Genomic DNA, 59,155 nt, shown 5'->3' on the forward strand with positions numbered 1-59,155 from the left:
AATTTACCGAGTTAGGAATGTGCGATTTAACGAAAACAGGTGCAAGCTGACAAAACATTTGCACATTGATATGCAGTACAAGCAAAGTGTCAGCAGTAAATTTCAGTAGTTGCACACTAAACTTGTCAACTACGTAAAAAAAACACACCTGTGGTCATATACTACAATAATGCACAGGCAGGCCAAATGCACCAATATTGCTCTTGATTCAACTATTATTTTCAGGGGGTATAGAACAAGCCAGGATGACTGACCTTTCTTCCCTTCACGTTGCTGCAATGTCTATCCTCCAATTCTTCCATTGAGGATCAGGAGGTCAGGAATTTAGATCACAAAACAGTATCTTTCCCTGTGGCATGTTGAAAACCTATAAACCGACCTACACCACACAATTAATGTCTTCTCATTGATTTTTGTAATATGAAACTAAAACCATTTTGGATATTACTTTTGTTATAAATTCAGATGAATAGGTACATTTTCTAAGGCACAATTTAAGTTTTTGCCTTATTTAAAAAATCGATGAAGATTAAGTCACAAACAAAATTATTTATCACCCCATTTAAGTGACCTGCATGATTCAACTCTAATAAAAACACAAAAATATAATGCAATTGCCTGACACTTTAATTAATGGCACCTTCAGCCATAAATATATTTCAAACCACCACAGTCTGCAAACATAACAATGTACAGGCATATGCAATTTGTTCAATTGACTCCAAACAAATAGTACAATCTCACAGTTAGGAACTAAATTCACACAGTATTTCCTTTGGAATTGTACATTATACAAAATATACAATTAACAAGTTTTTGTAAACACAATCTCAATTTCCAATAACAGTTTAATTGCTGTGAACAATAATGTACCAAATATTGTTACACATTCTACACGTCAAACAATGCATTCTAGTGTAAGATAAACGGAATAGAAAATTTAAATTACTTCTCACTGACAGCATAATTATTTTCTATGCTAAAGTTATTAAAATATTTTCCAATGCCATTATCTTTTAATCTGAAAAAATATATATCAATGTGCGAGTGAAGTCTAGCAAAATGAAGATGCAAGCTGATAATGAACATAAACAAACAATATCTCTGTAGAGGATGAATATTTCTGGCAATTCACAAAGTTTTCTTCTAAGACAGGCACAGCAAGTTTTAGACAAATGCGGCATACAATCCCTTCTTTTGCAATGTGCTGGGACAAATGTTATTCTAGAACGTAGTAAGGCAAACTGGTGTGATTACAGTTACATTTTCTGATAACACAACCAAAGCAACAGTGGGTGGGAAAGTTCATTTGTCTTACATTTATAACACAACAGTGAATAAAGTGAATTTGCACTTAGTTTATTAGAAAGACAACAATGCTTCAGATCAAATCTGCAGTCGTTCAAAAACTTGAAGCAAAATTCTGAGTCGGCTTGCCCTCTTAAAAGCCACAACACTCAATTTTTTTTCTTTTTAAATGTTTCAAATACTTATAACAGTATTTCCCCACCACTTATGTACAGAAATAACAATGCAATTTTGAGTTATGATATTCCAATGAAAATTGTAATTCCAATCAATTATCTAGAATATATAAAAACTAATTTTTGATTGTAAAATAGCCCAAATGTTCAAAGTAGAATAGACCATGAACAGTCTGATAATCTAGTGAATATCTCTACTTTTGAAGCTGACCAGAATTTCCATAATCAGTCACTTGAAAGTTATCTGGTCACCCTCACTTGAAGATATTTATGTCTCAGGCTACACAAAACATATCCTTCATTTAACTTAAAAATTGAATTTCATTCAAAAATTGCAGTTTATTGTCTCAGACACAAGTATAGTTTTCAAATCACTCAGATTAGAAAATCCACCTGGGAATAATATTATTTAAAAATGTAGTAGCAGGGTTGCCAGCAATGATTATTTATTTCATTATGGATGCCAAAAAATAGTCTTTACTTAAAATCACATGTTCTAACTATTAAGGAGGTAATTCAAATACGTATTAAGTTTATTAATCTTGTACATTAACACGTGGCTTTATCATTTTCTGCACAAGATCTGTTCAATATTATTTCAGGAGCCATCTCTGACTCGTATATCTTAAACATTTCACAAATAGAGAGGTGGATTAGAATGCTTTCTTAAAAGACTTCACAATATTGTGGGTGGCACAGTGATTAGCACTGCTACCTCACAGGGCCAGTGACCCAGGTTCAATTCTGGCCTTTGGTGACTGTCTCGTGTGGAGTTTGCACATTCGCCCCTTTTCTGTGTGGGTTTTCCCCAGGTGCTTTGGTTTCCTCCCACAGTCCAAAGATGTGCAGGTTAGGTGGATTGGCCACGGTAAATTGCCTCTTAGTGTCCAGAGATGTATAGGTTAGGTTAAGGGGTTATTGGGATGGAGCGGGAAGTGGAATTGTGTGTAGTGCTCTTTCAGAGGGTTTGTACAGACTTGATGGACTGAATGGCCTCCTTCTGCACTGTAGAGATTCTATGATTGTTACTGGAACCTTGGTGACGTTATTCGAATGGCACAGCAGTGGACTCCATTCAATCAGGGGTCTCAAGTTTAATAAGCTGCTGAAATTCACCTTGATCAAAGAAAAGATTGGGAAAATGGGAGATGACTCAATTGAAGTTGCTTCCAAAGCAATTTCAGATTTTTAACGATGACCATTAGTGAAGTAGCAATATTTTGTAAAAATTACATTTCTTTTTACCCGCTAATTAATAAAGCAAAGTTCAAAACATTTTGCTCATTTTTCCTTAGCTGGCATGGAAATTATAGCCGTTGTGTTAAAAGAAACTTAAAAATTGTCTTCAAAGATTGATTGCTGAATCTTTTATGACCAGGGAGCACTACACCAAAACTATAAAAGCAGCATCTATTTTACTATCACTAGAATTTCATTCTGTTGAAGCTCTGTACAATGCAATTTTAAACCATGATAACTAAAAGAAAATATTTTTTGCTCTGACAAGATTAAAAGAAAATCCAATGTCACAATCTACATTTAACATAAAAACAGCTGGAAGCTCTTTCAATAGTCACTTGCATTGGACTGTCTGCTCACAGTGGTATATGGAAACCTGATCCAGTGTCATAACCAATTCCTTTCCACGTACTTAAACCCACTGAAAATGCAGATCAACCTTCAGACAATCCGTACCAACAAGACACATGTCCTCAGGACAACACACTTTATATAAAACTTTCCCACCCTGAAATAAACCTCTTTTTTGTTTAATCCTCCACTGTTGGAAACAATTAATGAAAGATTTAGCCCAATGGGAAAGTAATCCGGTTACTAAACATTTGATAAAATATTAAATACAAATAAACATTGAAAGCAATTTTTAAAAACGTGCAATTTTGAATTGCTTGGGATAGCACGGTTCAATGCCCGTACCAGCCTGCCCGAACAGGCGCCGGAATGTGGCGACCAGGGGCTTTTCACAGTAACTTCATTTGAAGCCTACTTGTGACAATAAGCAATTTTTTTCAAGACCAGCCAAATTCATCCGGAAGTGTGTTATTTACCCTTTAGGGAATCATTTAGAGGTTATTATATAATCATGGATTGTCAAACAGTAACGAATGCTTATTGAAGTGCAATAATATATCAATTTCTCACTACAATTTTAGAAAGACACTGTTATCACCGTATCATTAATACATAATAGAAACAACTAAAAGCTTTGGTTGATTAAAGATCATAAACAAAGCTTTTACATGTTTCTGATCAATGGTGGAAGTATTTTGACATTCTAAAGCACAACAATAATCCAGCTCACTTCCGATCTGTGATCACAAGCTACCATATCATTGCTGGCTGAACAACTGGACAATCCAACCAACTGACCAATAAATGCTACCAATATTATCATTCTAGGTTATTTGGCCAAGTAAAATGATCCAGTAAAAGGTCGCCATCTCCTGGACAGAAAAAAAGCTAATGAAATTACCTTTGCTGTTACAGACAACATATATATTAGCTGATACAGCAAAGTTAATGCTCAACATTTGTAGTTTGGTCTTATGTCCATCAATCAGATTAGAGATAAAAGAAGTCTTAAATCCATTAATGTATTTTTAATTCTTGGAAGTAGAAAGGCGTCATGTGGAAAGGCAGCATTAAAGTATAGATATTATAACTAACTGTTAAGTACAATGCTGTAAAACTTATAGTGGTATAGGTATTTTATTTAACAGCAAGAACATGGGGCATTCTGCCATTTAACAATATACGTACCTCAGCTAGATTTTTCAAAATTAGAGAGAGCATTGTACAATTCTCAATAAATCACTTGCCCCAACAGTGTAACGTCAGCTTTAAAAGACGTATAGTAATGTGGACATGATGATTCAAGTTTAATCTGTGACATACCCAACAACGGAGCAACTCTACAAGATCTTGGCCTGCCAAACACAAAAATTTAAATTTTACAGAGCATTATGATATTGGACATAATTTGATGAACAGCTCACCCATGACTCAATTTAAAGATTGAAACAAAATTTCTTTGGATGAAGAGGATTCTTCTTTTGATAAACCAATAAATACATGGCTGCTATTTCTGTGCCACAGGAATATCAGTTGGCTTTCTATACAGTACATTTTGCTCAAAGGTCATACTCTATTAAATAGATGCAAGTTTTCTTTTTAAAAGACAGAATTGCACTAAGTCAATAAGATTAAAACAAACAATGCCCAATTTATAGCAGAAAGAATTAAATCTTCTGTATTTTTGGCCACTACAGTTGAATCAGATCCTGGGTGAATCATGGCTGGTCACTGAATTCTGGTATTGTATTCACACCCTTTTTGAATTTCCTTCACAAAACAAAATGTTTTGCTGACTTGTGGTTCTCGGATATGTGATGGCCTTGATTGTGGACGTATGCAAGCTTCCTGGTTGGCAGTTACCACATATCATCAGGAGATGGAGGTTCCTTGATTAAAAAAAAAACAGAAGCATAACCCTTTAAAGTCTGGAATGCCAAAATGTGCAGAAATATCTAGACAACCCAGACTATAAAGAGTTAAGAACCATAATAACTGACTGGAATTATAGTTTGCATTAAAATAACATGCAAAACTTACATTTCGGTGGTAGATATTTAATATAAATCCCTGGTAGTTGCCAACACTCTCTCCCGTAACTTTGGATTTTAACACCCTCAGCCAAAGTCAACCTGTCCATTCACATGATTCATTTCATATCACTGTGATCAAATATTGACTAAAAAAGAGCAGCTATTCCAGATTCCAAATTTCACAAGTGTTCCTTTCTGGTGTAACTGGGTTATGACTTTTTAATTAAATGTTTAAACATAACTGTAGTTAGAAAGTAATTTATAGGGCAGCACGGTGGTGCAGCGGTAGCACTGCAGTCTCATGGTGCTGAGGTCCCAGGTTCGATCCCGGCTCTGGGTCACTGTCCGTGTGGACTTTGCACATTCTCCCAGTGTTTGCGTGGGTTTCGCCCCCACAACCCAAAGATGTGCCAAGATTGAACATGTTAAATTGCCCCTTAATTGGAAAAAATGAATTGGGTATTCAAAAGTAAGTTATTGCAATAGCACTTAAAATTCAAAGGCAGTGCATCAGATCTAATCACACAGGATTGATCAGTTCTGATGTGGCATCACACACTTGGTAAAAAACTTTCTTGGGGGAGTAGACAGGAGATGCAAATCAGTAGGATGGAAGTGAGAAAAGAAAATTAAAAATATACAGCTGGTGAAACTAATATTGTACTTTGGGAAATCAGCTGATCACATAACAGCAAAGACCATTGCTGAGTCAATCCTTCCAGTTATAGCAGAGATGCATTCGCTGGGAGACGGTTGTAACCTTACAGCGACAAAAGTATATTGGAGGAAGAGGTCTGGGAAGGGGCCAGAGGCGTAGGTACGTATTACATCTGACTACATCAATTCAATCTGAAATTAGAGCTTGTAACTATGGCTCTATCACATTCAACACAAGTGATGTGACCTAAAACTTTCAACAAAGATGATTACAAACAAATAATTGATGTATCTAATTTTGATCTCTTTCTATTGGATTAAGGTTATAAAATCTCAAAAGATACTAGTTTCAAGAATGATCTGATGTTTGTACTTCCTTTACACTACATCCACCTGTTCTGACAGCAGCTCTGGAGGAAGTTACAACTAGACTACATACTCAGAGATCAATGGGCATTAGAGCTGGTAGAGATCAATGCATGCATGAGCAAACGTGCAGACAGCGTCCTGTTTTCCAGTCTCCCGCCAACAGGGTAGTTTTTGCGATTGAAAGCATTGTTTTAAAAAATGAGCTAAATGCAACGAGAGGAGGTGCTTCTGCTTTCAGGTGCAGATTTTTCCCCCACTGTTTTAAAAACACTCAGTGCAAAATGCACAGTATAAACAGTATGCTGGGGCACACAAGTACTGGAAGGTTTTATTCACTAATTTGTTTGAGGCATGTTATTTTTCCCAAAAGTTAAAATCATAAGCAAACTGACCACCTGTAAACAGCAACACTATGTTTTCCCCCAACTATCTTTGCTGCTTTCCAAGATGGCAATTGTTTACTGAGCGTTTAGCTCCTTCTTCATCTTCTTTCGAACACTCCATGAATACGAACACTATAATTACATGCTAAAGCGAGGAATGATAAAACATACCCCCCAATCGTGTCTTCAGGATCCTTAAGGGGGAGGGTGAGCAGCCAGAAGTTGTGGTGCACATTGGTACCAACGACATAGGTAGGAAAAGGGGTGTGGAAGTAATAAACGAGTTTAGGGAGTTAGGCTGGAAGTTAAAAGCCAGGACAGACAGTTGTCATCTCTGGTTTGTTGCCGGTGCCACATGATAGCGAGGCTAGGAATATGGAGAGAGTGCAGTTGAACACGTGGCTGCAGGAATGGTGTATGAGGGAGGGCTTCAGGTATTTGGATAATTGGAGTGCATTCTGGGGAAGGTGGGATCTGTACAAGCACGACAGGTTGTATCTGAACTAGAGGGGCACCAATATCCTGGGAGGGAGGTGTTCTCGTACTCTTCGGGAGGGTTTAAACTAATGTGGCAGGGGAATGGGAACCGGATTTGTAGTCCAGCAACTAAGATAGCCGATGTTCAGGACGTCAAAGTGTGTAGTGAGGCAGTGGGGAAGGTAACACTGACAAACAAGAGTACTTGCAGGCACGGAGATGGGTTGAAGTGTGTGTACTTCAATGCAAGAAGCATCAGGAATGAGGTGGGTGAACTTAAGGCATGGATCGGTACTTGGGACTACGATGTGGTGGCCATCACGGAAACTTGGATAGAAGAGGGGCAGAAATAGTTGTTGGAGGTTCCTGGTTATAGATGTTTCAATAAGATTAGGGAGGGTGGTAAAAGAGGTGGGGAGGGTGACATTGTTAATTAGAGATAGTATAACAGCTGCAGAAAGGCAGTTCGAGGAGGATCTGCCTACTGAGGTAGTATGGGTTGAAGTCAGAAATAGGAAAGGAGCAGTCACCTTGTGGGAGTTTTCTATAGGCCCCCCAATAGCAGCAGAGATGTGGAGGAACAGATTGTGAAACAGATCAAATAGTTTGGATGGGGTGGTGTTTGTGCAGTGTGTCCAGGAAGCTTTTCTAACACAGTATGTAGATTGTCCAACCAGAAGGGAGGCCATATTGGATATGGTACTTGGTAATGAACCAGGGCAAGTGATAGATTTGTTAGTGGGGGAGCATTTTGGAGATAGTGACCACAATTCTGTGACTTTCACTTTAGTAATGGAGAGGGATAGGTGCGTGCAACAGGGCAAGGTTTACAATTGGGGGATGGGTAAATACGATGCTATCAGACAAGAACTGAAGTGCATAAGTTGGAACATAGGCGGTCAGGGAAGGACACAAGTGAAATGTGGAACATGTTCAAGGAACAGTTACTACGTGTCCTTGATATGCATGCTCCTGTCAGGCAGGGAAGAGATGGCCTAGTGAGGGAACCATGGTTGACGAGAGATTGAATGTCTTGTTAAGAGGAAGAAAGAGACTTATGTAAGGCTGAGGAAACAAGGTTCAGACAGGGTGCTGGAGGGATACAAGATAGCCAGGAGGGAACTGAAGAAAGGGATTAGGAGAGCAAAGAGAGGGCATGAAATATCTTTGGTGGGGAGGATCAAGGAAAACCCCAAGGCCTTTTCCACATGAGAAATATGAGAATGACTAGAGCGAGGGTAGGTCCGATCAAGGACAGTAACGGGAGATTGTGTATCGAGTCTGAAGAGATAGGAGAGGTCTTGAATGAGTACTTTTCTTCAGTATTTACGAATGAGAAGGGGCCATATTGTTGGAGAGGACAGTGTGAAACAGACTGGTAAGCTTGAGGAGATACTTGTTAGGAAGGAAGATGTGTCGGGCATTTTGAAAAACTTGAAGATAGACAAGTCCCCGGGCCTGACGGGATATATCCAAGGATTCTATGGGAAGCAAGACATGAAATTGCAGAGCCATTGGCAATGATTTGTTCGTCCTCACTGTCAACAGGAGTGGTACCAGGGTATTGGAGAGTGGCGAATGTCGTGTCCCTGTTCAAAAAAGGGAATAGGGATAACCCTGGGAATTACAGGCCAGTTAGTCTTACTTCGGTGGTAGGCGAAGTAATGGAAAAAGTACTGAGGGATAGGATTTCTCAGCATCTGGAAAGACACTGCTTGATTAGGGATAGTCAGCACGGATTTGAGGGGTAGGTCCTGCCTCACAAGTCTTATGGAGTTCTTTGAGGAGGTGACCAAGCACATGGGTGAAGGTAAAGCAGTGGATGTAGTGTACATGGATTTTAGTAAGGCATTTGATAAGGTTCCCCACGGTAGGCTTATGCAAAAAGGAGGCATGGGATAGTGGGAAATTTGGCCAGTTGGATAACGAACTGGCTAACCGATAGAAGTCAGAGAGAGGTGGTGGATGGCAAATATTCAGCCTGGAGCCCAGTTATCAGTGGCGCACCGCAGGGATCAGTTCTGGGTCCTCTGCTGTTTGTGATTTTCATTAATGACTTGGATGAGGGAGTTGAAGGGTGGGTCAGTAAATTTGCAGACGATACAAAGATTGATGGAGTTGTAGATAGTGAGGATGGCTGTTGTCGGCTGCAAAGAGACATAGATACGATGCAGAGCTGGGCTGAGAAGTGGTAGATGGAGTTTAACCCTGAAAAGTGTGAGGTTGTCCATTTTGGTAGGACAAATATGAATGCGGAATACAGGATTAACGGTAGGGTTCTTGGCATTGTGGAGAGATCTTGGGGTCTATGTTCATAGTTCTTTGAAAGTTGCCACTCAAGTGGATAGAGCTGTGAAGAAGGCCTATGGTGTGCTAGCATTGATGAGCAGAGGGATTGAATTTAAGAGCCGTGAGGTGATGATGCAGCTGTACAAAACCTTGGTCAGGCCACATTTGGAGTACTGTGTGCAGTTGTGGTCGCCTCATTTTAGGAAATATGTGGAAGCTTTGGAAAAGGTGCAAAGGAGATTTACCAGGATGTTGCCTGGAATGGAGAATAAGTCTTACGAGGAAAGGTTGAGGGTGATAGGCCTTTTCTCATTAGAATGGAGAAGGATGAGGGGAGACTTGATAGAGGTTTGTAAGATGAACAGGGGAATTGATAGAGGAGACAGCCAGAGACCTTTTTCCCGGTTGGAACAAACCATTAGAAGGGGACATAAATTTAAGGTGAATGGTGGAAGATATAGGGGGATGTCAGGTAGGTTCTTTACCCAGAGAGTATTGGGGGCATGGAATGCACTGCCTGTGGAAGTAGTTGAGTCGGAAACATTAGGAACCTTCAAGCGGCTATTGGATAAAATGATGGGGTGTCGATTAATTTGTTCTTAATCTAGGACAGAGGTGCGGCACAACATCGTGGGCTGAAGGGCCTGTTCTGTGCTGTATTTTCTATGTTCTGTACCAAGGCTTGATGCAAGACTCTTTTATCTGACTTATTCACAAGTGTATGCAAATGGAATGGAAAAAGGGACCACAGAATAACAGAAAAAATAAATTGTATGGTTGTACTTTGAGGACCAAAGTAGAATCAATATTAATCCTTGATAAACGAAAATGTGAGGCACTCACACTTATTATTTGGGATTGCAAACTTTGATGTTGCTTCAAATCTTCTATAATCTTACATGGCTTCAGTCTCAGCTCAGGTTCAGACCTGCAATTTTTATTCCCTGTTCAAAGTCTTAATCCCATTCTGACAAAAAAATCAGGCACCCCAAATTTTATGCTCAAATCCTAGGCAAAAACTCCAAATTAAGATTGTTAATCCTTTAATTTTATATTTTTTAAAGAGCGGGAATAATGACTTAAATTCAAATTGTAGCTGCCCAAGGGAAAGGGAGCGGCAAGAGTTAAGAGAACACAGCACAAGGAAAAACGAATGCGAGAGAGAGCACAATAGACAGAAAGAAAGTGTACACAAGAATGAGAGTTGCAGCTGTGGCCAGGCAAACAGGCAGGAAGGGCCACCTCCAGCCACTAGCCTAGGTTCAAGTGCCATAGTGGGGCCGCATGCTGATTGGAAAATTCCAGTTGGCCGTTGACAATCGGTATTAATAGACCTTTAACAAATTCAACTGGCCATCCCTGGTTTATTGTCGAGTATCCCTGGTAATTCCTGGTGTGGGCAGCACGGTAGCATGGTGGTTAGCATAAATGCTTCACAGCTCCAGGGTCCCAGGTTCGATTCCCGGCTGGGTCACTGTCTGTGCGGAGTCTGCACGTCCTCCCCGTGTGTGCGTGGGTTTCCTCCGGGTGCTACGGTTTCCTCCCACAGTCCAAAGATGTGCGGGTTAGGTGGATTGGCCATGCTAAAGGACTGGTTGCGCTACTGTTTATGGAGGAAGCAGATAATTTGAAGTCTTCAATTGTGATGGATAACAGGGTCAAGCGTCCATTCATCATGGGCATACAGACTATGTAGTGCGTGCCAAATATTAAGCAATTCTGTCTGCATTGGATATACTGAAGGCTTTTTAAAAAATATTTTTATTCAAGGCATTTTCACATATATACAAAATATAAGAGCAAAACAACCCAATAAATAACCAATGCCCCTGACACCACATTCCACTTTCCCCCTTGCTGATCCCTCAATCCCCCTTAAAGAAATCAATAAATGGCTTTGACTGCTGGACCCCTCTGCTGGCCCTTGTAGAGCGAACTTGACCTTTTCCAGCCTCAGGAATTCGGTCTCGTCGCTCACCCACACCCCCGCTTTCGGTGGCTCCGAGTCCCACCACCCCAGCAAAATCCATCTCCGGGCTATCAGGGAGGCAAAGGCCAAAACATCAACTTCTCTCACCCCCTGGAATCCCGGGACTTCCAACACACCAAATATTGGCACCTCTGGACTCAGAAACACCCACACACCCAATACCTCAGACATCAACCCGAGAACTCCTGCCAGAACCCCGAGTCTTGGACATGGCTAGAACACCTGTGATTTGCAGGGCTCCCGCACACCTACCCTCTACCCCCTCGAAGAACCTACTCATCCTCGCCACCATCATGTGGGCCCGATGCATCACCTTAAACTGGATGAGGCTTAACCTCACACACGACGAGGACATGTTCACCCTCCGCAAAGCCTCCGCCCACATCTCAGCACCCATAGCCCCTCCCAGATCCTCTATCCATTTATGCTTAATATCCCCCATCAGGGCTCCCTCCCATTCCATCAACTCCTTATAAATAATCCAACACCTTCCCCTCCTCTATTTCATCCTTCAAAAGCAACTTGTCCTGCAACCCAAAGGCACCTCCTTCCTCATGAAACCCCGAACTGCAGGTACCTAAAGACATTCCCCACGTCCTCCAGCCCTGCACATTCGCCCCCTATAAACAAGTCTCCAAAGCACTCAATCCCTGCCTGTTGTCACTCCCGAACCCTCGCACCCAGATCTGCCAGCGCAAACATATGGTTGTCACAGATCAGTATCCACACTGAGGCACCCTCCAGCCCCAAACACTGCCTCCACTCTCTCCACACCCTTAAGGCCGACACCACCACTGGGCTCAGAGTACCTGGCCGGCGAGAACGGTAAAGGTGCCACATCTCAGCCCCGATTTGTTCCCCTACACAACGCCACCTCCACCCTCCCCCACATCAATCCCTCCCCCACCATCCAGTTCCTCACCATTTCAATATTCGCTGCCCAATAATAAGTTATCATATTCGGCAATGCCAGCTGCTCCCCTTTCCAAAAACGTTTGCGCTGGGCTTCACTGGAACATTGCAACAGGCCAAGGACAGACATGTGGACATGAGAGCAGGACGGTGAGTTGAAATGACAAGCGACAGTAAAGGTCTGGGTCCTGCTTGTGGACGGACCGGAGATGTTCCGCAAAGTGGTCACCCAGTCTGCGTTTAGTCTCTCCAAAGAGTAGACCGCACCGGGAGCAGCGAATGCAATAGACCAGATTGAAAGAGGTGCACGTGCCTCATCTGAAATGAGTGTTTAGGGCCTGAGATGGTGAGCAGGGAGGTGGTCAAAGGGCAGGTGTTACACCTTCTGCAATTGCATGGGAAGGTGCCGTGGGAAGAGGTGAGGTGTAGAGGTGATGGAGGAGTGGACCAGGGTATTCGGAGGTAATGGTTCCTGCAAAATGCTGACAGTGGGAGTGAGGGGAAGATCTGTTTGGTGTTATGGGTGGCATGGTGGCACAGTGGTTAGCACTGCTACCTCACAGCTCCAGGGATCTGGGTTCAATTCTGGCCTCGGTTGTGTCTGTGTAGAGTTTGCACTTCCTCCCCATGTCTGCGTGGGTTTCCCCTGGGTGCTCCAGTTTTTTCCCACAGTCCAAAGATGTGCAGATTAGTTGGATTGGCCATGCTAAATTGCCCTTAGTGTCCAAAAGGTTAGGTGGGGTTACTGGGTTACAGGTATATGGTGGAGGTGTCGGCTTAAGTAGGATGCTCTTTCCATGGGGCAGTGCAGACTCGATGGGCTGAATGGCCTCTTTCTACACTGTAAATTCTAAATTTTATGAATCATGCTGGAGTTGGCAGAACTAGCGGAGGATGATTCTTTAAATGCGGAGGCTGATGGGGTGAAAAGTGAGGACAAGGAGGGACCCTATCCTGGTTCTGGGAGGGAGGAAAGTGGGTGAGGGCAGAGGTGCGGGATTGGGTCGGACATGGTTGAGAGGCCTGTGAACCACAGTGGGTGAGAAACCATGATGAAGGAAGAATGAAGACATAAAGGAATTACGGGATATGGCGAGAATGCGGGTAAGTGGTTCTGAGACCACGAATAGATCAGCCATGATTTTATAGAATGGCGGAGCAGGCTCGAAGGGCTGGATGGTCTACTTCTGCTCCTAGTTCTTATGTCAACAGCACCGTTCTGGAAAGTGGCATCAGAATAGATGTGACGACGGTGAAGGAATTGGGAGAATGGGATGGAGTCCTTACAGGATATGGGGTGTGAAGAGCGCAGTCGAGGTAGCTGTAGGAGTCAGTGGATTTGTAATGGATTTAGTGGACAGTTTATCCCCAGAAATTCAAATAGAACAGTCAAGAATGGGAAGGGAAGTATCGGAGATGGACCATGTGAAGGTGATAGAGGGTAGAAATTGGAAGCGAAATTAACATTTTTCCAGGTCCAGACAGGAACATGAAGTGGCACCTAAACAGCCGTCGATGTACTGATAAAAGAATTGTGGGATGGGGCCAGACTGGAACAAGGAATGTGCCACATTCCCCACAAAGAGACCGGCAAAACTGGGCTCCATGCGGGTACCCATAGCCACACCTTTGGTTTGGAGGACATGAGACATGTTAAAGGAGAAATTGTTGACTGAGAGGACAAGTTCAGCCAGACGGAGGAGAGTGTTAGTGGATCGGGATTGTTCAAGCCTCTGTTCAAGGAAGAAGCGAAGATTTAAAGTGATTTGCAAAAGAAGCAAATGTGGAAAAAAAACGTATTCACACAAGTGGTTCAGGCCTGGAATGCACTGCCTGGAAGTGTGGTGGAGACAGGTTTAATTGGTGGCATTCAAGAGGGCATCAGATGATTACTTAATAATAATAATAATAATAATAACCTTTTATTGTCACAAGTATGAAGTTACTGTGAAAAGCCCCTAGTCGCCACATTCCGACACCTGTTTGGCAAGCTGGTGGCCTTGTTCTGCATCACAAACCAGCTGTCTAGCCCACTGAGCTAAACCAGCTTGAATAGAAACAATGTGCAAGGCTATGGGGAAAAGACAGAGTAAAGGCAGTGCTCTTCTGGAGAGCCGGTGTAGACACGAAAGGCCAAATGGCCTTCTTCTGCGCGGTAACAATTCTATTTTTCTGTGAGACCATTATCAAAGACAAAATGAATTCCCATTTTGGGAAGCAGGGTCAATAGATAGCCATAATAAATTTGTTGAAGACTGATGATGTTTGTCAATTTCATTGAATTATTTGATAAAGTAACAAGAGGTGTTCGATGAAGATAGTGTAGATGTTTATATATGGACTTTAAAAAGATGTTTGATAAAGTGCCACTTAACAAATCTATTTGAAAAATACAGTATTAAAGAGATGATTATAACTTGGGTATGTAATTGACTACTGATTCGGAGAATGAGCAGTGGTGAAATTATGTTTTTCTGAGAAATATGCAGTTAGGTCCCAGCAATCAGACCATTACTTTTCTTGCTTTATTTATAAATGACCTGGATTTGTGTACAGAAAGTACAATTTTGAAGTTTGTTGATGACACAAAATGTGGCAACATAGTAAATAGCGAACAGGATAGTAGCAGAGTTCAGAGGGACATAGACTGGTGAATTGGGTAGACATAAAGTAGATGCAATTTCATGCATTGTAGCCTAATTGGTACTATTTTTGAGGGGATGCCAGGGCAGAGAGACATTGGGTGCATATTCGTAATTTTTTGAAGGCCACGGCAAGTTGATGATGCAGTTTAAAAAAGCACACAGGCCACTTGGCTAGGAAACTGAAGGCAAAAACAAGGAAACCATGTCAAACTTCTACAAGTTACTGGTTAAAGCCTCAACAGTTGTATTGTTTACAATTCTGGGCATTGCACTTTAGGAAGGATGTCATCATTTTTGGGAGGATACAGAGGAGCTTTGTCAAGGTGATAACAGGAATGAGGGACTGTAGTTATGCAGATATATTGGAAAATCTGGGATTGGTCTCCTTGCAGCTGAGAAGGTTATTGGAAGACTGAATAGTGGCACTCAAAATCAGGAGGGCTTTTGATAGTCCCTCCATACTTGTCCTGGCAAGTGGGCCAGTAAATCAGTAGTTATAGATTTAAAATAATAGTGGAAAGGGTGAGAGGAAGAATGAGAATTCTTTTCACACAGAAAGTCATTGAGATCTGGAATAAACTACCTGAAAACTGAGACGAATCAAATTCCACACTTCCAGGCAATTGAACATGTACTTGAAGACGACTAATTTGGGGTGCGGTGCCAAGCTGGACAACTTCTTTAAAGAGCCAGCAAAAGTACAACACGTCAAAAAGCCTCTTTTTATACTGAAATATTGTTTTCAGTTTCTTTTTATCCATACGGTTGGTAATGTGAAAAGTGATGTTTACTTTTAAATAGACAATTTTATGGAGGTATTTTTGGCATATAAAACAATGACATTGTATAGTACTGTACAGAAAGAAAAGCAAATAACACATAGTGCAAACCACAACTCCATTCCCGTAAGGACCTGATGAAAAGTGATGTTTAACAATATACAATTACCATTGCTAATAATGGTTGGTTTTCAGTTTGAAAACAACTTTGTCTTAAGCACAAAGGGTCAGAATTCCTATCATAAGTTACTGGCATCTATTGGTCCAGCCAGATAAAGGGGTTCACAATTACAATTATACGAGTTTCCTGGATAGAAATAATAAACATTAAGGCATTTGCTTTAGAAATGTGGTTACTCACTGCATCAGCCCTACAGGGATTCAGTCTGTTGTAAACTGCTTCAATAACACTCCGCCTAAAGAAAATAAAAAATTGAATTTAAAACTAATTTTTCAGCTGCATATTCAAGAGTATGTTGACATGAAAAGGACACTTAAATAAAATAAAAATGCTTCTGAAGTTGCAGCATGATTTGTAAATAATTTTTAAAAAATTATGCTTCAACAAATCATTCAGAACTTTTAAATTTGACTTCTCACAACCTGATGTTACTAAAACAAATGATGACAGTGCTGCATGTATGACACTATATCAATTCAAAATACGTATTCTCACCATCCAAATTGTTTTCAACCATTCAGTGGCATTTTCGTTTCTTGATTTCAGAGTCAAAATAGCAAATTGTGTATCAGCTTTACTAAAACTTAGTGAAGTGTACAACACTTAGATGGTTCTATACTAGTGAGAGCAGCTTAAAGATTTATAAAATTTACATTGCAAAGTCATTCATAACTGCTATAGAGCACCCGATGATTGAACTATAAAATGTTTGTAAAATAAAGTTAAATTATGATAGCAAATGAAAACACCACTTACTTTTGATTGCCATAGGAGGACCTGTACGTACAGCTCCATTTTTGATGCCTTTGTGTGGCAAATCATATTGACTTCACAATTTTATTCAGTTTTATTAACCTTTATGAATTGCAACAGTAAGTTAGTACTCCATGGGGAATGGCTTACATTTAAGTGCTCCACACAAATTGATACACAAAGTCAAAATGGTTTTCAGCAAAGTTCGCACAGGCTAACCATCATTGCTGGTGTTTATAGTTATTTTGGCCAGAATTATTGTTACTTTATAGTATTCTTCTCCAGTTTAAAAATATATCTGAATTTAATCTAAAGCTTGTTTTACTGAATATTTCTGAAAACCGGGTTTGTTCAACTGTGTGGGACTGCCCTTGTCTGGTTCCACTCTTACAACCAGCAGTAGCAAGGAAATTACCTGCAATGGCTCCACTTTGCACTTATTCAGAATTCAGCCTAATATTCAGAAATTTGCTCCAATTAAATATTGGGAAGACCTCTATGACCAGTCTTCAGTTTTCACCATAAACTCAATTTTCTAGCAACTGACTCCACCCCTCTGCCTGGAAAACATCTCAGGTTGAACCAGACAATTTACAACTTTGCTGCCGTATCTGCCACGGCTTCCAACCATATATTCTGTCCATCATAAGACCACCTACTTCCACCCCTTAATATTGTCAGTTCTGCCTTGCCTCAGCTCATCTTCTACAAAAACGACATCCAAGACTTTGCATTCTAGACTTGGCTACGCCAACACTCTCCTAGTTGGCCTTTTATCTTCCACCGAGCAAAAACTCTGCGACTATATCCTAATTCACAAGTTCCATTAAGCCATTATCCTTGTGCTTATTGACCTACGTTGGCCCAAAGATAAGTAATGCCTCAAATTTTTAAATTTTCACCCTTGTTCTTTTAATCTCTCCATGACCTCATTCCTCTCTATCTCTGCAGACTCTTCCAGCCCTGCAACCGCTGTAATTCACTGTGATCGTACAGCTCTTGTCCCTTGCGCATCTCCTACTTTAATTGTTCTTACACTGGCAGTTGTGTTTTCAAATACCAAGACGTAAACTCTGGCATTCCCTCTTTAAACCGTTGCCCTTCTTCAGCTCTCTCTCCTCCTTGAAGATGCTCCTTAAAACCTACCTCTGACCACGATTTTGGTCACCTATCCCAAAATCGTCTTGTGTGATTCAGTGTCAAATTTTGTTTGATAACTTCCATGTGAAGTATCTTGGGACATTTTACCACATTAAAGATGCAACGGCGTACATCTTAATCTGTCAAACCTTCAAGGGTACCACCAAGTTTTATATTGTTTATTTTCACCTGCAGTATTACAGAAAGCACATAAAAGTGGTTGAAGGCTTAAAGTGTTTCAATTCCTGCAAATGATCACATCCAGGAACAATTCATATCAGATTGTGAGAGTACCATATAGATTTAAATTTAAATGAAATATGATGAGAACAGGATAGCTTTCATTTACAAATTATGGTTATGGATGGGAAGCACACCATACACAAATAGGGCAGGAAAGGAAAGTAGTTTCATTTCTCAATAATTGAATTCAAGATGCAGTTGGCTGGATTACCTCATCATCCAACCCCATAATTACAAGAATTAAACTAAGGTAAGGATTTAGAACACTAATCTGTGGATAATTTTAAACTTTAAAAAAATTTTTTTTTAGCAACATTCAGCAACAAAAATAAAAAAATTCTCTAAAATGGTTTCTATTTTCTGCAATTAATTTCTAAACCACTATTTCGGACAAATAGAATGGACAGATTTGCATCCAGATGTTACCTCTATTTTATTTTCTGCAGCCTACACATTCAGGTCACCGGGCATCAATTTAAATGATTTACATGTGACACACCTAACCATTCATCTGAGTTGCTAATTGCACAGCATTATTTACTCAGAAGAAAAAGCATTTAAAACATACAACTGCGAGCATTATTATTCAGGATGGGCAAGCAGCAGAGCTATTACCATACGTGATTGGGTGCTGCCAAAAAAGGAAAACAACAAACTCATGACGGGTAAAGATGATTCACAATCATATAATTGATTTTTTTGTGTTATATATAGACTATTTTTCATATTAGTCAGATAAAGTCAGGTTGTTTCCATGCTACGTACTCAACGGCATTACCATAACAATGTAAAGAATTTCCCTACCAGATGAGAAATCAGTTATGCAATGCTGGTACATTTGTAAATACAAACTGCTTTAGCTATATTAGGCGTAAGGCATACTTACATTGACTATGAATCAACAATTACAAACATTTTTTTCAATGAACAGAAGTCAAATGAGCATGCAAATTTCTTCTCCCAATCCACCATTACCATGCAAAACGTCACTTAAATAGCTGCAGTATCCTTTTTTATTTCTATTTGAACAGGAATTGAATAAATTCCCTGACAAGGTTTAATGTATAGAGGTCCCGTATTTGTGAAGGCAAACAACAGGTTTAATTTGATAGCTTTTATTACAATTCAAGAAGCTCAAAGCAAAAGGATACTGCAGCTTTAAAATTATAATAATTGCCAAATTTTAAGTATATTAGCAGATCAAAACCACCCATAGGGGACAAGATTTATTGGTTATCCATTTTGTGTATTTAAGTGAATACTAGTTTTGCTTCCACTGTGTATGTTTGAATGTATTGATCATTTAATTTCTAGCACCTATAACTTTCAGCATTAATGCGGTGATGAAAGAACATTAATTTTATTTTGCACTGTGTGGGGCTAAAATGGGACTGTTAATCATTATGTAAAAAATATAACTGATTATATACTACCCCATTAACTACACCAAGTTACATTTTCAGGTCATCCTCAATATATTCATCACCACCTTTTTTCAAAATCAAATATGCCGCACTGAATTGCTGAGTCAGTCAAAGTTTGTTCTCTTTGTTCTAGGAATAACATCCATTCTTACAATTAAAAAAGTCAGTTAAGGAGCCAAGTGTTGTGCTGGAAAGGGAAGCTTTATTTGCAGATGATTAGCAGCCCCCTTTAAGTTCCTTTCAACAGTGCAAATAGATTTTTTAAGGTTATGATTACACACATTGTACACTCACTTGCTGGCCAGTTCACCTCCTGGTGGGAGGTTTGGAATGCTCTCCAACGACAAAGCACGCATCACGTGGACTAGACCTGGTAGCCCCTCAGCACCCTGCTTCTCAAAGATTTCTGGGGAATCAGAAGGACTTCTGGGTCAGTGGCATGTGCATATCAAAACTATATGCATATATCAGAAATTCAACATTTGAAACACTGAAACAACTAAGCAGCAACAGTGAAACATCAATGTAATGCACTCGAACAGAATTTGATCTGGTTTCTTGTGAGTTGTTTATAATCACAATATTCTGGTCATACAATTATCATATAGATTTTTAAGAACTTTGTTGCTCGAGTGCAACAATAGGAGATTCTGTTAATAGGACAAATATTTGAATTCTGATTAATACAAACAATTCATTAACATTTTGAATAGTGCATTACAACTAGTAGGTTTTGGATCGGAAAGCATCAATAACCCACATTTACTGGGACTTTTCAACATCAACAAGTAGTTACAACATAGAAAGAAAACTTACTGGTGGGCGTACAAAGAGTTGTTAAACAGAACAATTTGAAGAAAAGCCTTCACCACTAACTGGGGTAGCTGACCGCATAAGAGATTTAGTGAAATGTTCTACAAATACTTCCTAAGACTTAGCCAAATAAAAAAATTCAAAGATCTCAGAATTGATTCAGTAAATGTCTTTATTAGAATAGCTTTTTAACATAACTTTATAAATATGGCTAACATATTATCTACATCAGTACGCTGTATTTTAATATTCCTATTTGTATAATTTACTATACAAAAATAAAAGATTCACAGCCACTTACTACCCATATATTTTAAACCATAACTAACTACTTGATATTAGGCATATCAGATGATAGTGACACTAGAGTTTGTGTGCAAACATTAAGCAAGTGACTACATTACATAAATCACTTCTTTTGTCACAATATATTTCCTTATATAGCTTCTTACAGTCTTATTTGACTAAAGATGTAGAGACAAAATGACAAAGTTGATAAATTTAGTCCCTCATCTTTTCTTCTGCAACAAAATCAAATAAACAGCTGTTACCAGACATAGACAAGGGAGATCAAAAGATACTTCCACAGAATAAAGTTTCATTATAACAGGCTTCAATTTTGGCAAGAGATCATCGTGACTTGATTTCTTCCTATGTGTAATGTATATTGCACCTATCTATCTGTAGGGTGCCAATCAATTGTATGTTTCAATGTTACCTAAAATGTCACTATGGGAAAATTATTGTTTAATCACCTGCTTTGAAGCACATTATCTAATGCCTTTTTCTGTTGTTTAAAATCCTATGAGTTTACTAACATGTCCTTGCTGCTCCAACCCTATGGAGTTAAGGCAGGGTGAAAAGTAAATAAAATTGAAATAACTTTTGCTTTAAATTGTGGACCAATAGGAAGCACTGACCACATGAATCTGGGCATCAATTTCACATTCATTTGAATAAATCCAAACCGTTCCCAAATTGAAGGTGGGTTAAATAGTAATGATTGTACCGACCAATGGAAAATATGAGGGTCACCTGCAGCTTCCCACACAATAAATTTAGCTGTATATCAGTGGGATGTAGCCAAGATAAAAAGAAGGAATAAAATAGTCAAATAAGGCTGTTACAGAGAGAGATCTATGAACTGGAACATTTATAAAAACTGTTGACATGTTGGGCTCATAAAATTCAGCAAAATTAGCATTTCTAGTTAAAATCGGGCATTATATAATAGCAATAATCAGCTGAAAGGTGTGTATTACAGGTGCTCAATGCAAGCTATTGGAATGTAATGCATCCACTATTAGCACATATTTGATATCACTTTATATAATACATACCACATTGTGCACTAGTCTTGAATACACACCTTTATATATTATTGCTTCACTTAAGGCCTAATATTGTGTATTATTTTAATGAAAGGTCCCAGCAACTCCAAGCACACCATCCAAACATAAATTAAATAGATTTATATTCTGCTAAGTAAATACAATTAAGAAAGTTATTTTATCAAAAAGAACTAGGACTAATTGTCAATTGGAATGTAGCTTATGTACTAATAGGGGATGCAAGGTCAAAACTAACACTGCCAAGTACAGTACCAAAATTTTATGAAAATAACATCCTCAAAAAATTGGTGCATAAATTTTTAAAACAAAATGCTTAAAAATTGGAAAATGGCTTGCACATACATAGGTTCATTGCACTCTCACTAAATTATACCAATCACACATGTTGAATACTAACCACTCAAATAATCATAGCATTTTGTTCATTGACAGACAAGACTTTCCTAATCAGTTCTGAAGACAAGTTTCAGAGATCAAATCTGGGCCTGAAATTAGTTGCAAGATGACCTTTTAAGTATTCCTTACTTTGTCTGATCCATGCATTCTGAATTGATGTCAGTGTAATCCTTTTCAGGCCGTAGCTTTATACAGGCATCAATTTAGACACAAGTTCAGATAGTCCCTTATCATATATGTTAATTCCCCTCAAAAATAAAGTGTGCTGTAGTCAAGTGTTGTCATACCCCAATTTGTTTTAATATTCAGTTTAAAGTTGCCCTGAGAGTATACACAACGTGGAATAGCCTTACAGACACATCAGTGCAGATTTCATATTAACCTTTAGGAAATGCACTTTGAATGTCCCACTCATTATTTTTGTATAAATTATTTAATGATGTGGGTGTCACTGGGAAGGCCAGCTTTTAATACTCATTGCTTGAGGAGATGGTGGTGAGCTGCCTTCCTGAACTATTGCGATCCATGCGGTGTAGGTAGACTCACACCTACCTTGTCTCACCTTCAATTGCACTTGAATGTGCAAACTCTAGTGGGAAAACAGTCCAGGCTGAGATTTCATTCTAGAAATCTGTAATTTTACTGCAGCCGCAATCCACACAATTTTCACTTTCTGATCATTTTAAGAGTGAAGATTAAGTGACTAATGTAATTTCAACATTTTCATGATGAAGTGGCAACTTATCCCCAATAATTTTTTCACGTCAGCTATGGAAAAATAAACATTGTCTATGGTCATTATATTTTCCTGTCTAACTGAACAAATGTTAGAAACTCCACAGAATTAATTCAAGCTCTTGAAAACTTGAAACAAAGGCATAAACCTTTTTCAAAATGACACACTTCTGCCGAAGATGTCTCAGTGCATAATCTTCCATTATAGACAGGATGTTCTGTTTCAACCTCGTGCAAAATCTGATTTGTATTATACAGTTTACATACACAAACAAGTAACAATTCCACTTTTTTGGCTGTCAGAACCAAAGTGGCAACACTTCCAGGCACAGCTACATTTTCAGTGGCAGCCTTCAAAAAACCTGAGCCAACTACCAGTAAATCACGCTAGCAGCATTGTTGTTAAATTGGACACAAAAAGTCTAATGGCACATAACCTTGCAGCAGATTTCGAATTATTGGGGTTTAGTTGTCCTGCAAGTGAAATGGTCCCCACAACCAAAATATCAAGTGCTTGTATAAAGCAGTAACAGCACTGACTACTCTATAATATATACTACAAGATATGCAACTGAAAGCTCTAACTTACAGTATTTATGCAGAGGTTACCCCTCTAAGCTCAGGCTTATATTGATGATATCACAGAGGAAGTTTTATAAAAGTACAATTTTAAATTTTTACCATTGTAACAAAATCTATCAGATACTAGGCATTGTATGCAGCACTGTAATGAAATACAGAATCACTTAAGTTCATTCAGGAGCAACAGAAGATAAAGATTTATAGAATTTAATTGTCTAGTTCATATTAATGAACTTAGAGGGTTAACACTTTAATTTAAGTTATTTTACTTAGCAGCAAGTGTTTTTTTAGATGCTCCACCTTCCACTTTGTTCTCCAGATACTTGTCCAGCTCAGCCTCTCTCTTCACTGCTTCAGGTGATACCTTTGGTGCATTTGGAAAGCAAATCAATATGACACTCATGTTGTCTCGACTCCCCTGTTTGATGGGGAGAAAATAGTCTCAGTCACACACATTTTTTAAAAACAATCTTCAAGATAGAAAATGAGCGCTTATTCAACACGAGAATATGAATCACAGAAAAATACAGTGCAGAAGAGGGCATTCAGCCCATCGAGTCTGTACTGACACATGGAAAACATCTGACCTACCTAATCCCATTTCCCAGCACTTGGCCCATAGCCTTGAATGTGTCATGTGCAAGCCGTGAATTTTATGATGTGTCATGTGCTCATCCAGGTACTTTTTAAAAGGATGTGAGGCAACCTGCCCATACCACCCTCCCACATAGTGCATTCCAGACCATCACCAGCCTCTGAGTAAAAAGGTTTTTCTTCAAATCCCTCCTGAAGTTCCTGTCCCTCACCTTGAACTTGTGCTCCCTCCTGACTGATCTTTCAACTAAGGGGAACAGTTACCTCCTATTCACCCTGTCTATGCCTCTCATAATCTTGTACACCTTGATCAGGTTGCCCCTCAGTCTTCTCTGCTTCAGCACAAACAACTCAAACCGATTAAACCTCTCTTCATAACTTAAATATTCAATCCCAGGCAACATCCTGGTGAATCTCCTCTGCACCCCCTCAATTGAATCGCATCCTTCCTATAATTTGGCAACCAGAATTGCACATACTACTCCAGCTGTGGCCTCAGCATAGTTCTATACAACTCCCTGCTTTTGTAATCTGTGCCTCAATTGATAAAAACAAGTGTCCCATATCCCTTTTTCACCACCCAATTTAACTTGCCCTCCCACGTTCAGATATCTATGGACAACACGCCAAGGTCCCTTTATTCCTCAGAACTTCCCAGTTCCATGCCGTGCATTGACTACTTCATTATTAAATTACTCCTTCCAAAGTGTATCACCTCACTCCTTTCAGAGTTAAATTCCACCTTCAGGATTTTATCCCATATGGAGGGTTTTTGCATCTTTTCACAGTTCAGTAAACAGTCTAGGTAGAAACTCACCAGTGTACAAAACTCAGAACATGTCTAAAGTTGGATGTGGTTCAGCAATTTGTCAGCACTTCTGACCAATCCCATGTGTGCTGAGAATTATACACACACAACCAATTTAAGATCATCCAAGTTCGCATTTACGCTTGCTAGAAGCTACATATGCACGGACCTGTGCTCTACAGGCAAAATTAATACTTCCAGACATTGCACCTTTATAAAATAAACAATAGCATGGGAACAATAGCTCCCTGGTGCATTTGCCATGGCAACATCTTCAACAATCAGAAAAGACTTGCCAATGAACCAGCACCATTTTTCTCATGTAGTATAAATTATTGCTCCCTTTGAAATTTGCCATTCTTGTGTCTGTCCTGATGAGTGTAAGATGAAAAGCTTCAGCAACATGTCTCTTTTTACAACAATAAAGCAAGTTTCCCTGTTCGGAGGTCATAATGATTTATTTTGCTAACACTAACTGAGGTACATGTATTCATTAAAGCAGTAAAACTTACATTTCAGAACCCCAGTTCTGAAAAGGCAACAAAGAGTTGTCAAGCTACTCATTTAATGAAAAGGATGAGTCTTTTACAGACAAATCTTAATAAAAATACTGAACATCTCTGGAACATTCCTTTAATGCATCAAGTACAGTTTTTTTTTAAAATGCCAGTTAATTCACTACTATGTTACACCAACTGAGCCTACTGATGAATTTGGTTTGGAGAGTGCAGAATAAGTGGTTTCTCCATCCATATTTATAACGAGATCTGTCTGTGAAGTTCTCGTGCTGTAATTTATTTAAGCAGGGAGCAAGAACTTACAACAGAAGTCAGTTACGTGGGCGTAAGAACTTACAACAGAAGTCAGCACAGACACAAGAATTATATTAATAGACAGTAGGCACTGTTGAAAAACTTTCAAATTTATAAATAGATTATATACAGGACTATATTGTTAACACAACACTTCTAAAATGATAAGATGTTTACATGAGAAATAATGTTAGTTCCACTGTACAGGAAGCTGAAACTTATTGCAATAAAGACAAAAATAACTGTAAGGAATTGGATATCACTAATGTGCTTTTTCCTATGACTACCATCTCCAAATATTTAGCAGCCAAACTAATAATTTTGATCAACATTTTAAGCTTGAATGAAAAAATTACAATGAATATAATTTTCTTCCATTCTGAATCTAATTTCTATATACAATTCTCATCTTTCTCTTTTTCTTAATTTTGTGTCAATTTACTTTATGACCCACCTCATTCATTTTGTGTTGGTTATCCCATTACTTTGTCATCACAATTGCACAACTTCATCAACTATTCTCTATTAGTCTTTGTATCTCCACCAATCCTGGGGATTTTCTGATAATCCCTGATTCTGACAGTAATTCAGCACTTATCTTTATAATCACACTGCCTATATTTTGAAAAATCCTTTGTTAATGGAGTATTTTGGGGTGCTAGCAATGTAAATGCAAATTCGTTCTTACATAGTGCAAGACTGTCTTTGTACACTGCACACGTAATTTTAAAAAACAAGGGTAACTAAAGTTTAGTTTTTCCAAATTTTATAAACCAAGGATAATTTAAAAGTTAAAGTAAAGGTTTAGTTTGCTCTTTCATTAAAAGAGATTTGTGGGTAACCTCTTGATTCATACCAAGAGGCCAGCTAGCACAAAGATGGTACACGTTGTTATTTCACCTCTGGGATCTGGGCACACCTGACTAACTCTTTGCCACCTGTAGACTGAGCTAGTCTGTTTCAATGCAGCTACTATTGAGTGGGCACACACAAAACTGGCCAGCACTTTTACAAGTGCCATGGAAAATGGAAATGCACGAACTGAATGAGGAGCTGTATTCTGCTCTTGGAATTTAGATAGATGAGGTGAGCGCAGTGGTTAGTCCTGCTGCCTCACGGCGCCAAGGACCCGGGTTCGATCCCGGGTCACTGTCAGTGTGGAGTTTGCACATTCTCCCCGTGTCTGCATGGGTCTCACTCTCACAACCCAAAGATGTGCATAGAAGGTGAATTGGCCACGCTAAATTGCCCCATAATTGGAAAAAAAAGAAGTGGTTACTCTAAATTTATTTTTAAAAAGATAGAGGTGAAATCTCTGCCTTTGCTAATTTTAACAAAGAAGGCAAAGAGCATTTTCTAATTTTACACGGTGATGAATTTAGAAATCATGTTTCTATAGCACCAATATCTGTAAAAGGAAGGCATGACTTTGAAATGCTGGCAGCACATTTCAATCTGCCTTTTTTTTTGCCAAGCCCGATATTGCTCATCTTATCCTCACCCACCATCTATGTTGTTGCTCAGGTACATGAATGTTGAATAACTTCGTACATCTATGAGCTCAATGTATTACCTTGGACAAATTAAATACGAAAGGGACCCTAGACAGAAGAACCTTATGCTTTATTCTACTTTGAATAGCAAATAATTGAAGCAAGTGAGGTTGTTCTCTTTTGAGTAAAGTTGAGGAGAGGTTTGTTAGAGGTGTACAAGATTATGACTGGTTTGGACAAGGGAAAGAAAGAATAGCTGATCTCATTATGTACAAGGACTTGTGGCACATGTTTAAGGTTTTGGACAAGAGATGCTGGGGGGGGGGGGGGGGAATACGAGCAAGAACTTTAACTCTGAGTGTAATGAACTGGTGGGACTTGTTGCCGGCATGGGTGGTAGAAGCAGAGAGGATTAATGATTTAAAAGGAAACTGGATAGGCACTTGAGAGAAATTAACCAGCAGGATTAGAGATAGAGTGGGGGAGGGATACTGACTGAACTGCTCCAGAGAGCTGATATGGACTCAATCAGCTGAACTGCCATCTTCTATGCCAGAACGACACTGGTGACTCTGACAATTACTACAGGTAATTCCCTAAGTCAAGGATCTGCTCACAATTTAAGTTTTGTATTGGTTTACATTTGCTCAAATCCTACATCAACGTAAATAATTCCGCAATGAAGAATAAGGAGGTTCCTTAATAGTGCAATTGATCAGATATTCCCAAATGTGACCAGCACATAAAATAACTGTAGCAAAGTTCAGGCTCTTACCCTGTGGAAGATTTTGGCAACTAAGCCAAAGTAAATGTAACCACTTACCTTATCTTTACTTCACAAAAGCATATTGCTGTCAGCAGATAACCTTTGTTAATTTAAAACATGATTGCTGATCAATGCTTGCACAGCAACTGCATTTCTTTTAATCTCATTTTATACACAAAATCAAGTTTTGTGAATTTGCTGCTCTGTAATCAAATACTATACAGTGTAGATAGCCTTGAATGACATGGAGCTGTTCTTTCCTCTTTTCCGAGTGGGGAACTTCCATACAATAACTCCCATTAACGACCTGCATAAGCCCCATACTTGCCAGTTGAGAAAGCTTGACGCAAAAGGATATCCATGATATAAAATAAAGTCACCATAGTCTCAGATGCTTTCTCCTTTAGTGAGGGGGAGAGCTGACTGGTGGTGATTTAACCTGAGATCACCACACCTCAGGCAAGGGGCAAGATTGACAATAACCTCAGCCAGCACAGGAATTGAACCCACGCTGTTAGCCTCCCTCTGCATCACTAACCAGCTTTCCAGCTAACTAAGCTAAACCGGCCCACGATATTACACATTGATACTCCAAACGCATTGAGCCACTAGACCCAAAATTTACATTCGCTGATGTTAGGAATTATTTTGACTTATTTATTCACACAGAAACGATGGACCCTTTCTTTAAAAATCAACTACAGGGCAATAAATAACTTCAACTACCTGGTCCTGATATTACCCAGCCAGTGCTCCCATTTAGCACATTGCCAGACTGAGGGGAGTGAGCTGCAGGTATAACTGCCTCCAGAATTGTCTGCCAGCTCATACAATATGTTAATAACAGAGTTACTCTCACGGGAAGGGGTAATTCAGAACTGCAGACTAACAAGAACTAAAGTATGTTTTGCTTGAAGACCATTTTTAACAATGCAAAAAAGTAAAATTATTATAAAAATGGAAAGGACCATATATATATATATATATACCTTGTACAAGCATGTGTCAACAATCTGGTTACAAACTTTCTCAAGGTCATCACTAACTTCTAGTCTGGATTTAACAAATTCACAGATCTCTTCATTCCCCATGACATCCCAAATACCATCACATGCCAAGATAATAAACTGGTCATCCTCCGTTCTCTCAATTTCATAAACCTCAGGTTCTGGTGAGACAAGCTGCTCCGTTGGACCCTTCCCATGGACACACTTGTAATCAAAGTCGCCAAGAGCCCTTGAAACAGCAAGGGAACCATTCACACGCTGAATCATGACTGAGCCACCAGCATTCTGAATGCGTTCTTTCTCCAGTGGATTGCTTGGTTTGTGATCTTGTGTGAAGAAATGAACCTGTCCATTCCTACAGAGCAGACCGCGCGAGTCTCCACAGTTGATGAAGTAAATATGCTTGGGTGAAACCATAACACCGACTGCCGTTGACCCACTTCTGTCCGAGCCATGTCGCTTTTCAGAGATTGTTCGCATATGCTCGTCTATCTGCAGGAAACCTGTACGGATTCCACTTTTTACTCTTTCTACAGTAGGCTCGATCATGCCATCAGTAACTTTGAAATCATGGGTGTTGGTGATGTGATCTAACAAATGCTCACAGCAATATCTGGCAACTTGGGAACCAGCATGCCCATCATAGACTGCGAAGAATGACCATGCTTCAAGTCCATGTGGTAGTCCAATGACAGCCGTATGCGCATCTTCCATCTCGATTCGCCAACCTTGCATGCTGCTCAGTCCATAATGCAGATAATTTCCCTCACCACGAGCATTATGTTTTTCCATCTTTGGCTTGTCCAGAAACGCTCCCATTTTTCCACCAATATGCACAGCACTGAAAAGAAAGGAAACAAACATTCTTGAATTTTCCAATCATTCAATGAATGTACTTACAACAATTTCATATTACAGTTGGCCTGTAGCTATTGAAAACTGGACTTCACAGAATCAACTTTTCAGCAAAAAGTAAATTCCTAAACTACATTAAACTTTTACAACGCAGGACTACTGAAAGGCAAGCTTAACCTAAACCATTTACTATTGAATGTGGTTAATCTACAAGGTTTGTACAGACCAGTGAATAATTCAGATTACTGATCAGCTATTAATTCCAATCACAATCTGCATTCTATGACTCATCATAAAAACAAGTTATAAATATAAGATTAAATTAGTTAGTATGATTTTAGTGAAGTGCAACGATTTGTGTGTAGTTTTCATTATGTATCTACTTAAACAATGAGAAATAGGACGGCGGGCGGGAGGCGGCCGCGCAAGGGAGGGCTCCCGTTCGGGAACGGCATTTTCGGGGCTTTAAGCCCAGTCCCAGGGTCCACAGAGGCGTCAAAGGCACAGAGAAGGCGCAGAGGAGGCACAGCAGGAGAAGATGTCAAGGGTCAGTAAGAAAACGGCCGTTAAAAAAGGAGCTGAGGGCCCATCGGGGAGTGGAGAGGTCACCATGGGGTCACCAGGGAAAAAGGAAGTTGGAGCACCAGGGGAGGCCGCATTGCTTAAGGCTGAAGAAATAACCACAGTGATGGCTGCAGAATTCGAAAGGCAGTTTACAAAACACTTGGAGGCGATGAGGAAGGAAATGAGGGCGGTTTTGAGTGTGCTGGTGGAGGAGGCGATTTCCCCGGTGACGACAGCGGTGGCGAGCGCAGTGGCGGAGGTGCAGGCACAAGGGGAGGCGCTGAAGGAAGTGGAGGAGACGGTGTTGCAGCACGGTGATCAACTTACCTCGATGGGGAAGGAGATGCGGAAGGTGCTGGAGGTGAACAAGGATCTGCAAGGAAAATTGGAAGACCTGGAAAACAGATCCAGGCGACAGAATTTGAGGATTGTGGGGCTGCCCGAAGGAGTTGAAGGGCCGAGGCCGACTGAGTATTTTGCCGCTATGCTGGCGAAACTATTGGGTAGGGGGAGGATCCCTCCCGATATGAACTGGATCGGGTTCATCGGTCGTGGAGGCCTGTACCAAAGGCGGGTGAGCCGCCAAGAGTAGTGACTTTGTGCTTCCGTAGGTACAATGTGAAGGAGACGGTCCTGTGCTGGGCCAAGCAGAAGTGGGTGGTGCAGTGGGCTGGAGCTGGCATACGTGTATACCAGGTCTTTACGGTGGAGCTGGCGAGGAGGCAGGCTGCTTTCAACCGGGTGAAGGCGGCACTGTACATTAGCAAGGTGCAGTGCGGCATTGTATGTCCAGCGAAGCTGAGGGTGACTTATAAGCTCAAGGACTTTTATTTTGGAACGGTGGAAGCAGCGGAGGAGTTTGCGAAGGCAGAAGGACTGTGGCAGAACTGAGAAATTGAGAAATGGCCATGTGCCGATGTAACCTCAGGACTGTATTTTCTTCTTTTTTGTCTCTTCTTTTTTGTTTCACTGCGCGTGGGTGTACGGGCTAAAGGAGCCAATGGTGTATATATTTGGACAAGGGAAGTGATGGGACTTGCACTAGAAGTGAGGGCTCTTTGGGGTGTAGGTGGATATGCGGGGTGTGTGTGCTAAAAGGGGATTTCTTGGTTTTTCTCGGGCCGGGCAGGGGGAAAGGGACCCAGGCGGGGGCCTCCGCGCTGGCCGGTTTAAACTGGCCAGTGAACGGGAGTGAGTTGGGGGGAGGGGCTGCGGCCATCGGAGCCTGGCAGAACAGGGTCCGAGTGGTCTAGCCGGGGTGGAAAGTTGGGGGGAAGGAACAGAGGTTGGGAGGAGAAGTTTTACAAGAGGCAGTGGGCGGGAGGAGTTGGAGGGGTTTACAACTCTTGGGTATCATGTACGGTACTCTTTCAGAGGTTGGGCGGTGTTGAGTGGGGGGGGGGGGGGGGGGGGGTGGACTCTAGGGTGACCATGGGCGGTCCCGGGCTCCATTCTCTTTTTCTCCTTTTTTTGTTTCCACCATTGGAGGGTTTGTTTTATTGGATGCATAAATTGACAGGTGGGCCGTTGTTTGGGGTGGTGGGAGGATGGGATCGTTGTTATTGTTAAGGGGATTGATTTTGTATTTGTTACCGTTTAACATTTGTGGGTGGGGTGTGAATTTTGGAGGAAAATGTGAAAATGGAGAATTAAAACATTTTTAAAAAACAATGAGAAATAGCCAGAAATACAAGTACCGACATTGTCCTTCCCAATTCAAGAAATTACTTTGATAGATAACATAGTAGGGTGAAGCACGTTACTGAATCACTACCTTCACAGTGCTTATTTAGCCAAACTATAAATAAAAACGTACTTAAGTCAAGAAGCTTTAAAATTGAGTGAGTTATTCCTTCTTATATTTACAAGCAACATCAGTGTCAGAATGTAAATGCCAGTGCATCACGAAAGTTCATCTCCTTAAATATTAATCTTTCTTTCGTGTTCTGATAAATCTGATGTACGTTTTATTCTTAATTTACTTTTTAATTTTTATTCTTAAAAGCCTCAAAAGATCATTCATAAACTTGCTTCAATTGAGTTAAAAGTATTCTATCCAGGATGTGGTCAAAAATAACTTGATTGTTAAAGGTCAATAGCTTTTAACAGGAAGCTGTATTCTGGTATCTTTCACCTCCCCCACCTACCAGTAACTGCTGCAATATGTCTTCACTGGCTAACGAGGGCCGACACTTGGCACTATTTTCGGATTTGCATTTCCATGGGAATTTCTTAAATGCGAGTGTTCAGTAACATATGGGAATCTGCCCAAGATCCCAAAAAATTTACATCCTCATCTGGCAAGACAGTGTTACAAATTTGACTATCAGCACAAACAATTTGCCAAATAGAAAGATAATGTGGTAATGTTTTACAAATTAATTTCAACTACCTGGTCCTGATACTACTCCCCAGCCAATACTCCAGTTTACACATAGGCAGGTAATGGAGAATGCAGCTGCATGTGGCCACATACCTGCTACCTTACTCAATTTCCCAGGCAGCGCCTGGTACAGTTATAGACACAGCAAGGTGACTATTACATGTCCAAGCTGGAGCGGAGGAAATTATCCAGGACGATGGCAACAATGTCAATTAGGTTATTTTTAAATACGACAGACACTTCATTGCTCCTGATTCACAAGGTATAGATTACAAGGACTTTAAACTTCAATGCACAAATGTAAACTAGTCCAAATTTAAACAAAAATCTGAAATCGAGAAGTTTTACGATTTAACAATACTGTATTTAAGATTTAACATTTAAGATTCATCACAAACTTGAACTAATGAGTTGGCACGGGCCGATTTACACTCTAATCTGCAACACTAATATTAGATAATGGTATCAATTCTTAGCCAGGCATAAAGTAGGAAAATTTAGAGGAAGGCCATTATATTTTAGGAAACTGGCAAATCATCTACATTTTTACTGCAGGAGTTGAATTGACTTGTAAAGTCACCAACTGCTCCGAGAGTGCAGGAGGCGAGAGAGGTCGGTATTCTGGCCTTTGCGTCCCTAGTAGCCCGGCGAAGGATTCTTTTACAGTGGAAGGACGCAAAGCCCCCCCCACGAGTCCAGAATCCTGGATTAACGACATGGCCGGGTTCATTAAACTGGAGAGGGTCAAGTTTGCCCTGAGGGGGTCGGTGCAGGGGTTCTTCCGGCGGTGGCAGCCTTTGCTTGATTTCCTGGCGGAGCATTAGAGGGGGGTCAACTTCAGCAGCAACCCTGGGGGGGGGGGGGTTGTTCTCGTAGTTTTACACTTATTTATTTTTCTTGTTGTTAATTTATTGTTTTTGTATTGGGGGGGAGGGGTTACTGTTTTTCATTGGTGTGATAAAATTTGTTGTTGGAAAATTTGAATTAAAATTATTATTTTTTTTTAAGTCACCAACTGCTAATACTAACTCAGGAAAATTTTCATTTGGCTAACAATCAAGCAAAAGAGTATTGGATCCTTGCTTCACACTATTGAAAGTAATAAAATAACTGATTCTTTTTAACTGGCTAGTTTTATGACTAATAATAAAAACTAAATTATTAAATCAGTGCTCCCCACAATCGTGCAAAGTGATGACTCAGTAGAAAAGGCCCCAAGGAGATTATTATTATGCAAACACAGGGAAGAGAACCTCCGAGGAGCAAGTGCACAAATATTTTATTAGCATTTTTAACATCAGCTTGTATAAATAGCTTCTTTCACAACCTCAGGGCATCCAAAAACACTTTACAGCCAATTAATTACTTTTGCTCTGTCGTCATTATCCCAATGTCGGAAGCAGCAGCCAATTTATACAAAGTAAGGCTTCACAAACAGCACAGAGATAATTATCCAGCTAATCTGTTTTTAGTGACGTTGATTGAGGAACAAATATTAGCCAGAATGCCAGAGGAGCTTCCCTAGGCTTCAAGTGGTGCCTCGGGATTTAAGCTCACCTGGCAGCAGCAACAGATACCTCCGACCGTGCATTATTTCCTCAGTATTACACTGACATAGCAGCCGAGTTTCATGTCACCGAAGTGAGACTTGAACCCATCAACTTCTGAATCAATGGCAAGAATACCACCACTGAGCCAAGGCTTCCTATTCAGTGAAATTTGATTAGCTAATTCTTGAAGCAGTTCAGAAGACTGAATATAAGCAAATTATAAACTGACTCACAGAGTGCCAAAGTAACATTCTTTCAGACAGAAAGCATTTAATATATGCACACATGGACAAATAGACATTGGCACTTCTTTTCTACAAAAACAGTATTGTACTTAGTATCATACTTTGTAATATGTTCAGTCGGTTAAGTTATGATAGTCTCCAAGTTTAATTTCAATCTGCCAATCATAGAATTTGTATTATATAAACATAGATGAATCTCTAATAAAACAGAGCTGAACCATGCTTTATTCTGCACTTCCGAGATGTTCATTTCCGCTATAACCAGTTTTAATTATTAATTTCATTACTAGGAAGGGTTTGAATTATTATACATTAGGTGGTCACTTAATTCAAGGCAAGATCTTTTCACTAATCAGAGTAGTTATTATCTAGTTAATTCCTTTAGTTCACTCAACTGGTATTATGGGTAATATATATTGTTCTAAAACAAATGCAAAATTAATGCATCTTTTATACTGTAGAGTAATAGCAAAATATGCATTGTTCAATATTTAAAATGGCATAAATCTAAAATACATTACGCTATGAATCCAAAATGCAATACGCTATATAGCAAGGCATATTTGCCAAAAACACTACTTTTGAAAAGTAGAAATACTAGTAAGTAGTTGAAGGTAAGATTTCACTGCAGAAATTAAATTTGGTGCATCTTCCTTAGAGCACGAAGACTTTCATATGTCCACTACATTCAATTTCAATTAAGCATTATCACAAAGCTAGAATAGCTAATAAATAATTAATGACATGAAAAGGAAAGAGATGGGAATAGATGGATTCATTGTACAGCTTTTGTAAAATGTTGAGAGAATTGAAGACAAACACCCACCTGTCTGGAAAGCAAAATTGTACCAGTGTTAATGTAAGCCTACTTGTGACACTAATAAAGATTATTATTTATCTGTGGCACAAGTACTTATTGCATTGGGTAAATATGACAAGGAATACATTCAAGCCCAACATCGTACAGAGGAATTGACAATGATCCGAGCACATTTCAAGTCTATTATAAGGTTCTGCTATTGTTTTGGTAGCAATTAAAATATCCAAAACTGAAGAGATACAGGTTTTTTCTTGTTCCAGGAGGAATATTTCTATCCACTCTGACCTCTTTCAAATGTAGGTCAGTAGCGATAAGTACATCTCCATGAACAACTAACTTGGCCCAGTTGATTGTGAAGTGAATAGCTGTCGATCCCAGAATTATATCAATGGTATGGTTGGGAGCGCAGGAAAGTGTCAAATGGAATTCAATCCAGAAAAGTGTGAGGTAATGCATTCGGGGAGGGCAAGCAAAGCAAAGGAATACACAATAAACGGGAGGATACCGAGAAGAGGAAGCAAGACACCTTGGAGTGCACATCCACAGATCTCTGAAGGTGGCAGGACAGGTAAGCGGTAAAGAAAGCATATGGAATGCTTTCCTTTATTGAATGAGGTGTTGAATATAAAGCAAGGATGTATTAATGGAACTGTATAAAACTCTGGTTAGGCTCCAACTGAAATTGTTTGTACAGTTCTGGTCACCACATTACAGAAAAGACATAATTTCTCTGGAGACAGTACAGAGTAGATTTACAAGAATGTTACCAGGCCTTGAAAATTGCAGCTCGGAGGAAAGATTGGATAGGCTCGTGTTGTCATCACTGGAACAGAGAATTATATACCTTAATTGAGGTATATAAAATTATGAGGGGCCTATGAATGAGCAGACAGGGAAGACCAGTTTCCCGGAGCAGAGGTGTCAATTACCATGGCACAGATTTAAGGTGACTGGTGACGGATGAGGGTATCTGAAATTTACTGTCTGGTTTGATGGTAGAGGCAGAAACCCTCAACTTATTTAAAGGTACCTGGATCTGCACCTTATGTGCTGTAACCTGCAAGACTACAGACCAGGTGTTGGAAGGTGGGATTAGTATGGGAGGCTATTTTTTTTCTTTTGTCAGCCAGCTCAGACACAATGGGCTGAACGGCCTCTTTCTGAGCTGTAGCTCTTCTACGGGGATGTGTTTTCGCTACTTTGGCAGCTGAAAGTCTATGGGGGGGGGGGGGGGGAAAGAGAGAGAGAGAGTGGTATAATCGCTGCCTGGTGATCCAGAGACCCAGACTAATGTTTTGGGGACCCTGTTTCGAATCCTACCACAGCAGATGGTGAAATTTGAATTCAATAACAAATAAATCTGGAATTGTAAGTCTAACCTTATCACCGTTGTTGATCGTCATAAAAAACCACCTGGTTACCAATGAGCTTTAGGGAAGGAAATCTGCCATCATCACTTGGTTTGGCCTACATAATAATCTTTGTCACAAGTAGGCTTACATTAACACTGCAATGAAGTTACTATGAAAATCTCCTAGTTGCCACACTCCGGTACCTGTTGAAATGAAAATCGCTTATTGTCACGAGTAGGCTTCAATGAAGTTACTGTGAAAAGCCCCTAGTCGCCACATTCCGGCGCCTGTCCGGGGAGGCTGGTACGGGAATCGAACCGTGCTGCTGGCCTGCTTTGAAAGCCAGCGATTTAGCGCAATGAGCTAAACCAGCCCCTATGAGCTAAACCAGCCCCTGTTCGGGTACAGAGAGAGAATTCAGAATGTCCAATTCACCTAACAGCATGTTTTACGGGACTTGTGCGAGGAACACGGAGCACCTGGAGGAAACCCATGCAGAAAAGGGGAGAACATGCAGAGATACAGTAACCCAAGCGGGAATCGAACCTGGGTCCCTGGCTCTCTGAAGCAATAGTGCCACCCACTATGCTATCATGCCACCGCACATGACTCCATGTGGTTGACTGTTAAATGCCCTTTCAAGGGCAATTAGAGATGGACAATAAATGTGGGTGTCTCCCATATTGCGAAATGAATAATAATAATGCATGAATATATTCTCCTGTTAGCATCTGAAGTGACCATTCAACACTGCTGCTTTTTAAAAAAAACTTACATAAAATCCTGCTGAGTACTTTAAACAATCTGATAGATGTTTGTAATCAATTCGCAAAGTACCAAATAGTTGGAATTTTGATTACAAATTGAGCATTAAAATATTTATCCCCTAGGGCAGCACGGTGGCGCAGTGGTTAACACTGCTGCCTCACGGTGCTGAGGTCCCAGGTTCCAACCCAGCTCTGGGTCACTGTCTGTGTGGAGTTTGCACATTCTGCGAGGGTTTCACCCCCACAACCCAAAGATGGATTGGCCACGCTAAATTGCCCATTAATTGGAAAAATATTGGGCACTCTAAATTTATTTTAAAAAATATTTGTCCCCACAAAATTACAATACGCGCTCTCCAGTCGGGTTCAAGTGGCAAATCATTTTCAGTTACATAACACTAAACATACACCCATGAAATATACTCCTAATCCGATAATATCCAAGGATTATACACAGGAACAATCCACAAAAGGAAGCAAAAATCAACGTTTAAAACACAGGCATGAAGAGCAGTTCTCGGGAGCTGCAAATGTCTCCGGTGCCTTGGATCAGACTGGGGAAAAAACCCGGAAAAATTAAAGCCTCTACCCTGAATTTGAGGCCTAGAGTTGGACATGGCGCCCTCTCCTGCTTCCCGCGGCTATGCGCCAGGCCGCGGCGCATGTATGGCGCAGACACGGACACTCACCAACCCCCAGGCTGACAACGGAACGTCCTTCACCGCGAACACATTCACCAGGAAGCAGGGTTCCAATCTATGGCGACAAAAAGACGCCGAGACATCGCCGAAGTGACTGAATCACAGCAACATGGTTCCCGTCTGCCTGGTTTCCCCCCCCACAACTGCGTCTGCGCCGGACCGCCGACCACCAGGCCCCCACTGCGGCTGCGCCGAACGCTGGGCCCCCACTGCGGCTGCGCCTGAGCACCGAACGCCAGGTCTCCACTGCGGCTGAGCCGGACGGCCAACCGCCAGGCCCCCACTGCGGCTGCGCCGGACCGCCGAACGCCAGGCCCCCACTGCGGCTGCGCCGGACCGCCGAACGCCAGGCCCCCACTGCGGCTGCGCCGGACCGCCGAACGCCAGGCCCCCACTGCGGCTGCGCCGGACCGCCGAACGCCAGGCCCCCACTGCGGCTGCGCCGGACCGCCGAACGCCAGGCTCCCACTGCGTCTGCGCTGAATTGCCGACTTACTCCGAAGCCCCCATGAGTTTGTACATATCAACAGTACAAATCAAATACCGGGTTGCTGCTGGTAGGGTCAGGAAGGAGCTGGTGGGGTCTGGGGGGGACAGAGGAGAGGTGTTGTCGCTGTGGGGACTGGGTCGGGCGGGGGGTGCTGGCCTGGGCAATCGATGGGCTATGGCTAGTCAACGGGGGAGGGACAGGACGCCCTCTGATCCAGTTGGTCACCTGGAATGTGAGAGGATTGAATGGGCCGGTGAAGCGGTCGAGGGTACTGGCTCACCCGAAGGGGCTAAAGGCAGATGTGGCAATGCTTCAGGAGACCCACCTGAAGGTGGCGGACCACGTCCGCCTGAGGAAGGCATGGGTGGGGCAGGTTTTCCACTCTGGGTTGGATGTGAAGAACCGGGGAGTGGCGATTCTGGTGGGGAAAAATGTGTTGTTTGAGGCATTGGAGGTGGTGGCGGATAAGGGGGGTAGGTATGTTATGGTTAGGGGCAGGCTACAAGGAGAGAAGGTGGTACTGGCTAGTGTGTATGCCCCAAATTGGGATGATGCGGGCTTTATGAGGCGTATGTTGGGACGGTCCCGGATCTGGAGGCGGGAGGTCTGATCATGGGGCGGGACTTTAATACGGTGTTGGATCCTTCACTGGATTGGTCCAGCTCTAGGACGGGTAGGAGGCCGGCGGCGGCCAAGGTACTGAGAGGGTTTATGGATCAGATGGGTGGGGTGGATCCATGGAGGTTTGTGAGGCCGAGGGCATGCGAGTACTCTTTCTTTTCCCACGTACATAGGGTCCACTCTCGGATAGATTTCTTCGTGGTGAGTAGGGGACTGATTCCGAGAGTGGAGGAGGCCGAGTATTCGGCCATTGCAATCTCCGACCACACTCCGCATTGGATAGAGTTGGAGATGGGGGAGGTGCGGGACCAACGTCCGTTGTGGCGGTTGGATGTGGGGTTGTTGGCGGAGGAGGAGGTGTGTAGGAGGGTCCGGGCAAGTATTGAGGGGTACCTTGAGGTGAATGATACGGGGGGGTTCAGGTGGGGATGGTCTGGGAAGCCCTGAAGGCAGTGATTCGTGGGGAGCTGATATCCATCCGGGCACACAGGGAGAGGAGTGAGAGGCATAGATTGGTGGGAAAGATGCTGGAGGTGGACAGGAGGTATGCAGAGGCACCAGAGGAGGGATTGTTGGGGGAGAGGCGCAGCCTGCAGGCTGAATTTGATTTGCTGACCACTAGAAAGGCGGAGGCTCAGTGGAGGAAGGCACAAGGGGCAGTGTACGAACATGGTGAAAAGGCGAGTAGGATGCTGGCTCATCAGCTCCGCAAGCGGGATGCGGCTAAGGAAATTGTTGGAGTGAGAGACAAGAGTGGGAATGTGGTGCGGAAGGGGGTAGAGGTGAATGAGGTCTTCAAGGACTTTTACGGGGAACTGTACCGGTCGGAGCCAACGGGGGAGAGGAGGGGAATGGAGAGGTTCCTTGACGGGCTTTCTTTCCCGAAGGTGCAGGAGGAGAAGGTGGAGGGGTTGGGTGCGCCGATTGAGCTGGAGGAGCTAGTTAAGGGGATCAGGCAGATGCAGTCAGGGAAGGCAGATGGGTTCCCGGTGGAATTTTATAAAAAGTTTGTGGACCTAGTGGGCCCCTTGCTGGTGTGGACACTCAACGAAGCGTGGGAAGGGGGGACTTTGCCCCCGACGATGTCGCGGGCGCTGATCTCGTTAATTTTAAAGAGGGACAAGGACCCCCAGCAGTGTGGTTCATACAGGCCCATATCTCTCCTCAACGTGGATGCTAAGGTCCTGGCAAAAACCCTGGCCACCAGGATAGAGGACTGTGTGCCAGGGGTTGTGCACGAGGACCAGACAGGTTTCATGAAGGGAAGGCAGCTGAACACAAATGTGCGGAGATTGTTGAATGTCATCATGATGCCGGCGATTGAGGGGGAGGCAGAGATAGTGGTGGCACTGGATGCGGAGAAGGCCTTCTATAGAGTGGAGTGGGGGTACCTATGGGAGGTGTTGGGGAGGTTTGGATTTGGTGAAGGGTTCATTAGATGGGTAAGGCTGCTATATGAGGCCCCAATGGCGTGCGTGGCTATGAATAGGAGGAGGTCGGAGTACTTCCGGCTTTACCGAGGGACCAGGCAGGGTTGCCCCCTGTCCCCCTTGTTGTTTGCACTGGCAACCGAGCCGCTGGCGATGGCGTTGAGGGATTCAGAGAGGTGGAGAGGCTTGGTGCGAGGTGGAGAGGAACATAGGGTGTCGTTGTATGCCGATGACCTGTTACTGTATGTGGCGGACCCGGTGGGAGGGATGCCGGGAGTGATGGAGTTGCTAGCTGAGTTTGGGACCTTTTCAGGTTATAAATTAAATTTAGGCAAGAGCGAGGTGTTTGTGGTGCACCCTGGAGACCAGGAGGAAGGAATTGGTAGGCTCCCACTTAGGCGGGCAGGGGAGAGCTTTAGGTACCTGGGGGTGCAGGTGGCCAGGGACTGGGGGACTCTTCACAAGCATAACTTCACCAGACCTGTAGATCAGATGGAGGAGTTCAAGAGGTGGGACATGCTGCCATTATCATAGAACATAGTACAGCACAGAACAGGCCCTTCGGCCCTCGATGTTCTGCCGAGCAATGATCACCCTACTTAAACCCACGTAACCCGTATACCCGTAACCCAACAATCCCCCCATTAACCTTACACTACGGGCAATTTAGCATGGCCAATCCACCTAACCCGCACATCTTTGGACTGTGGGAGGAAACCGGATCACCCGGAGGAAACCCACGCACACACGGGGAGGACGTGCAGACTCCACACAGACAGTGACCCAGCCGGGAATCGAACCTGGGACCCTGGAGCTGTGAAGCATTGATGCTAACCACCATGCTACCGTGAGGCGTATCGTTGGCGGGGAGGGTACAGTCCGTCAAAATGACGGTGCTTCCGAGGTTCTTGTTCCTCTTTCAGTGCCTGCCCATCTTTATCCCCAGGGCCTTCTTTAGGAGAGTGACTAGCAGTATTTTGAGCTTTGTGTGGGCACATGGGACTCCGAGAATGAAGAGGGTGTTCCTGGAGCGAGGGAGAGATAGAGGTGGGCTGGCGCTGCCCAACCTTCTGGGGTACTATTGGGCAGCCAATGTGTCAATGGTGCGTAAATGGGTGATGGAGGGGGGAGGGGCGGCGTGGAAAAGAATGGAGATGGCGTCATGTAGAGGTACGAGCCTGGGTGCCATGGTAACGGCACCGTTGCCGCTCTCCCCTAAGATGTTTACCATGAGCCCGGTGGTGGCGGTGACCCTAAGAATCTGGGGACAGTGGAGACGGCATCGGGGGGAAACAGGGGGCTCGATGGAGGCTCCACTGGGTGGCAACCATCGGTTCATCCCGGGGAACAAGGATGGGGGATTTAGGGGGTGGCAAAGGGCGGGCATCAGCAAATTGAGGGACCTGTTTATTGGCGGGAGGTTTGCGGGCCTGGGGGAACTGGAAGATAAATTTGGCCTTCCCCAAGGGAACATGTTCAGATACTTGCAGGTAAAGGCGTTTGCTAGGCGACAGGTAGAGGGATTCCCTCTGCTGCCGTCGCGGGGGGCGATAGACAGAGTGCTTTCGAGGGTGTGGGTCGGAGAGGGGAAGGTGTCTGACATCTATAAGGTAATGCAGGAGGTGGAGGAGTCGTCAGTGGAGGAGCTGAAGGCTAAATGGGAGGAGGAACTTGGGGAGCAGATAGAGGACGGGATTTGGGAGGATGCCTTGGAGAGAGGCAACTCTTCCTCCTCATGTGCGAGGCTTAGTCTCATCCAATTTAAGGTGCTGCACCGGGCCCACATGTCTGGGACTAGGATGAGTAGGTTCTTTGGGGGTGAGGACAGGTGCACCAGATGTTCGGGGAGTCCAGCGAACCACGCCCATATGTTCTGGGCATGCCCAGCACTGGAAGAATTCTGGAAGGGGGTGGCGGGGACGGTGTCGAGGGTGGTTGGATCCAGGGTCAAACCAGGGTGGAGACTCGCGATTTTTGGCGTTGCGGTAGAGCTGGGAGTGCAGGAGGGGAAAGAGGCCGGTGTCCTGGCCTTTGCGTCCCTAGTAGCCCGACGAAGGATTCTGCTACAGTGGAAGGATGCAAGGCCCCCAAGTGTGGAGACCTGGATCAGTGACATGGCGGGATTTATAAAATTGGAAAGGGTCAAATTTGCCCTGAGAGGATCAATATAAGGGTTCTATAAACGATGGCAGCCTTTTCTGGACTTCCTGGCTCAAAGATAGGTAACTTGGTCAATAGCAGCAGCAACCCGGGGGGGGGGGGGGGGAGGGGGGGGGTGTTCCTTACTGTAGTGTCTATTCTGTAACTTTATATTGTGTTGATTTGCGTTGTTAAAATGCTGTGTTGTTCATGGAGGTGGGGCGAATGTTTATGATTGTTAATATTATTGTTATTTTTGGTATTTTACTATGGTGCGTTATTGTTGTATAAATTCAAAATTTTTCAATAAAAATTATTTTTTAATAAAACAGTACAAATCATAGAATCCCTACAGTGTAGAAAGTGGCCATTCGGCCCTCCGAGTCTGTACCGAACCTCTGAAAGGGCACCCTACCTAGGGTCAGGCCCCAACCCTATTCACGTAAACCAGCCACCTCACCTAACCTTTTATTCACTAAGGGGCAATTTAGCATCCACCTTATCTGCACATCTTGGAGAGAAAGTGCAAACTCCACACAGTCACCGGAGGCCAGAATTGAGCCCAGGTCCCTTGCGCTGTGAGGCAGCAGTGCCACCAAATTTAGGTCTGGAAAAGAACCGTGCTGACCTTGTCATTATTTTAAAGCGTACCTTATTTTTTATTATCCTTTTAATATTCCCTTGCAGTTGGTAATTACAAAAGATGCTTGTCCTCAACAACTATAATTTATTTTAAAAGTTATGATTACATTGGCTAATGGCTACTTGGGTTAAAATAAATGCACCTCTGCAGGTAGAAATGCTATGGTGAAAGAGGGCTGGGTGGAATATGAGGAAAACAGGAAAATCACCAACCTGAAACATTAACTCTCCCTCTAGTCATTGATGCTGCCTGATCCGCTGCGCATTTCCAACCCTTTCTGTTTTTAATGGGGAATTTGGGTGGGGTGGGGGGTTGCGGGGCTGGTGGAGGTTACAGAGATGTAGGGCTGGACAAGGCCATAAGGAAATATAAACATGAGTGCTGGGGTTCCATGGAGCACTCTGGACTCTAAATCCAGCGATCCAAGTTCAAATATTGATGGAATCTTTAAACTTGCCAAAGCCCATAATTTCTGTGTGAGAGTGCACTTCTTATGGGCGGCACGGTAGCACGGTGGGTAGCATATTGCTTCACAGCGCCAGGGTCCCAGGTTTGATTCCCGGCTTGGGTCACTGTCTGTGCAGTCTGCACGTTCTCCCCGTGTCTGCGTGGGTTTCCTCCGGGGGCTCCGGTTTCTTCCCACAGTCCAAAGATGTGCAGGTTAGGTGGATGGACCATTCTAAATTGCCCTTCGCGTTCAAAAAAGGTTAGGTGGAGTTTCTGGATTACGGGGATAGGATGGAGGCGTGGGTTTACATGCCAAGGGTCAGTGCAGACTTGATGGCCTCCTGCACTGTAAATTCTATGACTGGAGATGTTAGGGGACCATGAGCCAATTACAATGGCAAGAACAGGCAAAACCTGGTTTGGTATAGGAGGATGAGGATGGGAAGTGGGGACAGAGTTTTTGATTCTGAAGATGACAGAGGTGGAATGTGTTGAATCAGGGACAAGTGACAAAATGGATACAAAATTGAAAGCTCAGCACGGAGTTTGATGGCAGGAACTGGACTGCCATGGCAGGCTGGTATGCAGTGCAACACTATGGCAGGTAAGTTTTCATGTTGCACTTACCTCAAAGTATCTGGTGAATTGAGGGTCTTGAGCATGCCAGCCTTTATCAATCAGGTTTGACGACAACGTGGTTTCCTGCTGGCATGACACAAGATTGGAAGGCCTGATGGGATTCTGGTGGCCAGCAGTTTTAATGAGCATTCATGAGATGCAAATGAATGCAAATAGCTTTTGTGTCACCTGCCGGGAGGTGAGAATTGCAACATCATTTTGTGCTAGTGGGTTTCTGACTTTATGCCTCTTGCCAGCTTCTCTACCACCAAACCCGCTGAAGGCCAATTGGGAGAATTGTGCCCTTAGTCTGTATTTAATGGACAGGTTATTCAAATTGGATGAGCTAGAGAGAAACAAAGAACACAAGCATACAAATTGCATAAGTATAGCATTATGTCAGATGTCAGGAGGTTTTTCTTTTCCCAGAGGGTTATTCATCTTTTGGAAAATGCCGCTGGCTTGTGCAGCAGGTGCCGATTTATTGCAAATGCTCAGAAGAGAGCTGTACAAGTTCTTGGAGGAAGCTGACAGAGCTGCAAACAAAGGTAGGATGTTAGGTAATGTACTCCGTGGTCATTGTTATCTTCTGGATATAGCTTGTGATTGCCTTTTGGGGTCAGAGAGGAATTTTCAAATATTCTTTTCCCTGAAATAACACAGAGAATGCTGGAAATGTGGAGCGGGATCTGTGGAGGGAGGAAAAGAGTTAATTGGCTGGATTTTCACTACCAAGACAATTTTCATTATCAAATCAGGAAATACCCAATTCAGCAGACCAACCAAGGTTCAAATGGTCCCATTTGAACCAATTTTCATCCCAGGAGGCAGAGTCAGGATACACCAGGCCCGTCGACCCTGGGAAGCAGTTGGGTTAGGAGGCCTGGCTCAGTTCTTTGGGATGTTGCAGTTTCAGAAGTGGTTAGGCTTCGAGTCCACATGTCCCCCACTCACCCCCATGTTCCCTCGTGCCACATTCATCCCAACCCATTCCTCTACCCATTCCCCTCACCACCCCAACCTAATTTACACCATCCCCATGCCTTTCCATGCTAACTCATACCCGCTCATATCCCAATGCCACTTGCATACCAACTCATACCTCACACACCTCAATGCACCCTCATACACCATGCCATCTTTAAAACAATTCAGCTCCTCACCTATACCCCGTGCCACCTCCATAGCCATCCACCCTAGTAGACCTCAGGAGCCATGTGGGTATTAAATAAAAACAAACTTCAAGCATTCTAAAATGCACACTTCAGAGTGAACAAAACCCCCCATTCGTGAAACCCATTCAAAGCTTTTAGTCTCAAATAGTTAACCTGTTATAGCAAACACACTCCTATGCAGTAGTCACATCAAAGACATCCAATCCGTTAACAGTCTCTTTAAACTGTCAAATGAACGGTGAACTCAGAAACCCCTCCTGAGATGATTGTAGCTTTTGAAATTCAGCCAAACATTCATAATTACATAACAACAGCCTTTGGGAAATGTCATCAAAGAACTCTATCGGAAGAGATTTAGAACTTACACCTGTTAGCATGTCAATCAAACAGTCGTGCAGATGGCATGTTGTTTTTAACTTTCTTGACAGCTTAAGCATGTTTCTGATACTAAAAAGCAAAGGATTTTTTAAAAATCTGATCACAACAATCAAAACAGATCTTATCTGCCTTTAAATGCTTTTTTTGTCTACTCCATCAATTTATGACTCCCACACTGTGGGCCCTTGGAAAATCCTTTATATGTTTGAACTCAGCACTAAGTTCAGTTGGCCCTGTTGAGTTTGGGTTTGCCGCCTGTGTCAATCACGCCCCACCCTATTCCCTCTGCTGGCAAAAATTGGATCTGTTGGCAATGGGAGCAGGACATCCACATCTCACCTGTCATTTTTAAAGGTCTATGGCGTCAGGAAGACTCCGCGATAATTTGCCCAATAATTCGGGTCGATGGATTGTCAGCAGAACATGGAAAAGGTAGAAATGTAAGCAGTTTTGAGCAAGTCAAAGGGTGGGTAGCAAGGTGGAGCTGTGGGAGAGCGGTGTGGTGGGTGGGAGAAAGAACCCAAGGGAAAGCCTTTGACATAGTGCAACACAGCCTTTCCCTGAATTGATTGATGTTTTTTTCACCTGATTTGCTTGAACTTCCCAGAAATTACATGAGTGCTGGTGGATGAGAAGTATTGGTATGGGGTGGCAGAGTGACACCTAGTTGCAACATAGCTGAAAGCAGCAGATTCCATGGTCTTGCTGTTCTTTTTCTGTCCATCTTTATCAAATCTTCAGTTATACTCTTTAAATTGGGGAAGCACAAGTGGACAGCACTGTGGCTTCACAGCGCCATGGTCCCAGGTTCAATTCCCCGCTGGGTCACTGTCTGTGCGGAGTTTGCACATTCTCCCCGTGTCTGCGTGTGTTTCCTCCGGGTGTTCCGGTTTCCTCCCACAGTCCAAAGACGTACAGGTTACATGGATTGGCCATGATAAATTGCCCTTAGTAACCAAAAAAAAAGTTAGGAGGGATTATTGGGTTACGGGGATAGGGTGGAAGTGAGGACTTAAGTGGGTCGGTGCAGACTCGATGGGCCGAATGGCCTCTTTCTGCACTGTATGTTCTCTGTCCTTAAATGCAAGTTTTGTTCAGCTGAAATTATTAATTCATGATAAGGTGCCACAGAACCACATTATTTCTACGAATGAGCCGTTTTTCACACTCAATTCTAGGTTTTAAAAAAGGTATCCCAATTGAGCTAGATTCAATGATAGCCTCACACTCACAGACGTCCAACAGAGATACTGGTTAGTATTCAACGGCCAGAATCCTCGCCAATTCTTTTCCCTCCCTCTGCTTAGCCGAGGCTTTAAAAGGCCAGTCAGAACATCTCATTACCAGCCAAGTTCAATTCAGCACATTATAGGAATGAGAGTTCAGACTTTGCAGCCCTATTTGACAAAGTATCACGTAATATGCACTTAACCACAGTCACTGTTTGAACTGATTGGAGCATCTGTAGTGCCAAAAAGCAGACAGCTGATGGACCATCACCAGCAGTACAGGCTCTCAGAACAATTTATATTGATTTCTCCCACTCACTCCCTTGACTCTGAGATCACTTATCCAATGTTTTGTTAGATGCTCCAATTATACCAGTAATGATGATTGGCTATGTTTCTATGAGTAATGTTATTTGTTGTAAAATCATTACAAAAGTTCTTACTATTGTATTTCATTTCATTAATACAAATATATTGCCAATGTAAAAAAAACAATATTCCCTTTGTTAGTATGTGGGCACTGTTATTTTTTTAATTATTCATGGGATCTCGGCGCTGCTGGCTAGGAAAGCATTTATTTCCCATCCCTAATTGCCCTCGGAAAGGTGGTGGTGAGCTGCAGTTCATATGGTATTGGTGTCCCACAGTGCTGTTAGGAAGGGAGTTCCAGGGTTTTGACCTACCGACAGTGAAGGAACAGCAAAATATTTCCAAATCAGGATTATGAGTGGCTTGGAGGGGAACTTCCAGCTGGTCGTGTTCCCATTTGTCTGCTGCTCTTCTCCTTCTATAAAGTAGAAGTTGGGGGTTTGGAAAGTGTTGCCTAAGGAACCTTGGTGAGTTCTTACAGTGCATCTTGTAGATGGTACACATTGCTGCCACTGTGCGTCAGCGGTGGGGGGAGTGAACGTTTGTGGATGGGATGCCTATCAATCAGGCATCTTTGGCCTGAATGGTGTCAAGCTCTGAGGATGTATTCCCGGCTTGGGTCACTGTCTGCAGAGTCTGCACATTCTCCCTGTGTCTGCGTGGGTTTCCTCCGGGTGCTCTGGTTTCCTCCCACAAGTCCAGAAAGATGTGCTTGCTGGATATTCTGAATTTTCCCTCAGTGTACCCAAACAGGCGCCGGAATGTGGCGCCTCGGGGCTTTTCACAATAACTTCATTGCAGTGTTAATGTGAGCCTACTTGTGACACTAATAAATAATATTATTATAATTAATCACAACCTCCTCTGCTGTTCAATTCCATTGTTTATTTACTTAGTTAAACATGCTGTTGACATTGTTTATTGCTGCTTTGAATCGGGTTGAATCTGTTCTGCATTGAATATAATACTCCAAGGTCTCTATGAACCATATTCTTTGTTATTTTTAAACTATTCATGGAGTCCATGTGTCATATATTTTTCTTTCTTTGAGGTGTGGAACATTTGTCTGTATAACTTTCATCCTATATTGTTGTGCCTGCATACATATCTTGTTCAACCCCTTCTCTAAGTTCTGAGTTGTCTCTTTGGTTCCATTGCCAGCTTTGGCCTGTCCTGAAATCTGCCTAATTTCTATTAAAGCTAAATTCATGACAACAAAATTGCTGAGTCTGCATTCTGATATCCCCAGCTAAACACATCAGCAGAAGTTTTTTCAAAGGAATTTTGATAAAACAAAAATAACTTTGCATACTATTTTGTTGCAACATATTTTCATGACATACAGCAATTCAATTTGAATTGCAAAAAAAAAAGCAAACAATCTGAAGTTGCCAAAAATGCTGAAACAACACATCTATAGAGAAAATGGGTCAATATTCCAACTCATCGATAGAGAAAAAAGAGAAATCAACATTTCAGGTCTGGGCATTTTAAGTAAAGTTGGAAAAATAGCATTTAATTATTTTCTCATTTGGAATTTTCTCCTCTCAACATTTTAGGAGCAGCTGCTTACTATCTACCTTTTAATCTTTCTGTCTGAAAATTCAAATGCACATTTCTCAAGTATTATTAAAGTAAAACAACTGTCTGGATTTTGTCGACTGGTTGTCATGACAGTGATACTGTCAGCATTTGGCGGCATTGCCTTCTCTAAAATGAAAGCAACTTGTGAAATCCACATGCAACGGAGGAGACAGTGGCATAGTGGTATTATCTTTGGACTAGTTTCCAGGCCTGGGGACTGGGATTCAAATCCCACCACGGCAGATGGTGGAATTAAAAGTCTAATGGTTCATTGATGTCCTCCGCCCACCCCCCGAGCTCTTAGCATCCCTCCTTAAGCACTTTTATGCTCCTTCACCTTAATTCCGTTGTCCTTGTCTTTCTTTGAAACTTGTCTTTCCCAGAATATAAAAACCTTTGTTTTCCCTACTGTCCTCACTTTTGGGTAAAATAAAATTGAATAACATTGCCTGATTTATTTATAATTATTTCCAAATTGTAAACCTCTTATTACTTCCCTTTGAAGTTTAGCAACTGATCACAAAAACCTTCTTTATCTGCTAATGCAAATTCCTACCCATAGTTTATTTACTTGTAGAAAATTCAACTTGGTCATATTTACTTCAAATGCATGTCTTTCACATCTAGACTTCTTTGATGTCCTCAACCTGCCGACACTCAGTCCCCAGCTAATTAAATTAGTCACATAACCACAGCTGCAGAATAACAATACACCCCAAAAACATGAAAAATAATTTTTGTAAGGGGCAAGACAGAGTCCACACCAAGTTGTAGAGAAAATTAAAAGTTACTTTATTTAACACGTCAACTATTATGTACAGCACCAGTAGTTCCCTACTCGGTCTTCTCTAGTCGATGCCTGACTGGCCAACTCTATTCATACAAAGAAACATGAACCTTGTTAAGGGGCCCTGCCCCCTTATTGGGGGAAGCTCATATTCTGCAAGCTCCACAGGTAGTGGATCATCCCTACCCCATAAGACTCAGGTGGGATATAACAATGTCCACTTCACAACTCTGAAATGCCTGAGCAAGCCACTCAATCAAACACTACAAAGTCAGTAGGAAGGAATGAAATTGGATGGGCGGGCCATCTGGCATCAACCTAGGCACCAGAAATGATAATGGCAAACCCAGCCCTACCAATCCTGCAAAGTCCTCCTCATGAACATCTGGGGGCTTGTGCCTAAATTGGGAGAGCTGTCTCACAGACAAGTCAAGCAACAGCCTGACACAATCATACTCATGGAATCATACTTTTTAGATGATGTCCCAGAGATCACCATCACTTGGTATGTTTTGTCCCACTGATAGGACAGATTCAACAGAGGTGGTGGAACAGTAGTAGACAGCCGGGAAGGAGTTGACCAGGAAGTCCTCAACATCGACTCTAGACCCCATGAAGTCTCAGTGCATCAGGTCAAACATGGGCGACATGGTTACCACGTACAGCACCCCCCCCCCCCCAACTTCTCAGATGATTAATCAGTCCTCCAACATGTTGAACACCACTTGGAGGAAGCACTGAGAGTGGTAAGGGTGCAAAATGTACTCCACAAATATCCCCATCCTTGATGAAGGAAGAGTCAAGCAAAAGATAAGACTGAAGCATCTGCAGTAATCTTCAGCCAGAAGAGCCGAGAGGATGAATCATCTTAGCTTCCTTCAGAAATCCCAAGAATCACAGATACCAGTCTTCAGCCAATTTGGTGAACTCCACGTTATATCAGTAAATGGCTGAAAGCACTGGATACTGCAAAGGCTGTGAGCCCTGACAATATTCCGGCAATGGTATGAAGACTTGTGCTCCAGAACCTGTCGCACCTCAAGCCAACCTGTTCCAGTACATCAACAACACTGGCATTTACCTGACAACGTGGGAAATTGTCCAGGTATGTCCAGTGCATAAAAAACGGCGACTCCAATCTGGCCAATTTCCACCCCATCAGTTTACTCTTGATCATCAGCAAAGTGTGGAAAGGGTCACCAATAGTGCTGTCAAGCAGTACTTTCTGAGCAATAACTTGCTCACTGATGTTCAGTTTGGATTACACCAGGGCCACTCAGCTTCTTACCGCATTACAGCCTTGGTACTAACATGAACAAAAATATAAATGTAGAGACGTGCTGTTGAAACTGTACGGGACATTGGTGAGATCACATCTGGAGTACTGCGCAGTTTTGGTCTCCTGACATGAGGAAGCACATAAATGCATTATAGGCAGTTCAGAGAAGGTTCACTAGATTGATTCCAGGAATGAAGGACTTGCCTTATGATGAGAGATTGGGCAGTTAAGGCTGATTCTCGCTGGAGTTTAGAAGAATGAGTGGAGATCTAATTGAGGTATATAAGATGTTAAAGGGGATTGACAGGGTAGACATAGAGCAGATGTTTCCCCTTGTTTTTTAATAATCTTTATTGTCACAAGTAGGCTTCATTAACATTGCAATGAAGTTACTGTGAAAAAACCCGAGTTGCCACATTCCGGCGCCTGTTCGGCTATACAGAGGGAGAATTCAGAATATCCAAATGATCAAAAAACATGTCTTTTGGGACTTGTGGGAGGAAACCAGAGCACCCGGAGGAAATCCACGCAGACACGGGGAGAACGTACAGACAGTGACCCAAGCTGGGATTCGAACCGGGACCCTGGAGCTGTGAAATCATAGTGCTAATCACTATGCTACCATGCTGCCCCCATTATAGAAAAAGATGCCATGGTTTTAGGCTAAGAGGCGGCAGATTTAAAACAAAAATGAAGAGAAATTACTTCACACAAGGGTTGTGAATCTGTGGAATTCTCTACCTCAGAGTAAAGTGGATGCTGGAAAACCAAACAAATTTAAGGAGGAGATAGATAGGGTTTTTCTAGTAGTGGGTTGAAGGATTCAGGGTAGCAGGCAGGAAGGTGGAGACGAGGCCAAGATTAGATCAGCCTTGATTGTATTGAATGACGGAGCAGGCTCGAAGAGCTGAATTGCCTACGCCTGCTCCTAGTGCTAATGTAGTGTTTCAGGTCAAAGACCTTCCCGAGTTTGCTGTCTATGAGAATACTTAAGTGTGATTAACTGCTTACCTTGCTCATTGACATCGTTTTTACTGGATGCCTGCAGATCACGTTGGCTTGGTGCCAGATTCAAATTATGGTCGAGAAGGGGAAAATCCACTTCACAGATTTGGCCAGATCTTTGTGGGCAGCCTTTTAAGGTCAGAAGCAAACACTGTCACTTTGCCATTGACGGCAAAATCCAAGCTGCAATCATTTAAACCAAATGGGGGCTGCCAAACCGGTCATTGACTAAAATACAATTGACAACTACCACAAGTTGACGAGTGCTATTTTGACTTGGTTAAAAACATACATTGAATGGGCGCATTACGTTTCTGTATTTTTGGCAAAATGACCAATTGTAATATGAGACAAAATATTTTGCTGCACAGCGACTGTTTAAGATTTGGAATGCTTTCATGCACAGCCTGAGAATGTGATGGAGACGCTTTCAATCGAGCTTTCAAAAGGGAATGGGTTACGCATCTGACGCGGGGGAGAAATTGCAGGGCTATGGTGGAGTGGGATGATGGTGCAGGTGACCAGGTAAGTTGCTTTTAGAGTCATTTAATTTTTACAGCACAGAAAGAGGCCCTTTGGCCCATCGTGTCCACGTCAACCATCAGGTACCTATCTACTCTAATCCCATTTTACAGCACTTGGCCTGTAGCCTTGTATGCTATGGCATTCCAAGTGCTCATCTAAATACTTCTTAAATGTTGTGAGGGTTCCCCTATCCTCTAAGTGAAAATGTTTTTCCTCACATCCCCTCAATACCTTCTTCCCCTTACCTTAAATTTATGCCCCATGGTTATTGACTCCTCAACTAAGGGAAAGGTTCCTTCCTATCCACCCAATCTATGTCCCTCATAATCTTGTACACCTCAGTCAGGTCTCCCCTCAATCTTCTCTGCTCAAGGAAAACAACCCCAGCCTATCGGGTATAGGGTGGATATGTGGGTTTGAGTAGGGTGATCATGGCTCGGCACAACATTGAGGGCCGAAGGGCTTGTTCTGTGCTGTACTGTTCTATGTTCTATCCAGTCTCTCGTGATAGCTGAAAAGCTCCAGCTCCAGCAACATTCTGGTGAATTTCCTCTTCATCTTTTAAGGTGCAATCACTTGCTTCCTATAGTGTGTGATCAGAACTGCACAGTACTCCGGTCGTGACCGAACAAGCGTTTCATACAGCTGCATCATAACCTCCCTTATAGTCTATTGTAGCCATCTCAGATGGCCATCTGCAAAGGACCCATGGGAATTATGGCCAACCAGGACTCAGACAGACTCGAGCTATTTGCAACCCAGATAGCTAGGCGCGATCGAAACCCCAGCTTGTTTGCATTCTAATGACCCATTTCCCCAGAACAAAAGAACTGTACTCAGGTAACCGATACAGACTAATCGGTGCCACTCCCTTTATTCAGGGAGCCCAAACAGCCACGGTCAATGACCGCTAAGGACATGCCCAGCCATCAAGGTACCCGCCCCTTTATTGGCCAAAGTCAAAGGCAGTGATCGAAGCCTGTCAAATTATTGGGTCCAAGTTAAGGACCGCCGCAAAGAGCGCGAAATCCCAGTGGGATAAGAAGACACTGCCATGTGCTCAGTCTCTCTTGGATCCGGCCTATGCCAACCCAAGCGCAGCATAACGACCAGACAGACAAGTTCAAGACCAATGATCACTAGAATACGGATAAGCCCAGCAGAAATAGAGCCACTTCTTCCACCCAGCCATGCAAGATCCGGACATAGGCCTTTTCCATCTGCATAGAGCTGGTTGCCCTGAAGTTAAGTACAGGTTATTGTAATTGTCGGGTGTAGTTTAACTTGTAGTGTTTTGTGTTGCATGTCAAAGTAACCCTTGTGTGTAAATAAACCATCTTTGAACTTGAGCTGACTAACTGTTTGTGTGGTCCTTTATCGATAGCTGGTAAAGCCTTCTGGTGGTATCATTTGATACCTGGCGACTCTAAAGGGCATCATTATTAATTAGCAACGTTATTGGCGACTCCGGTGCAGATTGGCAACACTATGTCTTGGTTAATAAAGGCAAATTTCCCATATCCCTTTTGAACCACTTGTTTACCTGTCCAGCTGTCTTCTTCTTATAATTACTTTGCTGAATCATAATTTCTCTGCGGTTGTGCAATAAATCTCTGGCCCTGACCCACATTTTACAAAACAAATAAACCTTGTATACTGTGTTGTTTATTGAACTTCAGCAGGAACAACACTGCTTCATTGCTATTGATTTTTCCCTCTGCTTCGCAGATGCATTCGACACTTTGAACTTTTAATTTATTCCAAAACCATGGCAAGATATCCTGAGTAAAAGCTATGTTGATTATTCAAGCATCCATGAACATGCACACCCAGGTCCCTCTCATCCTCTGTACTTCCAAGGGTCTGACTATTCATGGTATATTCCCTTGTCGTGTTAGTCCTCCCAAAACATATTACCTCACAGTTTAGAGGGTTAAATTCCATTTGTCACTGTTCTGCCCATCTAATCAATTGGTCTATATCATCATGTAATCTAAGGTTTGCCTCCTCTCTATTTACCACCCCACCAATATTTTGTGTTGTCTGCGGACTTGCTGATCACATCACTGCCCCCCATTCACGCCCAGATCATTAATTTTTTTTTAAAAATAATTTTTATTGAAAATTGAATATCAGAGACCTTCCCCTCTCCGACCCACACCCCCGAAAGCACTCTGTCCATCGCCCCCCGCGAGGGCAGCAAAGGGGACACCTCTACCTGTCGCCTAGCAAACGCCTTTACCTGCAAGTATCTGAACATGTTCCCTTGGGGGAGCCCAGATTTATCTTCCAGATCCCCCAGGCCCGCAAACCTCCCGCCAATAAACAGGTCCCTCAATTTACTGATGCCCACCCTTTGCCAGCCCCTAAATCCCCCATCATTGTTCCCCGGGATGAACCGATGATTTCCACCCAATAGAGCCTCCATCGAGCCCCCTGTTTCCCCCCTATGCCGTCTCCACTGTCCCCAGGTTCTTAGGGTCGCCACCACCACCGGGCTCGTGGTATACCTCTTAGGAGAGAGCGGCAACGGCGCCGTTGCCAAGGCACCCAGACTCGTACCTCTACATGACGCCATCTCCATTCTTTTCCATGCCGCCCCCCCCCCCCCCCCCAATCACCCATTTACGCACCATTGACACATTGGCCGCCCAATAATACCCCAAAAGGTTGGGCAGCTCCATCCCGCCTCTATCCCTCCCTCGCTCCAGGAAAACCCTCTTCACTCTCGGAGTCCCATGTGCCCACACAAAGCTCAAAATACTGCTAGTCACCCTCCTAAAGAAGGCCCTGGGGATGAAGATGGGCAGGCACTTAAAGAGGAACAAGAACCTCGGAAGCACCGTCATTTTGACGGACTGCACCCTCCCCGCCAACAACAATGGCAGCATGTCCCACCTCTTGAACTCATCCTCCATCTGATCCACAAACCTGGTGAAATTATTCTTGTGAAGAGTCCCCCAGTCCCTGGCCACCTGCAACCCCAGGTACCTAAAACTCTCCCCTGCCGTCCTAAGCGGGAGCCTACCAATTCCTTCCTCCTGGTCTCCAGGGTGCACCACAAACACCTCACTCTTGCCTAAATTTAGTTTATAGCCTGAAAAGGTCCCAAACTCAGCTAGCAGCTCCATCACCCCCGGCATCCCTCCCACCGGGTCCGCCACATACAGTAACAGGTCATCGGCATACAACGACGCCCTATGTTCCTCCCCACCTCGCACAAAACCTCTCCACCTCCCTGAGTCCCTCAACGCCATCGCCAACGGCTCGATTGCCAATGCAAACAACAAGGGGGACAGGGGGCAATCCTGCCTAGTCCCTCGGTAAAGCCGGAAGTACTCCGACCTCCTCCCATTCGTGGCCACACATGCCATCGGGGCCTCATATAACAGTCTCACCCATCTAATAAACCCTTCACCAAATCCAAACCTCCCCAACACCTCCCATAAGTACCCCCACTCCACTCTATCGAAGGCCTTCTCTGCATCCAGCGCCACCACTATCTCTGCCTCCCCCTCAATCGCCGGCATCATGATGACATTCAACAATCTCCGCACATTCGTGTTCAGCTGCCTTCCCTTCACAAACCCTGTCTGGTCCTCGTGTACAACCCCTGGCACACAGTCCTCTATCCTGGTGGCCAGGATTTTTGCCAGCACCTTGGCATCCACATTGAGGAGAGATATGGGCCTGTATGAACCACACTGCTGGGGGTCCTTGTCCCACTTTAAGATTAACGAAAACAGCGCCCGCGACATCGTCGGGGGCAAAGTCCCCCCTTCCCACGCTTCATTAAGTGTCCGCACCAGCAAGGGGCCCACTAGGTCCACAAACTTTTTATAAAATTCCACCGGGAACCCATTCGGCCCCGGCGCCTTATTTGACTGCATCTGCCCGATCCCCTTAACTAGCTCCTCCAGCTCAATCGGCGCCCCCAACCCCTCCACCTGCTCCTCCTGCACCTTCGGGAAAGAAAGCCCGTTGAGGAACCTCTCCACTCCCCTCCTCTCCACCGTTGGCTCCGACCGGTACAGTTCCCCATAAAAGTCCTTGAAGACCTCATTCACCTCTACCCCCTTCCGCACCACATTCCCACTCTTGTCTCTCACTCCAGCAATTTCCTTAGCCGCATCCCGCTTGCGGAGCTGATGAGCCAGCATCCTACTCGCCTTTTCACCATGTTCGTACACTGCCCCTTGTGCCTTCCTCCACTGTGTCTCCGCCTTTCTAGTGGTCAGCAAATCAAATTTAGCCTGTAGGCTGCGCCTCTCCCCCAACGGTCCCTCCTCTGGTGCTCTGCGTACCTCCTATCTACCTCCAGCATTTTCCCCACCAGTCTATCCCTCTCGCTCCTCTCCCTGTGTGCCCGGATGGATATCAGCTCCCCACGAATCACTGCCTTCAGGGCTTCCCAGACCATCCCCACCTGAACCTCCCCCGTATCATTCACCCCGAGGTACCCCTCAATACTTGCCCGGACCCTCCTACACACCTCCTCCTCCGCCAACAACCCCACATCCAACTGCCACAACGGGCGCTGGTCCCGCACCTCCCCCATCTCCAACTCTATCCAATGCGGAGCGTGGTCAGAGATTGCAATGGCCGAATATTCGGCCTCCTCCACTCTCGGAATCAGTCCCCTACTCACCACGAATAAGTCTATCCGAGAATAGACCCTATGTACGTGGGAGAAGAAAGAGTACTCCCGTGCCCTCGGCCTCACAAACCTCCATGGATCCACTCCACCCATCTGGTCCATAAACCCTCTCAGTACCTTGGCCGCCACCGGCCTCCTACCTGTCCTGGAGCTGGACCGATCCAGTGAAGGATCCAACACCGTATTGAAGTCCCCCCCATAATCAGACCTCCCGCCTCTAGATCCGGGACCCGTCCCAGCATACGCCTCATAAAGCCCGCATCGTCCCAATTTGGGCATACACACTAGCAAGTACCACCTTCTCTCCTTGTAGCCTGCCCCTAACCATAACATACCTACCCCCCTTATCCGCCACCACCTCCGATGCCTCAAACAACACATTTTTCCCCACCAGAATCGCCACTCCCCGGTTCTTCACATTCAACCCAGAGTGGAAAACCTGCCCCACCCACCCCTTCCTCAGACGGACCTGGTCCGCCACCTTCAGGTGGGTCTCCTGAAGCATTGCCACATCTGCCTTTAGCCCCCTCAGATGAGCAAGTACCCTCGACCGCTTCACCGGCCCATTCAATCCTCTCGCATTCCAGGTGACCAACCGGATCAGAGGGCGTCCCGCCCCCCTCCCCCGTCGACTAGCCATAGCCCGTCGACTGCCCGCCCCTGGCCAGCACCCCCCGCCCGACCCAACCCCCACCAGCTCCTTCCTGACCCTACCAGCAGCAACCCGATATTCCCCTTTCCCCCCCTCCCTCCCCCCAGGCTAGGAACCCTCCTAGCCGCGAACCGTCCTCCATTGTACTTCCGTGGGTCAGCTAACTTCTGCTGACCCCGGAAACTCCCGCCAAAAACCCGACCCCTTCCAAAGTGGGATCATCCCCCATCCTATCCCTCCTCCAGGCACCACTCCAGCGCGGGGAAGAACCAGTTAAGGCCCCCCCCATCATCGTCTCCACCCCCCAGCCCCGCAACGCGGGAAACCAGAGGAAAGCCCGCGCTTTCGCACTGCCCCACCACACCCTTCTGATGCAGCTCCCAAATACCAGCCCCACTCCATACCCCCAACCCGATATAGAATACAACAAACCCTCCCCGCAAGATACAAAACTCAAACAATGCCCCACCACAAAAAAAAGAATAACACCCCAATAAATAACCATATCAAAATTACAAAAGTACAGAAAAAGAGAACACAGCAACAGCTGAAACCAGCAATAAAGTATTACAACCGACGCCGCAACCCCCAACCCCTAGTTCGAGTCCAGTTTCTACGTCCGCAAGAAGGCCCACGCCTCCTCCGGGGAATCAAAATAATAATGCCGGTCCAAATAAGTTACCCACAGGCGCGCAGGCTACAACATTCCGAACTTTATCTTCTTCTTGTAGAGCACCTCTCGTCCGATTAAACCTGGACCGCCGCTTAGCCAGCTCCGCACTCCAATCCTGGTAGATCCGTACTACCCCATTCTCCCAGTTGCTGCTCTTCACCTTCTTGGCCCAGCGCAGCACACACTCCCGATCACCGAACCGGTGGAACCTCACCAGCATCGCACGCGGGGGTTCATTCTCCTTAGGCCTCCTGGCCAGTACCCTGTGGGCTCCCTCCAGCTCCAGGGGCAGATGGAAAGATCCTGTCCCCCACTAGCGAGTTCAGCATCGTAGCCACGTAGGTTGTCAGATCCGACCCCTCCAGCCCCTCCGCAAGGCCCAAGATCCGCAGATTTTTCTGACTCATGCGGTGATCAAGCTCCTCGAAGCGGTCCTGCCACTTCTTGTGGAGTGCCTCGTGCCCCTCCACCTTACTCACGAGGACCACGGCCTCCTCCTCTCGTTCAGTG

General features: G+C 43.5%; 1 protein-coding gene across 2 annotated transcripts; it reads right to left on the reverse strand.

Moving 5' to 3' along the window:
- Positions 1–604: 604 nt before the first annotated feature.
- ppm1aa (protein phosphatase, Mg2+/Mn2+ dependent, 1Aa) lies at positions 605–38,117 on the reverse strand. 2 transcript variants are annotated; one of them, XM_038775767.1, is made up of 6 exons: positions 37,933–38,117; positions 28,690–29,548; positions 23,528–23,645; positions 19,644–19,755; positions 15,970–16,024; positions 605–4,963 (listed from the first exon to the last, which is right to left on the reverse strand). In XM_038775767.1, the coding sequence occupies exons 2-6, from the start codon at positions 29,524–29,526 to the stop codon at positions 4,934–4,936; spliced, it is 1,152 nt and encodes a 383-aa protein (XP_038631695.1). In that variant the 5' UTR covers positions 29,527–29,548; positions 37,933–38,117; the 3' UTR covers positions 605–4,933. The 2 variants fall into 2 exon arrangements, with proteins under 2 accessions (XP_038631695.1, XP_038631688.1); XM_038775760.1 differs by having other exon boundaries at positions 605–5,043.
- Positions 38,118–59,155: the final 21,038 nt, after the last annotated feature.

This window comes from Scyliorhinus canicula, chromosome 2, assembly GCF_902713615.1.
Source record: "Scyliorhinus canicula chromosome 2, sScyCan1.1, whole genome shotgun sequence".
Lineage (NCBI taxonomy): Eukaryota > Metazoa > Chordata > Chondrichthyes > Carcharhiniformes > Scyliorhinidae > Scyliorhinus > Scyliorhinus canicula.

Excerpts from the sequence above, each read along its gene's own strand:
- ppm1aa (XM_038775760.1), bottom strand. The coding sequence starts at position 29,526 with ATGGGAGCGTTTCTGGACAAGCCAAAGATGGAAAAACATAATGCTCGT. Across the intron at positions 16,025-19,643 it reads GGAGGTGAACTGGCCAGCAA|GCGGAGTGTTATTGAAGCAG; the intron begins GTGAGTGTACAA and ends TATTTTCTTTAG. Across the intron at positions 5,044-15,969 it reads ATCCCTGTAGGGCTGATGCA|TCTGGGTTGTCTAGATATTT; the intron begins GTGAGTAACCAC and ends AACTCTTTATAG.